The sequence below is a fragment of the Triturus cristatus genome, chromosome 3_2, assembly GCF_964204655.1.
Source record: "Triturus cristatus chromosome 3_2, aTriCri1.1, whole genome shotgun sequence".
Lineage (NCBI taxonomy): Eukaryota > Metazoa > Chordata > Amphibia > Caudata > Salamandridae > Triturus > Triturus cristatus.
The window spans coordinates 752,717,658-752,789,746 of record NC_140584.1 but is presented as its reverse complement, the minus strand read 5'-3'; positions in this window follow the sequence as shown (position 1 = coordinate 752,789,746).

Here is a 72,089-nt window from a genome sequence, read left to right as displayed (position 1 = left end):
GCAGTTTGAACAGGTAATATCTTGATGTATATTTTTGGTTACAATTTCAAAGGCCACAGCTTTACAATCTGGTAACGTCAAGTAGAAGAATCGTTCCAAATTAATTTCAGTGCTGGAGGTGAATTCACAATGTCCACAGTTATGGGTCCAGTTATAAGTTAAACCAAATAATTCATTGATATTCATAGCCTCTTCCTCTAATAAACCTAACATTACCATTAAACATTCTTGAGCATCCTGCTGAACATTTTGAGAAAACTCTAGTAATCCAGTACACTACTCTACATTTCTGCAGCTCTGTTGGTGAAAACGTGCCTGTCTTTGGCTCCATATGGATGATAGGTGAAAATGGAAGTATACTTTGGATAAGAATTGACCCATAAACATTTAAACCTTGAAGTGGTTCTGGAATTGGAATCAGTACTAATCTGTTATGCATAGCTCTGGCAGGCATTTTATTATCCTCCAATTTATTGTAATAGTACTTACATATAACTTGCTGTGTGGACAAGACGAAGCGTTCCTCTACAAAAAAATATACAGCAAACTTTTGCTAGTTATTATTTTCTTTTTTACTTTTTAAATCAGATTCAACAGTTCATGTTTCAATCTTGTAGTCAGTGTGTCAATATTATATACAAACATACTTTGATTTTTCAAAGCACACTGTGTTAAATTTTGTAGTCTCGTCTTCAAAGCTATCAACTATAATACCTGTGTCCTGTTCTGCAACTCCTTCTGCTATCAACTCTTCATTTCTCGAGTCCTGTTCTGGACAAAAGAAACAAAACTGCACATCATCACAAGCCTTTGCCACAGTACCATGCAAAAGTACTCTATTAATTTCTCCTAAAAAAAAAAAAGCAGGACATTTCACATAGGTCAGCCTCCTAACTAAATTTCACTTTGTTGACAGGTGTACAGCTTACGTCCTGAAATGATGAAAGGTGCTTTGGCACACTTTCCTTGATAAAGAAGGTAGTGAGTGTCCCTCCAAATTTGTATGTGTTCTAACCTTGCAAGGATCCAATCCTTGTGAACTACTTCTTTTTTGCTTTAAACTTAAATGTTCTTAGTATATCCATTGATTACTTTTGAATACTACAAACTCTACTACAATTCCTTTTGTATACAGCGCCTGATTACGCTTTCCCTATACCTCTTCTGCAATAACTTGTTCTATATTTCTAGATACCATCACGTTTTTCGCTATAGGAGTACCATTTTTCATTTCATAACATCAAACTCTTTCATCAATTGCATGGACTACTGTGTTATCCTGGAGATAGCGTTCCTTATTAAAGAAATACTCTGCAGTAGAAATGTATCCATTCTCCACTAAAAACTGTACAAAAGTTAGTTCTATTCACTAATCTTTTCTTCCGGTCTTCTCTCCTCATGTAAAACACCATTTTGTCAAAATTCTTCATTCTATTTATAATCAAAATTAAAAGCTTCCTCCTCAAAGCAACATCCTTATCAACTACTCCCTCAGCTTGTTATTTCAGTGCATCCATCTCTCCTTCTTCTATACTTCTTCATATTTCTCTCCTATACTTCATATTTCTCAGTAGATTTACAACCACTCTACCACAAAACATCCTGGCTCTGATTTCCTTAAACTGTTTCTGTCTCCTGGTTACGGTGTGTTCATCTTTGTTACATTCTTTCCTGCTCTTGTAATATAGATATTGTCCACTATTATTCTTTCTCATAGTTTGATTTTTATTTTCATTATTTTGTAATCTTTGCAGGTGTCCACATATATTTGTAAGAAATTATGTTGTACTCTTTCCAGTAGCTGTTTTTCTTTCACCAATTTTTCTGCATTTTGCCCCTATTGTGTCTGTTCTGCAATATAGTGTAGTTGCTTCTGTTACTTTTCCTCCAAACTTGTGTGGGCATTCTAACTATCTGCAGTTATGTAGATATTGTTCTGTAAAAAACAAATATGTATATTTCAATTTTTACTCTGGCCCGACGTACCAACTACTTTACTACTGACTTACACATAATACAAAAACTGTTTTTATGTTAGGTTGCAGTTTTAAGTCTACAGATGAACTTACCTATATAACTATGTGCACTTACTTCAATATACCAAACCCAAAGCAAAACACAAAACTTTATTTATTTGTTACCTTTTAACATTATAGCACCCTCTCCCACAACACAGATGCATGCACCATATCTCAGTTCTCTCTTATTCATTGTGAAAGTCCAGTTTATATTTTCTGTAGCAGATTTTAAAATGAACATTAACCAAAGTGTAGAAGTACATACAGTGTCTCAACACTGTAAATCCGAATACACAATTTGTGTGTGCCTCTTTACTACTGTGTCACTGTTGTATTTACTATCTCAGTATGTTTCTGCTTAGATGTATCAGATTTAAATTTTGGGAAATGGTGCATATACAAATCTGCACATTAATCTCTATCAGAGCATATAGCCCACTAATTCTTCTGAGTACATGCAAAGAGTTTGTGACAGGTTGCATATGTAGTTCACAAGATGGTTCTAAAAGACTACCTGTTCCTCACTGAAACATGTAAATACATGGGATTGTGGTTGAGTATATCAATACTCCCAGGATGATTGAATGAGTGCATAGGTAGTGCCTAGGTGATTCCCTAAGGATACGGATAGTGTCTGGATGATTCCCTGGGTATGTGGGAACTTAGTGGGTCATTCCATATCTGCATAGGTACTGCCTGCATGTTTGCATGAGTATATCACTTCTATTTGGGTGTTTGGATGCATGCATGAATAGTCACTGAATGATTAGATAAGTGCATGACTCATGTAATTCAATACATGCATAGATAGTGGTTAGATGAGTGCAACTTTAGTGCCTGGATGATTTCAGGAGTGCATGCATAATATGTAGGTGATTTATAGAGTGCATGTATAGTGCGTACGTGATTTTTTAAGTGCACGCATACCAACTGACAGATTGGATGAGTGCACGAGTAGTGTTTCAGTGATTGTATGAGTACATGGCTGCTGCCAATGCGTTTTGGGTTGAGTGAACAGGAAGTGCCTGGGTGAATATTTAAGTACATGGTTAGTGCTTGGATATTTGATTGAGTGCATCAGTAGTGCCTGGCTGATTAAATGAGTGCATGACTATTGTCTGAGTGATTAAATGAGTCCAATGTTAAAGCTTTAGTGATTCTATGAAAGCAAATGCGCTACTCTGGAATGTATTAGTGCAACAGTATTGCATCAGTAATTGAATGAGTGCATAGGTACTGTATAGGTGATAGGTTCACTGCAATGGTACTGCCTGCGTAATTGAATGAGAACATGGGTTGTGCCTCAGTATTTCGATGAGTCTATGGGTTGTAAGTGGGTGCTTGGATGAGTGCATGGGTTGTGCCTGGGTGTCTAAATGACTGCATAGGTATAGCCTTGCCTTGGTGATTCTATAAGTATATGATTAGTGTCTGGGTGATTGGATGAATGCATGGGTAGTGCTTGCATAGTTCAATGACTACATAATTAGTGCCTGAGTGATTGCAAGAGTGCAGGTGTAGCAACTGAATAATTGACCAAGTGTGTGGCTAGTGCATGAGTGATTCGATGACTGCCTGAGTAGTGGATGGGTGATTGGATGACTGTCTGGGAAGTACCTGGCTTGCTGTGAAAGTACCTCCATTGCTTCTAGATACTTAACAGTTATGACTATTTCTCTGACTCATTGTTTAAGTGCTCTGTCAGTATCAAACTACCTGTTTTAGATAAACTATCCTTTTCTACTGAGCTATGTGATTTCTAGATATCACACTTGATATATAATTGGATACATGGCTCTCTAGGAGCGTAAATTGCATTGCATCAGTAAGTTTCTGAAACCAAAAACAATTCTCACTTTTTCAAAGCACAAAGCCTGGCATACATACATCATTTCTCAAATATTTATTAAGTGAAGCTAGCACAAGAACTCCCAAGAGACATACTGCACTATTAACCCTCCTTAATTTTAGACACAGCATGTTTAAAGAAATACACCACCCTCACCATGTACACGAAAGTTTCAACAGCCTTAAAGAACATAAATCGCCATGTAAACAAATATGTGATTTCATAATAGACATACACCTTCAAGCCTTTCCCAAGATGTATAGTTCTCTACATCTTTAAGTAAACTCAAGAGTCTCATTGTACATATAACTATCTGCAACCAGAAAGCCCATATCTCACTATATGCAAACCGGTCATACATGTTAAAAATCAAATTGACAAACACTTCCTAATACATACCTAACAAGTATTACTACTTTATAATTAATCTAAAGGCACAGCACATCTTCTTATCTTTTATTCATGACTACACTACTCCTGTTTAATAATGTGACTAAAATTACTACAAATCCCAGAATGCAAATAACATAGATATATCTATTTTGCACATAATGCATAGACATTTAAAACATTCTTAGTTTTAAATACATTCCTCATTGTAACTTTCAACAATAGTATATTGTTGCTTTTCTATAAAGTACACAATGGAATAAAGGGGCACTAATTCACATTCCTCTTACTTTCCAAAACATTTGGTACATTCGGTGCTAACATCCTATACACAAACCCTCTACCAGATACAGTTCATCTTTTTTTTAGTCAAACTCCCATATACATTGTCATGTCTAATGTCAATTTTTTAAATTTTAAAAAGGTATATACATACCAGTGAATTGAGTTCATAGATTATATCGTTGTTTTAGATCTTTTTGAATACATTTTACACTGTTAGGATTTGTAAAAACTAAGCACAAGAATGGTACATCGCTCTCAAAGCAACTATAAAATGGCAACCTCTTCTGCTTTCCACTCTGTAATCATGAGAAAGGCAGAAAATGAAATCATGTCTTCATTTTAGACTGCTCTATCTCCACTAGTGAATGGTTAACATCTGTTAACCCTTTCCCTCTATTTTAAAAAGAGATTCCTGTCTATGCGTGTTCACAATGTTTTCGCGATAACACAAACAAATATGGAAATCCAAACCTATATTTAGCTTCAGTTGTTTTTAAAATTTATATACTGCACAACAGTTTATTGCATAGTCCCGAGTTGTAAATTAAAGTTTATCATTACTTAAATTGTGTCATATCTCCTCAACTTTAAAAAAATAATTCTGTCTCTTTAACACTGAGGAAATTCGATTTTCTATCGTGATCGAATCGACCCGCCATTTTGTGCTCCACCGCCATTTTGTGTTGCCCTCACTCAGGCATCACGGCGAACATAGTCTTTTCTGCTTTTTCTTGCAGCTTTGTGTCAAAATAAGCCTTCTGCCTCTATTTACAAAGCTGATGTTAGCACTGGCCGAGTTCACAAATCCCCGTCTGGTTTTTCTAATCCCTGTCTCAACTATCTGTTGGTTCACACTATTCTCTTCTAACTTTAACTTATCGTCTGGCCTTTGCTGTCCTCTGCTAGTATTCTCTCGTTTCACAACTGTCCTCCAAAAGACACAAACGTATCTCGTCACCTGCGAGTCGACCACAAACCTGTTAATGAATTAGTTCTTGGGGAGGGGTGATAAACACAGTTGGAGGAGAGACTCTTCGAGTTACCCAATACTTTGTTTTCAAACCTTTCCTATTGGTTCTGTTATGTTTTTCAACCTTTCTTATTGGTTCTTTCTATATGTTTTAGGTGTGTTCTTGGTTAATGTATATTTCACATACGATCTATATAAGATTGTGCGCCACGGAGTGAAGTGGCAGTCTCCTGAGAACATACCGTGTGTACTTCTAGGATAACTGTACTAGCTGCAGCTAATAAAATCTGATCTTTTACGCCGACGGAGTGTCCCCGTGTCTCTGTTAGCTAAAGCAGAAGAACCCAGGAGATTAAAGCGTACCCTGCGCCGCCGGACCCAAAAGGTTCCGGTTATCAAGCAACCCGAGGAACTAGTAGGTCACAAGTTCACAGCACATTCTACAAGGACCATGCTACTTCCAAATCAGAAACAACAGACTTGGTTTACTCCACAGATTAAAAGCATATCCATGTCTGTATTACATTTCTTTTATAAACAATTGCCAATAATAGGACTTCTTAGTAATGCATCTAACACACTACCTCATTTCATTCACTTACATGCTGACAGCATGCAATCAAATATATATTTTATGAGAGCTGGAATATATATTCCAGCTCCCATTCCTGTATTTTCAGGAAAGTAAGCACTCGCGGGTGACGTTTTCTCAGGAACTTTTATTCAGATCAGACAAACGCGTTTCGGCGCACTGCCTTCTTCGGTGTTACCTGCAACCATCCACCCAAATTGGTGTAAAGCATCCCGTATGGAGAGCTTTTAAGATTGAATAGAAATAGCGGTCGCCAGTAGGTAGATCTAGTTAGGACCTATTTTCCATAGGAAATCCGCAACATTCTATTTGGAATAACTTTGGCGCCGATTGACGAATCTTCGCGAAATTTTCAAAACTTTTGGCCAGCTCTGGTCCGCTCCTATCCTGAAAGTTTCACGGTGATTCGTCAAGCAGGGCCGAGAAAAAAGGGGGGTCCCAAAACGCGTACTCCCCATGCAATTTCCCATAGGACCTTTTGCCGCAGCTACAGCCCGAACTGCTGACTGGAATTACACCAAATTTGGCAAAGAGGTAGTCCTTAGTTCAGACTCTTGCCTTTTGCTTAAATGGTGTAAATCCGTTCAGTAGTTCCCGAGAAAATGACAGTTAAAAGTACATATATATCTATGGCCTTGGAGGATCGGCGCACCCTCCCGATCAAGAGCTGAATTTTAATTGGCTGCCAACACTCTGAATCAAGAAGTGTTGGCAGCCATCTTGTGCCTCGGCAGAACCGAGGTACAAGAAACCCCCAAAAAAACATCGCAAAATGCGAAAAGGGGGCAGGGTAGAAACACCCTGACCCCCTAGGCCTGCTCAGGGGGTCCCACAAGGACCCCCAAGGCCAAAACATTTTTTATTTATTTATTTGTTTTAAACGGGAGGTTGCGCGCTGGATGTGCGTATCCTGCCGATAGAAAAAAAAAATCAGCACGGACTCCTGCGCTAAATATGCTAATTTGCCCCCAGGGGGGCCAAATCCCGGGGGCATAATGAAACAAGCATCGGCACACAAATAGAACATGGTGACCAGTACAGGATTGTTTGCTCTCCCCCACGCCCCAGTGACACACTCAGGAGTGAGACCCTCAGTAATGACACACTCAGAAATGACACACCCGGTAGTGATACATCCAGGAGTGATAAGTTCAGGAGAAACACACAGGACTGACAAACTTAAGAGTGACACACCCAGGAGTGACATGCTCTGGAGTGTAAGTACAGGGGACCCTGTCCCTGCCGGCTAGACTCAATAAGATGTGACCTAACAGCTAGAGCGTACGACCTCGAAGCTTGGTAACCAGGTTCGAGTCTCTGCGGCTCAACCTCTTGTGATTCTGGGCAAATCACTTCATCTCCCCAGGCCTAACAAAACATGGATGTGCCCGTCTGGAACAGCTGGTGCTCGTGTAAAGCGCCCTGATACCTCCTGGTTGAGTTCGAGCTATATAAACCTACAAGACAAAAAACACGGCTCTGCGGATCTTACACGCCCTCACACATGCACTCACTGTCACGTGCCTCAGAGGTATTCTCGTGCTTGTAGGGGATGCACTCTCTCCCCTCCATAAGTGCCTCTCTCTACCAGAAGATTCACGCACTTCCTGCTGATTGGCGATAAACAATCCTCGGCATACAAATAGAACATGGTGACCAGTACGGGGTTGTTTGCTCTCCCCAACGCCCCAGTGACACACTCAGGAGTGACACCCTCAGTAATGACACACCCAGTAGTGATACATCCAGGAGTGGTAACCTCAGGAGAGACACACAGGACTGACAAACTTAAGAGTGACACACCCAGGAGTGCAATGCAAAAAAAAAAAAAAAGAAATGGGGGTAGGGCAGACCCACTCCAAAATATTTTTGTTTTTAAAAAGTGTCATGCCCCGGGGGATGGGGTCCCCGGGGCAAATTATGGCCTCGGGAGGGGGGCCATGCGGCCCTCTTCCCGATTTTTAAACAAAAAAAATAAAAATTGGGGGAAGCCCCTGGGTGATGGGGTCCCCAAGGCCAATAAATTAGAAAAAGAAGGAGGGCTACACAGCCCCGCTTCTAAAAAAAAAAAAAAACGGGATCAGGCCGGAGGGCACGCCCCCTGCTTGCACCACTCTGCAAACGCGCCCCTGGCACGTTTGCAGAGGGGGAACTAATTCACCTTGAATACTGGGTGTCCCTGGGGGCCAACTAGCCCACCAGGAACCTCCAGTATGTGCCAGGGGGCTGCGTTGCAGAGAGGTGTAATGAGGCCACACCTCTTTTTACATCTCTCTGCAACGCAGCTCCGTGGCGCTTACTGGAGGTACCTGGTGGGCTAGTTGGCTGCCAGGGGACCTCAGGATTCAAGGGGACTTAATCCCCCAACTTAAAACACGCCACGGGGCACGTGTGCGCAGTGGTGAAGGTAGGGGGCAGGGCCTGAGGTGATATGTGAGCAAACACGCCCTGTGGCGCGTTTTAAGTTGGGGAGTTCATTCCTCTTCAATCCAGAGGTCCCATAGGGGCCAACTAGCCCACCAGTTGCCTCCACTAAGCTCCACGGAGCTGCGTTGCAGAGTGTTGTAAAAAGGGGCATGGCCTCTGAACACCTCTCTGCAACGCAGCTCCCTGGCGCATACTGGAGGTACCTGGTGGGCTAGTTGGCTGCCAGGGGACCTCAGGTTTCAAGGGGACTTAATCCCTAAAACTTAAAACACGCCACGGGGCTCGTTTGCACAGTGGTGAAGGTAGGGGGAAGGGTCTGAGGTGATATGTGTGCAAACATGCCCTGTGGCGCGTTTTAAGTTGGGGAATTAATTCCTCTTTAATCCAGAGGTCCCCTAGGGGCCAACTAGCCCACCAGGTACCTCCAGTAAACGCCACGGAGCTGCGTTGCAGAGTGTTGTAAAAAGGGGCGTGGCCTCTGTACACCTCTCTGCAAGGCAGCTCTCTGGCGCATACTGGAGGTACCTGGTGGGCTAGTTGGCCCCCAGGGGACCGCAGGATTGAAGAGAAATTAATTCCCCAATTTAAAACGCTCCACAGGGCGTGTTTGCACATGTCACCTCAGGCCCCGCCCCCTTCCTTCACCACTGTACAAATATTCCACTAAAATCAGCCGAACTACGAATTCCGATTTACTCACCTGTTATCGGGAGAGAACCCAGTGCTGCATCTTTTTGCCCAGCACTGACCCTGAAAAGTAATTCTAAGCGTACTTGCCAGTAACTTGTATTTCCTTCCATAGGAATCCATTGTGTGGTTTTCAGCAGAAAAGTTTCTAAGTGTCTATTTTCACAAACCAAAAATATTCCTAAAAAATTGTCTGTATGACTTAAACACATTATTTCAACTGTTTACAGGAGATGCACCAGTGCTGGATCCAGGATCCACCACTGAGTAAGAAAAACTAACGATAACACTACTTACCTGCTAAGTGAATTTTCTGCCATGGTATAACATTGGTGATTGTATGTGAAAACATTTCTGTCAACTTTAAAAATACGATAATATTCCTAAAACCAAATGCTTTTACTCAACTGTTTACAGGAGATGTCCAAGGACTGAATCTAGGATCCAGTCCTGTGGTTAGAAAAGTAATCCATAATGTAACTAATTGCATTTGACTAGAAATTCACATTGAGCTCAATGTTGCATTGTGTTTGAAATTGTGTTGCCCATTGCAACAACTGGAACTACTGTACTTAAAATTCTATTGCCTATTTGCAAAGTATTTAAACTAAAGTAATTCATTCTGAGAAAGTATATTTTGTATTTTAATGTATAATTTAATTACAATTAATTAAAAAAATAAAATATCTAAAAATAAATAGTTTAAGAATGTAGTAAATCAGTATAAAAAAACCAGTATAACAATTAATACACTTAAAAATTGTCATTTACAAAACCTTTGAAATTCACTGAAAAAACCATAGGTTTCAGGCCTGATATAGTTAGGAATTAGCATATAAAAAGCCTTAGAAATTTACTGAAAAAATCATAGATTTTAGGGGTTTTATAGTTAGCTGGACATTTCACTCGTACAAAACCATTGAAATTCTTCCGACATAGTTAGTTTTACTAACTACATCTCGCGCGCCCGCAATCCACTGCTGATGAAGTCACATATTACATCATTCATGACATGGTCAGTGACATCACTGATGACATCTGAAATGACATCACTGATGACATCACTGATGACATCATCCACGTGACAATCAGATACACCTCATCATACACTAGTATAACCTTTCATCACTCACTGTAAAATACAGAGTGACATATTTGAAACCATTAACACACCAATACAATTTTCTAAACACCCACTCAGGGATTCCTAGATCTATACACACATCTAATCACTTACCTAAAGATTCACTCATACATGCTGCCAATGATCAATAGAACACTATCAAATATACTTATACACCTATATCGACATTACACACTAGCACACATCCTAATCACTTATGAAGTCATCCTACTCATTTATGCAAACAATGGATCATACTTACTTTTACTTAGCTACACACTTATAAAAACACCACTTCATCTATTCATATAGATAGTAACTCATACTTAGTGTGTTATAAAATCACTATTACAAGTATACAGTTATCCATACAGTCACTCATACAATCACTGAGTCTTATGTATACTGATTTATATACAACAACTGACACACACACTGGTTTTTATTTTTCTAGTTTTTTGGATATGTACCATTGAGACATACATTTGCTCATCACCACACCCATAAAGATATTCACTCACCCAAACAACTGTTATAACATGTAGTTTTAACTTCATATACCTACTGAATCAACTAATCACACATCTTTGGGCTGTCACACACCCCCCACCGAACCACACACACATTCACTCTCCCATACAAATACTCAGTTAACTAATCAATAACTAATATAGACTTTCACGTAGCTAGTAACCAACTGGTGCAGCAGTTTACAGAACAACTGACAAAGTGATACAGATATTCACACAGTTTAGTCACTTTCCAATATATTTAGTTGGTATGGTGTTTTCAGTGAATTTCTAAGGTTTTTTTAAATGCTAATTCCTAACTATAATGTCTGTAAAACCTATGGTTTTTTCAGTGAATTGCTAAGGTTTTTTAAATGTTAATTTCATATTTTAATATTTAGAAACCCTATATTTTTTCTATTTTTTTGTAAAATTTTGGAACTCTATTATCCTTTTTTGTTTTTAATTTGAAAAATATGTCATTTTTTATATCTTCCTAAAAAAAGTATGTGTATCGTTCTTTTTTTTTGTCGAGAAAACTGCAGTCCCGTACCAGTGGTGCAACCAAGCTCCATCAGCATGCCAATCCTATCTGCCATATTGCTAAACTCGTAAAGGATGCGCATTTCGTATCCGACGGGTTCGTGGCACCACGTCCCGCGTAACATCATATACGTATGTGGTCGCGCCAGCTGCTACTGTGGTATGCGACGGGTACGCAGTGCCAAGCCATCCCTTATGTCATGTACGTATGGGGTCACGCCCGCTGCATGTTGCGTATGCGACGAGTGCGTGCTGCCAGGCCCTGTATTACATCATAGACGTATGGTGTTGCGCCGGGAACGCAATTCCCTCTTTTTTTTCTGTCTCATAACTATATCTAAATAAGTGTATATGAGAACACGTGATAATCTAAAATATTTTAAACATTTATATATTTCTAACTGTTGGAAACTTATAGTATGGTAATATTTTCTCAAAATCGCGTTGGGTGCAGCCTCCTTGCGCGCTCGCTGCGCGATTGCCATGTGACCTTAAAGAAAAGCATTTGATTGGTTCATAACATTTCCCATTGTAACAGTTGGAGGACCCCACCCATTTTTGCCATTCTCTCTACAGCGTTTGATGAGAGACTTCTCTTCTGCTTACAGAGCTTTTTTGAAAACATTTTGCTATGTACACATATCTGACAGTACACAAAACATGCACCATCATCTTCATCAATATTCATGCTCTGTAAGTAGCCTTCCACCTGTGATAGCCATACATCTAAAAGCTACATTACAGAACTTTTGGCCACTGCCAGAGGTAACATGGTTGTATACGCTGTCCACAGCACAATGTAATGTGGTATGGCCCAGGGGCAGTATCATGCATACTTAATGAGCACACAGATAGATAGTGGAAGTGGGGACGGGCACGTGCGCTCAACTCCTTTTTATTACCAGGGTTACATATCCAGTGACGTCTGTGCTGGATGCATGTGGGGTGAGTGTAAAGCAGCCCTCAGAGAATGGTTACTGCTAGCATCAACTACAACAGTAATCATTGGATCACACACAGAAATTCAATATTAAAAGGGTCAATAGTTTTTGCTGCAGTAAGGTAGGGACACTAGATGTGAAATAATACAGAAAAGATTGTATCGTAAAACAACCATAACTTGTGGTATACTAAGATACAGGCAGTAGATCTGAAATAATACACAAAAAGATTGTATCATAAAGGGTCCATCAAGTCTAGTGCACTTAGATAGCCACATCAAAAGCATTCAGCATGTGCACAGCCAGCAATCATGCGTGCTGCGGGCGGGCTGTACTAGGAGCAATGTCTGTTGCCTACAACACTACATCATCTGCAATAGCGACTCGATCTGAATTGTAAACACTGCTGTCTGCAGTGTAGGCCAGAGAGTGGCCAGCAAGGGCCCACAGCCACGTGGCGTTGACTTGAGCTGCCCAGTTAGACGTACGCGAAGCAACAAAAAACGTGTGAGGACCCTGTGATGATGCGTATGCGTGATGCAGACAGAGACAGCAATGTCTTTTGCCTACAGGACTGCATCATCTACAATAGCGACTCGATCTGAATTGTGAACGCTGGTGTCTGCAGTGTAAATTGAAGGCAGTAGTGAGCACAGTCTTCCATGAATACTTTTTCTCACTTCCTCTTCACAAAATACAACAACATAAATTACACAAAACTCTGCAATAAATAAATCAAAACAATTCGAATTGTGATCTCTGCTGTCCACTGTGTACACTGTTATTCAGTGTTCTTTACCACTAGCAAGAAGAATTTGGTCATTGTACTAGACCTACATGTTAAACTTCTTCAAGCAAGTATACTAAAAGGCTATTGTATATATTTTAATAGACGTTGTAGTTAGTTGCCTACTGGATTCTTTAATTAAACAATCATCACTCCATCTGAATTGTGAGCCCTGCTGACAGCACTGTAGGCCGGAGGCAGTTGTCATTAACGCCTCAGCCACGTGCTGTTGGATTCGGAAGCACGCAGTTGGTTGCACCTGATCGGAGTGGGTATACAGAAATCATCACAAACTTTAACTTCTGACATCCTCAATCACAGAATCAACACCCCATTTCACTGTTCCCACCTGCTGTTCCACAGTGTACTCCACCGACTGCAGTCAACCAAACCCATTAATCGTGAGCAGCAGTTAGCTACGGAAGCACAGAGTCTGATGCACCACAACGGAGGGAGTCCTGTCAAAACCAAGCAGCAAGTAATATCGGACATCGTCCATTCTGGGATCAAGACACCGTTCCACTGTTGGGACCTAGAGCTGCTTGCACCTGGTCAAAGGGAGTACCTTCATCTCCACTCTCAGATGCAGTTCTAACATCGTCCCTTGTGGGATCAAGACCCCGTTCCACTGTTCTGACCTGCTGTACAGTGGTGTACTCCACCGACTGCAGTCACCCAACTCCAATAATCATGTGCAGCAATTAGCTATGGAAGCACAGAGTCTGATGCACGTCAACGCAGGGACTTCTGTGAAAATTCACAAGCAGCAGCTAATATCGGACATCGTCCATTGTGGGATCAAGACACCGTTCCACTGTGGGGACCGAGAGTTGCTTGTACCTGGCCGAAGTGAGTACCTTCATCTCCACTCTCAGATGTAGTTCTAACATCGTCCATTTTGGGATCAAGACACCGTCCTCTGTTGGGACCTAGAGTTGGTTACAGCTGGTCGAAAGGAGTACCTTCAATTGCACTCTCATATGCAGTTCTAACATTGTCCATTGTGGGATCAAGACACCGTTCCACTGTTGGTACCTCTTCGACTACTGTGTTAGTAGTATACAGAGCACTTCACGGTGCTGGGCCTCAGGCTGGGCGCTGTCTGCCTGTATCGCGGTAGCCAGCGTTGATCTCAGGAGCCTTTCCAGCTCGCAGACCTCGGGCCGAGAGCTTCCGCCGGCACGTGGTGGGCCATATTTCACATACGACGGTGTCGAAAGGTGAACTGCGGGGCATATGTGAGTCGCAGCAGCCATGACAGATTCTGGGTAGGAGCAGGCTGAGAGCATTATTCCCGCAGCCACACTCGCTCACGGCGTCAGCCTCGTGGCGGTGTAAGCTGCACAGACCTGACAGACATGTTCGCCATTCCGGAAGAGAACCACACCCAGAGAAACGTGCCTTGTATTCATATCCCTACGCTAGCCTTGCGTACGCCGAGCCAGCCCACTACGCTAAAGATTTTGGGGGGGGGGGGGCACGTTCGCGCTATGATTTCGTAATCTTCCCTACTGACTGTACTATCATGGTTGCGTCCACTGTCGACTTCACTCAATAGACCATCAGTGTATGTTGACATGTAAATGTCTGTGCTCTTCATACTTAAGTCTCTCTGGCACATCCCCTCAACACTTTGCATTGTATACTTTTATAATCGAGAATCACTTGCCACCTTCGCACATACTTTGCTCCCATCTCTCCCTACATTCTGCATTGTGTGGCAGAGGTGCCATGCCATGTTTGGTTTGTGTACATGGTGTAGGAGAGTAGGGTCTGCAATCCTATGATCACCCAGATATTTTGCTTTTGCTTCATTGGTTTACGACTTTCCCTGGCTGTGGGCCTGCCAATCAGACCCACAGCCTAGCTGTTCTCTCTCGAAATTAATACACATGTACACTAGGTGCATCAACTAATTGGAACTGGGCCGCCTTGTCAGTCCCTGTCTCAGCATACCACAGGTATCCAGGGCATCGGTGTACCCAGGGCCTACCAGGGGCTGCAGCATGTATTATGCCACCCCTGGATGGCCACCCAAATTTGACACAACTGGCTGCACGACAGCTGGGGCAAGGTGGTGTAATCACCCGTTGCTGTAGGTGTAGTATTCCTATACCTAACCCTAAAATGGACACATGGATTCCTATCAGTCACTCCTATGGCAGGCCTTATCAATCCTGAAGGCAGAGTGCTGGGGATCATGTGGGACGGTGCTCTGGCGCGAGCTGAGCCCGTCGACGGCTTGCGGAACCAAGTCCTAAATAGCCGTTCCATGGTGACGCGGGCCAACTACCTTAAAATGCATTATAATCCTTGCGGTTATTTGCTAACTTTGGCATCGCATCACCTACACATGTCGAGTAAGGTGTCATACGAATTGGAATACGAACCCCTCGCCAATTCTGGCGACGGGGTTAGCATCCCCCCCTTTTAGAGGGGCACGACATGGAAGTAACCTTGAACCCCGGTTAAAGTTGACTCAAGCCTCAGCATCACAAAATGGATGCTGCCACCAGACACAAGTCTGACCTCCTGCTGCTGGGAGACCTTCCAGCGAAGGGAGCTTGGACAAAGGGTTTCCTGTCGAGGGCGGTGTTAGCACCATCCCAGACAGGGTTTGTGTATCCCAGGTAGGCAGGGCTGAAAGGAAGGTGATTGCGAGTGGCACCCCGGTGCTCACTGTGCATAGCCCGGCTCAAACCAGTTTCGGGGGCACACCAGCCCCTGAGCTGGGGCAAAGCCGGACAAAGGATAGGGGTGTAACCACCCCCATCCTGGTCCCACCCATAGGTAGGACCTAGTCACGGGCCAGCCCCTTTTTCCTAGAATAAAGGTGGGAGCGGGTCCCCTTCCCAAATTGGATAATTCTGAATCTTGAACTACTTTCCACGAAAGGAACTCTTGACTTTTCTGAAGACTCTCCCTTGTGGCTAAGGAGTAGCCACCCTGTACCAGCAGGCACCAACTAAGCGCTTGCGGTTTGCTGTACGTCTCTCCCACGGATCAAGACTGCCCAGCTCGACGAGACCCCGGTTCCCTGCCATCTCTGACCTCTACCTACATCGTCAGCCCAGCTGAGATTCGTAGGTGTGACGAGACCTGCGGGACCGGCCATCTTCAGAACCTGCACGACGCTTATCTAACACGCCCACCGAGGGACCCTCGAGTGAGTGTACCTAGGGTTTGAGAAGCCCTAACCCTGAGCGGCTCCAGCACCGAAGTCCGCCTCCCCAGCATCCACGAGATCTGCGTGGGGGCCCTTCTGCTCCTTGCTGTTCACCGCGTTGTCCGACCACTCGCCGACCGGCTTGTGGCCCTCTTCACGACGCACCACGATAGTTTGTTTTCATCACTGGTCTGGTTGCTCCAGACTGGCCCTTGCTCCCCTTCAACAGAGGAGTACCTCGGACCCTCCTGGTCCACTCCAGACGCCATCTTGACTCCCCCACGTGGGTTTGCCACTGCCAAGACCTGCTGCCCCACTCCTGGGCCCAGCATCATCGACAGCAGACACCTTCGTGGGACAGCTCGCCCTCCATCCTGGTCGCCGCCGCGCCTCCTGGTCCGAGGAACAGCCGAGTCCGACGTCATCCACTCACCTGGTCGAGGTGACTTCAGCCGGTACCTCCCTGGTACCTACACGATCGCTGGCTAGCGGTTGAGAACTGAGTCCCCTCTGCTTTCAGGTTTCCTTCAACACCGATCCAGGCTTGGATCTCGCTGAAACATCGACACTGGTCGCCTGCCAGCAACTTCTTCTTTCAGGCTCCTGAGACTACAACGAGGACTCCCGACATCTTGCCGAACCTCACGCAGCCGCAGCCTCTGGGCTAGGTAACTCGAGCATTTCGGTGCTCCATCGCAGGTTCGCTCTACAAGTGTCCAGTTCCTTTTTCATTTAGTCCCACTGATCGGATCACTCCGGAATCAGTAACTCCAGACTCTAACCACTCGCATTTCACTGTTAGCGTAGATGGTTTCTCGTGCCCTTCGGGCATTTGTGTAAATTGTGCAACTGAAGTATTTTCTAAGAGTTTTGTAGTGTGCTTAGCTCCCTGACTCATAAAGAGCCAGGGTAGTCTTGTTATAAATAAATATCCTTTATTTTCATAACAACTTGTGTGGTGTCCTTTCACTCAACGTTCAAGGGGTATATGTGATGGTAAACAGCTGGCTTAACACGCCCTCTAGAGTTTAGCCTAAAGACTGCTCGTATCCACGCTACTAGGATAGCTGGTCTGAAAGGTTGACTTACAACCAATCATCAATAAGGGTCGTTTGGAATGATACACAGTGATCACTAGAATAGTGAGCACTACATATCAGGCCAACTTCTCACATTGGTGAGCAGCGGTTGGGATTTGAGCTTGCTGTTGTTTTACCACACGCGTATCCTAAGAATATCGAAGTGAAAGATCACATAAGTACCCAGGTACATATAACTTAACTTAGAATACTCCGAGTTCTACTGAACCGGCTGTTGTAGTGTAACAGGGCTTAGCACACCCTGACTACAACTCTTAGCAAGGGATCAGTAGGTAAACACATAGGGGCAGATTTATGTTGCACTTGCGCCACTTTTGCGCCGCCGTTGCGTCACTTTTGTGACGCAGCAGCGGCGCAAATCCTGCGCCATGGTGCGGGGTATTTACAACGTGACGCATCTGGGAGATGCGTCACGTTGTAAAGCCCTGCGCCACATGTAGGCGTTCCAGGGCAGGTGGGGGCGTTCCGGCGCAGGAACGCCTCCTAAAAGTGGCTGAGTGAAATCTACAAGATTTCACTCAGTCACTTTTAGGCCCATGCTGCGTCAAAACCCTGCGCCTGCTTGAAGCAGGCGTAAGGATTGACGCAGCATTGTACAGATAGGGCCCCCCATAACATTGCTGGAGCTGCGTCGCGCTTGCGACGCAACTCCAGCAATGCGCCACTTTTACGGCACAGATGCGTCACGCATCTGTGCCGTTTTTGCCCCATGGTGCGCCGCATTATAAATGCGGCGCATCCATGGTGGCGCAGCTGTGGCGCATAATAATTGGCGCATCCCTGCCGATATGCAGGGATGCGCCAGTTAACATAAATCTGCCCCATAGTGTAGGTAGGTGCATCACTTACACCTCACTAGAAAAGCATGTCGGTCCACGGAGAGTCTGCGGAGACTCCCTTAGTGGTCAGTGACCCTCCACAGGGCGTGTCACGATATGCAGCTCTTAGCTTCAAGGAGATGAGACAACTGTGTGCCTCCAGGAAGCTAAACCAGGGTTCTAACCCTACCATCGCAATTCTGATAGGTCTCTTAGAGGCGTACGATGCTAGGAGGTCCTCTAACACAGGTCCCCCCAGTGCCGATGGGAACATGCCTCCCTTATAGGGAACCCTCGGTGACCCAGACCTCGACCTCCACACAGAGGAGGAGGACGAGGAGGAGTTATCAGAAGACGAGGCAAACAAAGGTCCAGTGGTAGTCAGCAGGCTTACAAGGACCAACTTAAGCAGGCATGAGAATGGAACTGGGGGAGCCCCGGGCCCACGCTCAAGCAGGCCTAACATTGGGAACGGACGAGCTAGGTCTCTCTCCAGAGGCTCTATCAGATCTGTTCAAACACATGTCTCTCAGGCATCTTCTCAGAGAGGAATGACGTCCCCTCAGAGAAGGGAGCATGAAGCGAAGATGAGGGAAGTCAATCTGAGGATCGAGCGGGAAGAACTTGCCCTCGCCAAAGAAAGACTTGCCTTAGCCCGAGAGCAGAAATTAAGTGGGTTAGATCCCACTGGTGGCAGCATTCTCCTTAGAGAGAAAGACAGGGGTATAGACACTAGACACCTGAGTAAAATAGTGCCCCCCTTTAAGCAAGGGGACGACATCCACAAGTGGATAACTGCTTTGGAGAGGGCCTGCACTGTCCAGTGCATCCCCCAAAGTCAGTGGGCAGCTATACTGTGGCTCTCCTTTGAAGGTAAAGGTCGAGACAAGCTCCTCACTACTAGAGCTGAGGTTGCAAACAACTACCAAGTCCTGAAGAATACACTGATTGATGGGTTTGGCTTAACCACGGAACAGTACAGGTTGCTGTTCAGGGACACCCAGAAAATCCAGTCTCAGGATTGGACTGATTTTGTCGATTGTGCCACTAAGGCTTTGGAGGGCTGGTTGCTGGGTAGCAAGGTTACTGATTACACAGGATTGTACAATCTTATCATGAGAGAACAGATTTTAAACAACTGTCAGAACCAATTGTTGCATCAGCACCTTGTCGACTCGGATCTGACCTCTCCCCAAGAATTGGGAAAGAAGGCAGACAGATGGGTCAGAACAAGGGTCAAGCAGAACCAGACTCAGAACCAGGGTGGTCAGAAGAAAGCAGACCAAAAGGGTAGTAACAAGAACGAACAAAATGACCAGAAGTCTTCGACAGGCCCCCAACAAACCATAGAGGGTGGGGGTCAGGCTGCACAGCAGAAAAAGAAGACTCCAGAAGGCCAGTCAAAAAGGTGGTGCCAATACTGTAAAAGTAAGACTCACTGGTTTAGTGAGTGCACCAAGAAAGGAGGGCAAACTCCTGCCACTGCAGCCCCTAAGGCACCTGTACCCCCTAGTACAGTCAGCAGTGATAGTGCGCCTCCCAAGGCATTAGTTGGGTTAACCTTGGGAACCGAGGGGAGTGACGACTTAGTCAGCACGCTCACTCAGGCCATCCTTGTCTGTACAGGGGATATGGATATGTCCCCTGATGCCAGTCCCAATACTTTGGGCAAATACAGACAGACACCTTTGATAAATGGAAAAGTGGCCCAGGCCTACAGGGACACTTGTGCCAGTGTCACCATGGTGACGCCTAACTTTGTGGACCCTGGACAGATCATGCTAGGTACCGATTACCTAGTGACCAATGCCAGCAACGTCACTACCAATCACAGTATGGCAGTTGTTGATTTCTCCTGGGGAGGGGTAAGTGGCCCGAAAAAGGTTGTGGTTAGTTCAGACCTCCCCGTAGAATGTCTGTTGGGCAATGATTTGGAAACGTCACAATGGTCAGAAGTGGAGCAGAGGACTCACATGGAAATGTTAGGCTTGCCAGCACATGTCCTTGCTGTGACCAGGTCACAGGCCAAAAGATGCCCCACTGAACAGGTGCTGGATCCTGGAAGAACGGACCAGACACCTTCCAAGAAAAGGAGCAGTAAGGGTAAGGCTTCGCCTTCCCCCTTGCCCCAGGTCGTGGATCAAGTCTCTGAGGAGGCTGACCTTAAAGAACTGAGGGAAACTGAGCCGAAAGAGCTTGAACCTGGTCAGGTTGAGTTTCTGGGCTCAGGGGGACCCTCCAGGGAAGACCTGGGGAAGGCACAGTTAGACTGCCCCTCACTTGAACCCCTCAGACAGCAGGCTGCTGCTGAGGCTGCAGGGAACGCCACAGGTACCCACAAAGTGTACTGGGACGATGGACTCCTGTACTCCGAGGCAAGAGACCCCAAACCTGGCGCGACCAGGAGGCTGGTCATCCCCTTGTCTCTGAGAGGTTTCCTTCTTACCTTGGCCCACGAGATTCCCCTTGCAGGTCACTTAGGCCAGAATAAGACTTGGGACAGAATTGTTCCACACTTTCACTGGCCCCACATGTCCGAAGATACAAAGGAGTTTTGCCGCTCCTGTGTCACTTGCCAAGCCAGTGGTAAGTCAGGTGGCACGACAAAGGCCCCCCTCATACCACTACCGGTGGTGGGGGTGCCCTTTGAACGAGTGGGGATCGACATTGTCGGACCAATGGAACCCCAGACAGCATCAGGGCACAAGTTTATACTGGTGGTGGTGGACCACGCCACCAGGTATCCTGAAGCTATTCCCCTTAGGACCACTACAGCACCTGTGGTGGCACGGGCCCTAGTTGGAGTGTTCTCCAGAGTGGGCTTCCCTAAGGAGGTTGTCTCAGACAGAGGTGCAAACTTCATGTCGGGATATCTGACTGCAATGTGGAAGGAGTGCGGTGTCAACTACAAGTTCACCACACCCTATCACCCGCAATGCAATGGGCTTGTTGAGAGATTCAACAGGACCCTAAAAGGGATGATTCACGGACTACCTGAAAAGCTTCGGCGGAGATGGGATGTCCTGATACCCTGCCTCTTGTTCGCCTACAGAGAGGTCCCGCAGAAGGGGGTTGGCTACAGCCCTTTTGAGCTTCTGTTCGGACATCCTGTACGGGGACCCCTTTGTTTGGTAAAGGAAGGATGGGAGAGACCTCTCAGAAAGCCGGCATCAAACATTGTGGACTATGTGCTCGGCCTCCGCTCGCGGATGGCGGAGTACATGGAAAAGGCATCTAAAAACCTTGAGGCGGGGGCATGGCCAAGATGGCGGAGTAGGAGGACGCTACCTTCGCGAGCTCCCCCGACCCGGGCCCCAGAACACCCTTGCCGCTACTGGTCTCCCCCCGTCGTGGCTGCCCAACGACGGAGGAAGCGGCGGAGAGCCGGCGGACCCTGCGAGGGGAGACAGACAACGCACTAGCGGGCACTTTCGGCGGCTGTGGACGACGGGGCGCGACCCCAGGAGGCGGCGAGCCAACCGGAAGTGCCGCGGAGCCCGGCAGGAGCGCCTACTCGAGTCTCGTGCGGAGGCCACCGGCGCGGCCGGAGGAGGAGCAGCGGGTAGTGGCGCTGAGCGGGAGAGACGAGAGGGAGAGGTGCAGGAGCCCGGTTGTGGAGGACGGCCGACTCCCGGCCGGAGGTGGGACTGAAGCGGCCTTGCGGATTTGAAGAGCCCTGCCTGGACCGGCTAGCAGCGTGAGACCAACCCGCCGGGGCAGTTGACTTTGCGGTGGGGTGCGCCTGGCGGTGCCTCTTAGGCCCAGTGGGGCCCCAGCTGACAGTGGCAGACGGTGGAGGCTGTGGGGCTCTAACTGCCCCCAAGTAAAGACAGGACCTGGGCCCACCCGGGGAGCTGCCTGCGTGGCGGCGTGCAGAGGTCCGTGGCTGAGATCGGGCGCTGGATGGCGCGTTCGGCCGGCCTAGCGCGGCAGTAGAGCTGGCGGGAGCTGCCGTCCGAGGATCCCGACGAAGTGGTGAGCGGGTGCGAGTGGACAGCCTGGCAAGCTAGGGCGGTCTCCCGCTGGGAGGCTGGGCGGCGCGGTGGGCCCTGCTGTCGCTGGTGGGGACTGTGCGATTTCTTTCGGTGCCCAGGATGGCCGGCAGCAAAGGGAACAGGAAGGGGGACCGCACACTACCGGAGCTGTTGAGTAGGAGCTCGGCCCGGCCGGAGCGTGGACAGCTCTCGCCGGGTGAGGCTTGCAGATCGCAGGGAGCGAGCGGAGGGGAGCCACCGGTGACTAGGTCTTTCCTGGAGTCGCTGTTCAGCTCCTTGCGGGAGGACTTCCAGACCCTCAAGCAGGAAGTGGCGGGGGAGGTGCGAGAGGTCCGGAGAGAGGTTGATGGCCTGGGCGAAAGAGTTTCGTCGGTGGAGGAAGCGGGACATGCCCGGGATGGGGAGCTCACACAGCTCCAGCAGGAGGTGATCCGGCTCCGGGACCAGCAGATTGACCTGCAGGCGCATGTGGAGGACCTCGAGAACCGTTCCCGGAGGAACAACATCAGGGTCCGGGGCGTGCCGCTCGGAGAAGAGGGAGAGGACGCGGCCACCTACCTGCAGGATTTGTTTCGGGAGGTCCTGGGAGAGCCGACAGCCTTTTCCGTCAGGATTGATAGGGCGCATAGAGCGGGCCCGCGGCGCGGGGCATCGGCGCCCCCCCCCGACCTTCTGGCCTACCTGCCGGACTACCCCCTGAAGGAGAGGATCTTGCGGGTGGCTCGCACTAAGCCCGCCATGGAGTTCAGAGGCCACAGGGTGGTTCTCTTCCAGGATCTTTCTGTGGTCACCCTGCTGAAGCGTAAGTCCTTTAAAATTGTGACTGACTTCCTGAGGGAACATGGTGTTCAATACTCGTGGGGTCACCCTTTTCGCATTATCTTCCGCTGGAACGGAATACTGCATCAGCTGCGCTCCCTTCAGGATACCTGCACGGTCCTGGGCATCACGGCCACAGACGACGATGCCCCCACTCCACGTCGACGCCGGATTACCCGGGACGGCTGGCGGTCGGTCCCTGGCCGCAGGTCTTCGGCCACCTTGGGGAGACCGGACTCGCCCACTATCCGGGCTGAAATGGACAATGCGGTGCGTGAGGTCGCTCGAGACACGGCGACGGAGGAGGTTGCTCTGACTGCCTAAGATTTCTCCGGGGGGAGACCGACATTGCTTCTTCTGCAGGTTTGGGGGGCCTGGGGGGAGTGGGGGGGTGAGCGGGGGGGGTGTTGTGGCTGGACGTCCACTTTCAAGACTTTTCCATAGACTTGCCGTTGGGCTGGCCTTGGACAATGGTTTCCCTGCTTTCCTTTTCCGGGGAACAGGGACAGGGGTTTGAGTTGGGCAAGGGTGGGTCAGGGGTGTTGGGGTATGGGAGGGGTTTGCGGGAGTTGGGGGTAGGGGTAGGGGCTGTCCAGTGCGCTGTGCGGGGATTTGCTGTTTTGTTAGCGCTCCCCCACATTGACTTGTTTGGTGTTCCAGGGGAGATGCATGGAGAGGTGGAGTTGGGGGTCGACGGGGCGGTGGGGGGATATCTGGCTACACTGCGGTTGGTGATTGATACTAGGATGCGCGGCGCAGGGGAGAGAGGCGCTACATCCTGCTTTTGGGAGCCTAGCTTGCGATTTGAGGGGGGGGGGTTTGGCCCGTCCGCTGTGGTCACCGTGCAGGACACTTGCGCCTTGCTACGTAGTTCACACTATGTCTCCACATATTTTTAAGATTGTGACTCTGAATGTCAGGGGTCTGAACAACCCAGTGAAGTGGCGGGCGGTGCTCTCCTTGTTAGAAAACACCCGGGCGGACATCTGCCTCCTACAGGAAACCCATCTTTTGCCACAGGATACACATAGGCTGCGCTCTTGTAAATTTCCGACGCAGTTCTTTTCCTCCGGTGCTGCTAAGACGGCCGGGGTAGCGATATTGGTGGCTCGACACTTTAGAGGGGAACACATCCACAAATTTGCAGAAATAAAAGGGAGGATGTTAGCCCACAGGTTCCGGGTGGGGGGGATCACGTTCACGATAGGTTCCCTTTATAGCCCCAATGATAAACAGGAGCGGTTCTTGCAGTCCGCAGTGGAGGAAATTTCGGCCTCGCAGGACAGGCATGTCATCCTCGGGGGAGATCTTAATATGGTCTTTGACTCAGGTGATCGATAGGTCGGTGCAACGCGCCCCGCAAGTCGGGGAATTCTCCGCGGGTTGTAAGGCTAGGTTAGAGGAGGTGGACCTTCGAGATCTCTGGCGCCAGAAACACCCCGTTGCCAGGGATTACTCCTACTATTCCCACGTGCACAAGACCTATGCGAGGCTTGACCACCTACTGGTCACCTCCCCGACACTGGCGTCCACGGTGGACATGGGGGTTATTTCCTTGTCGGATCACGCCCCCGTAGAGGCCTCTTTTTGCTTGCCGCCGTCTGCCGCCCCGGCGGGGGTCTGGCGCCTCCGGGATACCCTGCTGCACAGGAAGACAGTGACAGATCGGATTGAGCGGGTGCTTAGGGACTTTTTGGCACATAATGATAATGCTGACACTACTAGAGCCACCCAATGGGCAGCGCTGAAGGCGGTGATCCGGGGGGAGTTCTTGTCCATCTCCGCGGCGGAAAATAGGGAGCGACGGATAAAGAGGGAGGAGCTTACTGATAGAGTCCAGGAGCTGGAGTTGATCCATCGTAGAACTGGGGCCCCGAGGATTTGGGGGCAGCTTAAGGAGGCGAGGAAACTTCTTGCCGCCCTGGATATGGACCGAGCGGAGTATGCGGCCCTCCGATTGCGTCATGCTTTCTATACTGGGGGGGACCGTTGTGGCAAACTTTTGGCCAGCAGACTCCAGGCCGCCCGGCAGAGCCAGTTGGTGAGGGAGCTCTCTGATCCCGCGGGCGGGGTGGTGGCGGATGATGCTGGCATCGCGGCCGCGTTCCACGGGTTCTATGGAACCCTTTACGCGGGTGACCCGCCGGATGTCCCGGCTATGACCTCCTATCTGGAGTCAGTTACTCTGCCTTCCCTAGACCCAGGGCAGGCTGACCACCTGAACAGGGCCATTGGCATAGAGGAAGTGGTGACAGCCATTGCCAGACTTAAACACGGCAAAGCGCCGGGCCCAGATGGTTACTCGGCCCTCTTCTATAAGACATTCTGCGTGTCGTTAGCCCCTATCCTCAAACGCCTCTTCAACTCCTCTGCGGAACCCGGTGCCATCACGCCTGACCTCCTGAGGGCCTCCGTCACGGTCATCCCCAAACCGGGGAAAGATCCGAAACGCTGTGGCTCTTATCGGCCGATATCCCTCCTGAATGTTGACCTGAAACTCTACACTGGAATTCTGGCACGCCGCCTGGCTTTGCATCTGCCCGGTCTGGTCGACCTGGATCAGGCGGGGTTCGTGCCAGGGCGGCAGACGGTGGATAATACGAAACGAGTGGTCCACCTGTTGGAGAAGGCTTCCCGGGTCCCGGGTGAGAGGATGATGCTTGCGGTTGACGCGGAAAAGGCGTTCGATCGGGTGCACTGGCCCTTTTTGGAACAGGTGTTGGTGAAGGCGGGCATCGGGGAACGGTTCCGAACTATGATCCTTAATTGCTATAGAGGGCCTTCGGCGGTGGTCAGGGTTAACGGGCACACGTCGGCAGCTTTCCCCATCGAGAGGGGCATCAGGCAGGGCTGCCCGCTCTCCCCCTTGCTCTTTGCCCTCTACATGGAGCCGTTCGCTCAACGGGTGCGGACGCGGCCGGCGGTGGTGGGGATACGGATGGGAGGCTTTACCCATGCGGTTAGCCTCTATGCAGATGACTTCATCTTTACACTGGACACACCCCGGACATCGCTGCCAGCCTGTATGGAGGAGCTGGCGGAGTTTGGCGCGGTTTCGGGCTTTAAAGTGAATATGGAGAAGACGGTGGCTTTAGACATCTCCCTGATACCTGCGACTAAGGCATATTTGCAGAACAGGTTCCCGTTACTTTGGTCCTCGGAGGCAATACCGTACTTAGGGATTCAGATTGCCCCAACGTTGTCAGCTATGGTTTCGGCCAACTATCTGGCCTTGGGTGCCAAGATCAAGAGTGAGCTCAGCCGCTGGAACCGCGGCGTTCTTGCCTGGTTGGGCAGGATAGCTGCCGTCAAGATGACGATTTTGCCGCAGGTACTCTACTTGTTCAGGGCTCTGCCGCTGCCGCCGCCTAAAGGGTGGATACAGCAGTTGCAGTCGGACGTGGCCCGGTTCATCTGGCGGGGGAAAAAGCCTAGGTTGCGTAGGTCCCTCTCCCTTTTGTCTCCCGACGTTGGCGGCCTAGATATTCCTGACTTTCGTAAATATTTCCAGGCGACGCAATTGCGGTACCTGGTCGAATGGTGTAAGTGGGAGTCGGATAAGCATTGGCTCTTTCAGGACCAGGCGGTGGCGGGGCGGCCTCTGCAGGAGATACCTTTCCTGCACCGGTCTCACCGCCCTAGGAACCTCTACGCTTCTCACATTACTAGAGTGCCCTTGCGGGTCTGGGATGCGACCTACTGCAGATACGACCTCACCACATTTCCCTCGCCGCTTTCGCCGATAGTGGAGAATCCGGCCTTCACTCCTGGGATGGAGAAGGGAGCCTTTACGCATTGGCGGCAGGCGGGCTGCAGAGCATTATGTCACCCTTATGGCCCTGAGGGAGTCATCCCGTTCACACAATTCCGGTTGGACTTCTCGCTCCCCGAGACGGAGAGGTACCGTTATGTGCAGGTTAGGCATTGGGCCCTTCAGTCACAGGTGAGGGAGAGGGCGGATAGGCGGCTCTCACCGTGTGAGAGGTGGCTTTTGTCCCGTACGTCGGACTCGACTAATCTCGGATCTGTATAAGTTCCTGCAATCGCCTCCTACGCATTTCTATAATCCAGGGAGGGTGAGATGGGAACGGGAACTTGGGAGGACACTGAGCCCCAAGGACTGGGATCACATTTCTTTTCGGGCGCGCCACTCAGCATATCATATGGGTCTCACCGATACTTTTACTAAAGTGTCCACTTACTGGTACTATACGCCTGAGCGGATCCATGAGTTTGACCATAGCAAGACAGACACATGCTGGCGGGGATGTGGACTCCGGGGTACACTCACGCACATTCTATGGGACTGTCCCCTGCTACTGGGCTACTGGAAAGAAGTGTTGGACGAAATTGATTCTCATTTCGGCATAGAGCTCCCGCGCTTCCCAGCCTACACTTTGCTAGGACTCCCAAACGACCTAATGTATCCCCTCAAGTCCAGAAGGGGCAGGCAGATCGCCATTGCACTTGGGTCTGCAGTGCAGAACATCTTGATACACTGGCGTACAGATACGGTGCCCACGATAACAGGGTGGCTCCACCGGCTGTGGCATGTACTGGGGATGGAGAAGTTGTCCTTGGTGGTGGCAGGAGATGTGACGCAATTCAATGAACTGTGGCAACCATTCCACTCGTTGCTGGTCACAGAGTTCAGGGAGCTCACTTGCCCGAGGTACCTTCGCCTACTACGGCTTACGGGCCCGCCAGCGCCAGCTCAGTAAGGGGGACGAGATCCTCCTACCCAGCTTCCAATAGAGTGGGGAGAGGGGCAGTGGGTTGGCAGCGCACTGGACTGTGGGTGGGGTGGGTGGGGGGGGGAGTTGGGGGGTGTTGGGGCATTTAAGGGGTGGGGGGGCGTTTGTATTGATATGTTGTGTCATGCCAAACTCTGGCTCCCTTTCAATGGCTGATCTCATGTGGCTGTAGAGGAGTTTGGATGTGACGTGCTTGAATAAAAATACTTTAAACATAAAAACCTTGAGGCGAGCCAAGAATTACAGAAAGCTTGGCACGACCAAAAGGCTGTCCTGACTGTGTACCAGCCTGGACAGAAGGTGTGGGTGCTGGAGCCAGTGGCCCCAGCAGCACTCAAAGACAAATGGTCTGGGCCCCACACGATCATTGAGCAAAAGGGAGAGGTCACCTACTTGGTAGACCTGGGAACTCCCCGGAGCCCCCACCGGGTGCTCCATGTAAACAGGCTCAAGGCATATGTCGACAGGGAGGGCATGGGCTTGCTCATGGCCACAGATGAGGGACAGGAGGAGGAGAGTGACCCTCTCCCGGACCTGCTCTCTCAGAACCCTGACGATGGGTCAGTAGATGGTGTTGTCTTTTGCGGCAGCCTCTCTGGACATCAACAAAAGGACTGTAAACAGGTTCTTCAATCCTTTCGACATATGTTCTCTCTTACACCCAGTCAGACCAATTGGTGTACCCATGAGGTCGACACTGGGGACAGTCTGCCCGTAAAGAGTAAAATCTATCGACAGCCTGATCATGTCAGAGACTGCATCAAGACAGAGGTGCAGAAAATGTTGGAGCTGGGAGTCATTGAGCCCTCGGACAGCCCCTGGGCTAGTCCCGTAGTTCTCGTGCCAAAACCTCACACCCAGGGCGGTAAGAAAGAGATGAGGTTTTGCGTGGACTACAGAGGCCTCAATGCAGTCACTAAGACTGACGCCCACCCAATACCAAGAGCAGACGAACTTATAGACCGGTTGGCTTCGGCCAACTACTTAAGTACGTTTGACCTGACAGCTGGGTATTGGCAAATCAGGTTAGCTGAGGAGGCCAAACCCAAAACAGCATTTTCTACCCCGGGTGGGCATTATCAGTTCGTGGTAATGCCCTTTGGTTTGAAAAATGCACCTGCCACCTTCCAAAGGCTGGTGAATCGAGTTCTCACTGGGTTGGACGACTTCTGTGCGGCGTATCTGGATGATATCGCTGTCTTTAGCTCCACCTGGGAGGATCACCTGGTCCACCTGAGGAAAGTGTTAGAGGCCCTGCAAAAGGCAGGCCTCACTATCAAGGCCACTAAGTGCCAGATAGGGCAGACACAGGTTGTATACCTGGGCCACCTTGTAGGTGGAGGCCAGGTTCAGCCATTGGAGAGCAAAATACAGGCCATCCAGGACTGGGCTCCTCCAACCACCCAGACTCAGGTTCGAGCTTTCTTGGGCCTGACTGGTTATTACCGGAAATTTGTCAGAAATTATGGATCCATTGTGACCCCGCTAAACGATCTGACAAGTAAAAAGATGCCAAAAAAAGTTCAGTGGACAGCAAGCTGTCAGAAGGCATTCGATGACCTAAAGCAGGCCATGTGCACAGCACCTATCCTAAAGAGTCCAGACTACTCCAAACCATTCATTGTCCAAACAGACGCTTCGGAGTTGGGTGTGGGAGCTGTTCTATCTCAGCTGAATTTTGATGGTCATGACCAGCCCATAGCTTTTATTAGCAGGAGGCTGACCCCCAGAGAGAAGAATTGGTCAGCTATTGAGAGGGAGGCCTTTGCTGTGGTTTGGGCCCTGAAGAAGTTGAGGCCATACTTGTTTGGCACTCACTTCAAGACTCAGACCAACCATAAGCCCCTCTTGTGGCTAAATCAAATGAAGGGTGAAACCCCCAAACTGCTTAGGTGGTCCATTTCCCTACAGGGGATGGACTTCACAGTGGAGCATAGACCTGGCACTGATCATGGCAATGCAGATGGGCTCTCCAGGTATTTCCACTTAGAGCAAGAAGACTCACCTGGTCAAGGTTAGCTTATTGTCCCAAAGTTTGGGGGGGGGTCATGTAGGAGAGTAGGGTCTGCAATCCTATGATCACCCAGATTTTTTGCTTTTGCTTCATTGGTTTACGACTTTCCCTGGCTGTGGGCCTGCCAATCAGACCCACAGCCTAGCTGTTCTCTCTCGAAATTAATACACATGTACACTAGGTGCATCCACTAATTGGAACTGGGCCGCCTTGTCAGTCCCTGTCTCAGCATACCACAGGTATCCAGGGCATCGGTCTACCCAGGGCCTACCAGGGGCTGCAGCATGTATTATGCCACCCCTGGATGGCCGCCCAAATTTGACACAACTGGCTGCACGACAGCTGGGGCAAGGTGGTGTAATCACCCGTTGCTGTAGGTGTAGTATTCCTATACCTAACCCTAAAATGGACACATGGATTCCTATCAGTCACTCCTATGGCAGGCCTTATCAATCCTGAAGGCAGAGTGCTGGGGATCATGTGGGACGGTGCTCTGGCGTGAGCTGAGCCCGTCGACGGCTTGCGGAACCAAGTCCTAAATAGCCGTTCCATGGTGACGCGGGCCAACTACCTTAAAATGCATTATAATCCTTGCGGTTATTTGCTAACTTTGGCATCGCATCACCTACACATGTCGAGTAAGGTGTCATACGAATTGGAATACGAACCCCTCGCCAATTCTGGCGACGGGGTTAGCATTTCCCCCTTTTAGAGGGGCACGACAAGGAAGTAACCTTGAACCCCGGTTAAAGTTGACTCAAGCCTCAGCATCACAAAATGGATGCTGCCACCAGACACAAGTCTGACCTCCTGCTGCTGGGAGACCTTCCAGCGAAGGGAGCTTGGACAAAGGGTTTCCTGTCGAGGGCGGTGTTAGCACCATCCCAGACAGGGTTTGTGTATCCCAGGTAGGCAGGGCTGAAAGGAAGGTGATTGCGAGTGGCACCCCGGTGCTCACTGTGCATAGCCCGGCTCAAACCAGTTTCGGGGGCACACCAGCCCCTGAGCTGGGGCGAAGCCGGACAAAGGATAGGGGTGTAACCACCCCCCTCCTGGTCCCACCCATAGGTAGGACCTAGTCACGGGCCAGCCCCTTTTTCCTAGAATAAAGGTGGGAGCGGGTCCCCTTCCCAAATTGGATAATTCTGAATCTTGAACTACTTTCCACGAAAGGAACTCTTGACTTTTCTGAAGACTCTCCCTTGTGGCTAAGGAGTAGCCACCCTGCACCAGCAGGCACCAACTAAGCGCTTGCGGTTTGCTGTACGTCTCTCCCACGGATCAAGACTGCCCAGCTCGACGAGACCCGGGTTCCCTGCCATCTCTGACCTCTACCTACATCGTCAGCCCAGCTGAGATTCGTAGGTGTGACGAGACCTGCGGGACCGGCCATCTTCAGAACCTGCACGACGCTTATCTAACACGCCCACCGAGGGACCCTCGAGTGAGTGTACCTAGGGTTTGAGAAGCCCTAACCCTGAGCAGCTCCAGCACCGAAGTCCGCCTCCCCAGCATCCACGAGATCTGCGTGGGGGCCCTTCTGCTCCTTGCTGTTCACCGCGTTGTCCGACCACTCGCCGACCGGCTTGTGGCCCTCTTCACGACGCACCACGATAGTTTGTTTTCATCACTGGTCTGGTTGCTCCAGACTGGCCCTTGCTCCCCTTCAACAGAGGAGTACCTCGGACCCTCCTGGTCCACTCCAGACGCCATCTTGACTCCCCCACGTGGGTTTGCCACTGCCAAGACCTGCTGCCCCACTCCTGGGCCCAGCATCATCGACAGCAGACACCTTCGTGGGACAGCTCGCCCTCCATCCTGGTCGCCGCCGCGCCTCCTGGTCCGAGGAACAGCCGAGTCCGACGTCATCCACTCACCTGGTCGAGGTGACTTCAGCCGGTACCTCCCTGGTACCTACACGATCGCTGGCTAGCGGTTGAGAACTGAGTCCCCTCTGCTTTCAGGTTTCCTTCAACACCGATCCAGGCTTGGATCTCGCTGAAACATCGACACTGGTCGCCTGCCAGCAACTTCTTCTTTCAGGCTCCTGAGACTACAACGAGGACTCCCGACATCTTGCCGAACCTCACGCAGCCGCAGCCTCTGGGCTAGGTAACTCGAGCATTTCGGTGCTCCATCGCAGGTTCGCTCTACAAGTGTCCAGTTCCTTTTTCATTTAGTCCCACTGATCGGATCACTCCGGAATCAGTAACTCCAGACTCTAACCACTCGCATTTCACTGTTAGCGTAGATGGTTTCTCGTGCCTTCGGGCATTTGTGTAAATTGTGCAACTGAAGTATTTTCTAAGAGTTTTGTAGTGTGCTTAGCTCCCTGACTCATAAAGAGCCAGGGTAGTCTTGTTATAAATAAATATCCTTTATTTTCATAACAACTTGTGTGGTGTCCTTTCACTCGACGTTCAAGGGGTATATGTGATGGTGAACAGCTGGCTTAACACGCCCTCTAGAGTTTAGCCTAAAGACTGCTCGTATCCACGCTACTAGGATAGCTGGTCTGAAAGGTTGACTTACAACCAATCATCAATAAGGGTCGTTTGGAATGATACACAGTGATCACTAGAATAGTGAGCACTACATATCAGGCCAACTTCTCACACATGGCTAGCCACGGTTCCCACAGTACGTAGTGTTGTTATGTCTGCTAGGTGTACATGTTGTTTGTCATGTTGTATATGATTTTATAAGGTAGCGCGTTTATGTAAGAGCAGTGGTTTCTCCCATTTACATATCGCTCTCTTAAAGAGGATACAGAAGTTTTTCTCACAGGTGAAAAGTGCGACCACAATGGCAGTCATTCATTACTATGCAAGAATGTCCAACTGCACGACGCTTCTAAGCTTACAGCCCCCAATCTTGCGCGCTTTCTTAAAAGGACGCCAACTCCCACAATCAGACCAACATTCACACAGCTTTCTAATGGCAGTTATCTGCTTCTTAATAACATGGACTGTTGCGCAATGTGAGCTGGCATACCGTATGTCCTTACTGTTTCAAACCGGATAACTTCCTCTGGCAATCTCCAGTCCCACCCACACAAAGTAACTCCCAAAGTTCAACTTGGCCTTCAATATCTACTTTGAAAACAGATTTTATTAAACTGAGCAAACTGAAAGCGCTTTTGTTTCAAACAGAAGTGTCCCTCCCTTCTCCAAAAGTAATTTATCGACTGCAGATAGCACGAACTTCAAGTAAAATACACTCCCTTTTAAATACGAACCTCCCATTACACTTTGTGAATTGTTGCACAATTTTCAACACATCTGGCATTTAAGTTCTGGCACACTTTTTTAACATGGTCTCCTCCGGACTTCTCGCAGGCTTTCAAACTGTTTTTAGTCTAATATCAGACTTCATTCATTTGATCATCTCTGGAATAACAGCTACAGTGCCCATAATTATCGCTCTGTTTGTGGTCATCCTACTACTATTTTAGCTTGTTGAAAGTGGCTTGGGGGCGTAGCCAAGATGGCAACCTAGGCAGACGCAGATCCTCGAGGCTCCCTGCTCCGGATTCCTTCCTCTGGCCAATTTGTGCACCATAGTCCCCAACGGTTGCACATACTTGACTGCAGAGCGGCTGGGGGCACGAAGCCCTGCCTGGAGGTGTCTCCGGCGGCCCCACATCGTGAGCATGCACTGACTCGGCCCGGGACCCGGGTTTGGGAAATGGCGCCCAAGCGGAGCGGCCTCTAATACGGTCTCGCTCGCTTCCGGACCTGCAGCGCCACTAGAGCCTCTACGGCATCCTATCACCCTCCGCCCCGAATTCAGTGAGGGGTTCACAGCGGCAAGGAGGAGGCACATCGGCGTATCCCCGGAGAGCGCGCCTCACATGCCAGAGACCGAGGCTGTGGGGCCTAGGTGTGCGTGACTGGACATCTTTCCCCCCAGGAGTGGGGCGGGAATCCTCAGCACCAGACCACAGGTGCGACATCGCTGACCTTGCAGAGGGGCCCAAGTGCGGTGGCCTCTCCCTGGAAGCTCTGTGAAGAAATCCGGACCCGGGCTGAGTGCCGGGGAAGCCTGCATTGCAGTTCCAGTGAACCCACAGACTGCACAAGAGAGCCGGTTGAGCACCTCCTTACCTGAGGACATCACCCACACCCAGCATAGAGACGGCGGAACCAGAACATAGGAGGGCCCAGTGGCACGGGGGACCCCGGAGCGGCGATATAAGGTACTGGTGAAACAGCCTGGAGAGCGTTTGGGGGCCCCACGCGGTTAACAGCAAGGGCTCGGCTCCAACACCAGCAGAGGGGACTCTCGTCGCAGGCCCACCCCCAGAGGCATAAGGCAGGGGACACCTGGGGCAGCCCCCGGAGAGGGTTGGGGGGCACCTGAAGACCCACCCAGGCAATTGTGGAGCTAGAGCCCCTCCCGGCAAAGCGCGAGTCAGCGGCTCTAGCGGGGGGGCTGCATCAAGGCTGCAATGCGCACTGACGGTGCATCGCCAGAAGACTGGGCTTGCACTAGCAGGATTCACCAGAGTGCAGCAGGTGCAGGGACCCCCCACCACAGTGAATGACACAAAAGACAAGGGCGGCAAGGGAGGTTCAAGGCCAATCGACACTGACGCGGCTGGTACCCGGCCTACATTGTAGCCTTTCCGCAGCACTCGCTCCAATGGAGTCCACTGGTATGGCTGGGCCCTAGACAAGAGAGAACCTCACACCCAGGCCGATCGAGTGCGCAATAGCCGCGGGCTGCGCGTACCTGCCGTCCTGCAGATCGCAGTGGAGGAGCCCTGGGACCTCTACGTGCCCCTTCCTCAAGGAGCGAGCGGATGCCTGACAAGGATAGTGGCACGGTGTCACGTCACAAACTCAAAGGGAGGTGAGCACACCAACGGCAATAGTCCAGGGCCCACGGTCTTGGGCCTCTCGAGGTGCCGGTGACCAGCAGGAACAGAATCCCGGACAGAGGCACCCTATCATGGCCACAACAAGAAAGAAGGGGGAGCACACGTTGACGGACATGCTTCTTAAAGGCCCCAGCAAGGGCGACAGAGGGCCCCCTCCACCCCAAAACAGCAGGCGGACCATGGGGATGGGGAAATGCCGATTACCCGAGCGCTCCTGGAGACACTTTTCAATTCTCTACGCGAGGACTTTCACATGCTCAAATAGGAGGTGGCGGGGGAAGTGAGGGAGATACGTCGCAAAGTGGACGGACTGGGGAAGCGGGTGGCAGCCGTTGAAGACAATGATCACACTAGGAGTGAAGAAATCGCACACCTCCAACAGGACCTCATCCGCCTTAAAGAGCAGCAGATGGACCTGCAAGTGCACGCATTAGACCTTGAGAATAGGTCGAGACGCAACAACATTCGGGTCCCCTCGGACACCACTTTCCCCCGACACGCAGACGGAATGACGGGGGCCACCCTGAAAGTTATTACCCTAAATGTCTGAGGGCTCAACAACCCCATTAAAAGACGCGCCATTTTATTGTACTTAGAGAACTCCGGTGCCTCAATCTGTCTATTACAGGAAACACACCTACTGTCCAAAGACTGCCACCGGATGAGGTCCCGGGCATTACCTCAGCAGTTCTACTCCTCTACCTCTGATAAGAAAGCGGGGGTAGCTATATTAGTTGCTAGACACTTTCATGGCCAAGTGGGAGACAGAGTAGCAGAAATCAAGGGTAGGCTGCTAGCATACAGAATACAGGTGGACAGTATATCCCTGATCGTAGGGTCCCTATATGTTCCCAACTCGGGTCAGGAAGCATTTCTCAAGGGCGCCCTTTCAGAGATTCTCATCCCTCAGGACAGGTACACGCTAGTGGGTGGCGACACCAATTTGGTTATGGATCGGGAGGCAGATAGATCAGGTAATCGGGGGCGATCTCATCGGAGGGGAAGGACTGGATGACTCAAAGGGGATTGATGAATTTGTGGCGGGAGGCTCACCCTCAGAGCATGCATTACACATTCTACTCGCATGTGCACCACACTTACGCCAGATTAGATCACTTTATAGGATCCTATGAGTTCAATGCGCTGGTAGACGAGGTGGACATTATTCCAGCTGCCATATCAGACCATGATGCAGTGGTGGTAACTATGGGGTCCCCCGGACCAAGACAGTGGGGGGAAGGTGGCGTTTGCGGGAGGCCCTATTACAAAGAAAGGGGATAACCCAGCAACTACACAAAAGCATCACTGATTATCTCGTACTCAACGATACACTGGATACACCACTGACTGCGGTTTGGGGAGCTCTTAAGGCAGTAGCAAGAGGGGAGCTGATAGCGATATCGGTGGCAGAAGCCAAAGAGCGAAGGGAAAAGCAGGAATCCTTAACCGCCAAGGTGGTCGAACTGGAGAGGGTGAACAGCCGCACGGGAGCCTCCAGGATCTGGAGGCATTTGAAAGCTGCTAGGGCGCAACTGGCCGGCCAGGACATCGATCGCACCGAGTACGCAGCCCTGAGGCTCCGACACACATACTCTATAGGAGGAGATAAAACAGGGCGTCTCCTCACAAGCACGCTCAGTGCTAGAGCTCAGCGGTCTAAAATCATGACCCTCTATAATGCTCGGGGAGAGAAGCTGGACACTGACAACCAGATAGCTGAGGCCTTTAGAGAATTCTATGCAACACTTTACAGCGAAGATCGGTCTCTTGATGCAGATGGGGAGGCTTACCTAAGTAGGGCAGCGACGACACCTCTTAATGCAGCTGGTGCCACCTCGCTAGATGCGCCTATCAGGATAGAGGAGGTGGTCGGCACGGTCTCCCACCTCAGACCCTTGAAGTTGCCTGTGCCGGACGGCTTCTCCGCTGGTTTTTATTAAACTTTCTGCACATTATTAACCCCGCTTCTAATCGACTTTTTAACTCATTCCAGGGGCCTGGCTCGATACCTTCTGATATGTTAGAAGCCAACATCATCGTACTACCAAGGCCAGGTAAAGATGCCACCCAGTGCGCAGCTTACAGGCCAATCTCTTTACTTAACATAGACCTTAAACTCTTCACGGGGATTCTCGCTGCCAGACTTGGACCACGGCTGTCCGGTATCATTGAGCCGGATCAGTTGGGCTTCGTCCCCGGTAGAAAATGCAGTGATAACACTAAACGCCTCATGCACTTAATAGACAATGCTCACTACGCAGGGTCGGATGCCATGTTCCTGTCAATAGATGCTGAAAAGGCATTTGACAGGGTGGACTGTTTTTTTTTAGATAAAACAATGGCACACTTTGGAATCGGGCATGGGTCTACGATAAACCAAAAGCAACGATACGTGTTAACGGCATCGGCTCACGGCCATTCGATATTAGGCGAGGCACGAGACAGGGATGCCCGCTGTCACCCCTCCTCTTTGCGCTTTACGTAGAACCCCTGGCGCAGAGGATTCGCGACAACCCTGACATCGCTGGCATTTCCTTCGATGGGGAACTCCATACAATTAGCCTGTACGCCGATGACATCTTGGCTGCACTGGATAAGCCTAAACAATCAGTGCCCGCCTTCCTGAGGGAACTGAAGACTTTTGGGAGGGTGTCCGGCTTCAAAGTGAACAGAGGGAAATCAATGCTTCTCCCTTTGGGCCGCAACGCCCACACGCTCTAAGGGGCATCTACTGACTACGGGGGCCTGCAGCCTCACGCCACGATACCATACTTGGGGGATAGTCCTAACCCCATCTACTGATCGGACCGTAGCCCTGAATTACACGAAGCTCACCTCCCAAGTGCAGGGTGAGTTCAGAAAATGGCAAAAACAACCCCTTTCACTACTGGGTCGCGTCGCGGCGGTAAAGATGTCCATCTTACCTAACATCCTCTATACCTTTCAAACCATTCCGGTGAGTCCGCGCCTGGGAACTATACGTAGGCTGCAAAAAGCGGTGCAACAATTTGTATGGGCCGGGAAGAGACCACGGATGCGAAGAGACCTGTCCCACCGACATCCTGATGAGGGAGGTTTGGGGATTCCAAACTTACGGCACTACTTCCAAGCGGCGCAATTAAGATACCTGGTAGAATGGAGCCGATCCGAATCGGAAAAAAGATGGCTCTTTCAAGACAGAGCGATGGCGCAAACATTGCTTTGGAAGATTCCCTTCCTAAAGCGTTCTCATAGACGGGCCTATCTCTAAAGCTAGATGAGCGGGCCTTCCCGCTGAGGTAATTCAGTTTCCGATCACATTCGTATTTAGCCACCATTTTGTGTCTTTCCGCCATTTTGTGTTGCCCTCACTCAGGCGGCACGGTGAACGAAGTGTTGTTTTCCCTCATCCTACTGCAATGTGTCAAATAACCTCCTGCCTCTGTTTATAGCTGGTGTCAGGGTCCGGCCGACTCCACTAATCCTCGTCTGGTCTGACTGATCCCTGTTTCAACTATCTGTTGGTTCGCACCATTCTTTCCTGACTTTATCTTATCCTCTGACCTTCGCTATTCTTTACTCGTATTCTCTCATTTCACAACTGTCCTCCGGGGCATACAAATGTGTCCTGCCACCTGCAAGTCTACTTATAAACACTACCACTGATTAACTTGTGGGGAAGGGTGACAAACACAGTTGGGAGAGAGGCTTATTTGAGTTACTTAATATCTTGTTTTCACATTCTTCTCATTGGTTAACCCTGTATGCATTGGGAGTGTTCTTTGTGAATATGTGTGTTATAAAAGATTGTGCGCCACGAAGTAAGGTGGCAGTCTCCTAAGAACATACCTAGTGTACTTCTGGGACAACTGTACTTAGCTGCAGCTAATAAACCCTATCTTCTACGCCTAACGGAGTGTCCCGTGTCTCTGTTTGACAAAGCAGGTGAACTCAGGAGATTAAGGCGTACCCTGCACCGCCAGGCCCATAAGGTCTTGGTTCTTCAAATTGGCGCCCGAACGTGGGCCGGCTTCAGAGGTAGCAGTTCTAGTCCGAGGATCGGGAGGAGCCCCACAGGAAAATTTTGGAGGAATCGCGAACCACGTCAAGCGACCCCTGCATGTCGAAGTGGTCCGAAGGTCTTTTTCAGGCCGGTTTCTCCCTTCTGACGGCTGCTGACGACTGCTGCCCTGACTGCCGCCCTGCTTTGGTCCCTTTGATGATGTTTGGTATCGCGAGACATTAGACGGGCCTCTGTTGGCGTAAGAAGACACTTAGTTAAGTATTGTTGGGTAGCTCCCACTATTTTGTTTTGATTTGGGTCTTTGATTCGGCTATTGCATAAGCCGAAGCCGAGGGGTGAGTACGCTTGTGCTATATTATTTGATTTAACCCCTTGATGTTTGTGAACAGTCCAGTGAAATAACGATGCCTGGTCTGAATAAGTTTAGGAAGTTCTGTTGCTTTGGTTGTAATAGGGATTCCCGGCTGGAGGACTCTTGTCCGATTCCTCCGGTTGGAACTCCCACCTATGAGCTTTATTCAAAACATGGTGTCGGCCCCATCGCCTTTAATAAGGCATGGATCCGATACACGAAGAACGATGGCGTTCTACAGTGGCCACAAAATGGTAGTTTTGAGCCTGACATATTAGACAATTTGGAAGCGATATTGTTCAAAAGACAAGCCCGGACGGCAATGTTTGACTCTTTCCGCCTCTAGCGTAAGGAAGCCAAACAGAAAGAAATTAAGCAGGCAAAACAAGATAAGAAAGCACAAAATATGACGATTATACAGGCTGCCCAGCAGTTTAAAGATAATGAGATTGATCATGCAATAGAAATTTCAGATGACAGCATCGTATGGCAATAGATAGATGCTATCCGTTGTTGTCTAATTCCCCTTCGGATAAAAGTAAGGATCTGGAGGAAGACGCTTTGATGTCTCACCTATTGAGATTGCCTCCACCCTATGTACAAGGTGCTAATGCACCCCCGTTGTTACAACCTGTTCAGTTACCTGTTGTCCCCCCACCTGTTCCGGTTCTTCCACATTTGCCTCTTACAGTATTGCCACTCTCACCTCTCGTGCCACCGATTCCTTTGTCTCCTGAACATCAATCTTCTTTGCCTTTGGATCCCCTTATAACTGCCAGTTCCTCTCCTGTATCGCCTAATACCTTGTCCCCTGTCCTTATGTCTAATTCTCCTACTGTGTGCAAACGAATATCTGGTTTCTTGTCCCCTTTCTTTGAGATCTGAACATGTCTCCGGCTTTTTCTCGAAGACAGTCTCGTAGTCAACTTCCAGGTTCCGACGAACGGGTGGTATTGGACTCTCTCGCTCGCAAATGGATCGAGAAGGGTCCCCAGTATAGTGTGAAAGATATCATGATCACCTTTCATCAGTAGGAGGCGCCCACGCAGAGATATGTATTTAATGTTATGTGTGACACTCTCACTAAAGAATGGGAGGATATGGATTTGGGTTTACTTCCCCAGGGTTTGTTGGATGTTCAGGCTAATTTCGATAAAGGACTCATTGTGGGTTCTAAGGTTGAGGACACCGTAAGGACACTTGTTACTTTTAGGTCCTTATTTTCTTCACAAACTTTTCTTGATTCTGGTCCTGCTGTTCGGCAGACATTGAAGCATTACCCAATGAGAGAGGTTCCTCCGATATGGAGGGAAGAGGTTGTGCAAGCAGGTAATAATCCAGCTATTCCCGCTCACCTCCAGCGTATATGGGTACATGTGCCCTGGAAGAGATCTGATGTTTTGGCCCTCAAACAATCTTTACCGGATCCCCGTAAAAACCCTGCTGGTTACTACAAAGAAATGTCTCAGACTGTTGATGCCTGTATTATGAACTTAGCGGATATTGACATGCTGATGGGAAATGTAGCCCCACAAGCGTTATGGGCTCGGATTCGTAGAGAGGATCACGTTCAAGAATTGGGTGGTACATGGGATGCTATAACTGCCTCGGATAGAGCACAAGTGGGTGGTGCTAAGCCTGATGTTTTGATCACAGAACTCCCTGGTAGGATTATTAATTTAATGAAAACAATGATGCCCGCCTTACGAGTTAATTGGGATAAATTAGCCGCGTGTAAACAGAAGAAAGATGAGAGTGTCTCCGATTTCTTCACTCGTTTTGAGGAGACGTTTATTGATCACAGTGGTCAGGATATGACTATGGAGGGTGGACAGCGATTATTTATAGATACATTTGTATTCAATTTGCTCCCCGAGTTGTCACATAAGTTAAAAGACTCTGAAAGTTCATGGGCGGTTTCTTCTTCGGCTCAGATATTGGCTACTGCTCAATATTACGAAAACAGGGACAAAGAGGAAAAAGACAAGCAAGAGAAGAAGACTAAAGAATTAAAAACAAAGGTTCTTCTGCAACAAGCTTATCCTCCTCGCTCTGCTCAGCAAAAGTTTCAACAGCCTCCCCAATTTCAGAGGGTGTTTCAAAAGCCTGAGCCCTATATTCCGCGGCCTTTGTTAGGTCCTAACCAATGCGCCTATTGTAGGGAGGAAGGTCATTTTAAGAATTGCTGCCCCGTTTTATTACAGCGTAATGGAGGACTATCTACTCCACGAGGTCGTGGTGGTTCCCAGTTAGTGCCCAGGGGTAGAGGTCGAGGTATGTCGCCCCAGACACAGTGTTCCCTTCCACCTCCACATTCTATGAACTTCTCAGTCTACACAGTATTACAATGATGATTACTATGTTGAAGGTGAGAATGACGGTCTTCACGCTAACTAGGACAGCCATAGACAAAGTGAGGCAGTTGTATCGATTCCAGTAGATCAGAATGGGCCTTATGTTAATGTCACTACAATGGGTGTTTCAGAGCCATTTCTTTTAGATACTGGTGCGATGAGAAGTTCTATTATTCACTCCAAACTCCCTGGGGCACCTTTGTCTGGCTTAACAAACGTATCCGTAGGATTTTCTGGCGCCCCAGTTCATAGCCCGGTCTCTTGTCCTCTGCCTATTTCAATTGGTTCTCATGATTTGGAAGCTCCGCTTCTTTTAACGACTGGTTGCGGCGAAAATCTGTTGGGTTTGGATTTATTAAAAAGACTGCATGCAACAATATATTGTTCTCCTTCTGGTGTACATCTCGTTTTGGGGCAGAAATTGACTTCTCCAATGTATTTGTCTAAAGATCAATTTCCACCTGAATTGCTCTCTCTCCCTGCAACACTTTGGGCTACGGGTCCAAATTATGTTGGTTGTCTTGAGATCTCACCCTATGTTGTTACCCTCAAGCCCAATGCTAAATTGCCACGCATCCCTCAATACAAAATTCCCAATGATGGTGAAAGAGCACTTTTTGCTATTATTTATGATTTGGTTCAGAAGGGTGTGGTCGAGGAGACGAGGGCAAATGTATGGAATAGTCCTGTTCTACCGGTTCTTAAACGCACTGATCCTTCTCAGCCTCCTGTTTATCGCTTTGTTATTGATCTCCGGGAGGTTAATAAAATTGTTGTACCACAGTTTCCTGTTGTTCCAGATATCACTGCCCTGTTAACTATGATACCTGCCTCGGCAGCTTGGTTTTCTGTTATCAATCTGAAAAATGCTTTCTTCAGCATCCCCATTGCTGAAGAGAGTAGGGATATTTTTGGCTTCTCTTTAGGAGGCCGAAGTTTCCGGTTCAAGCGCGCACCCCAAGGCTATTGTGAAAGTCCCTCCTTCTATAGCCAAGCTCTGAAATGCCAGCTTGATGCTTTTCCTTTGCCGCCAGGTGCTACCCTTATTCAGTATATGGATGATTTATTGATTGCTGCTGATTCAGATGATATTTGCAAAAACGTGACTATTGCACTATGCGTCACTTGTCTGACCTTCACCATAAGGTTTCACCTTCTAAATTACAATATGCCCGCCAAGAGGTTACCTATCTAGGTCATCTCTTGTCGAAGGAGGGAAGGCGACTGACCCCAGAACGTATTCAAGCAATTGCACAAATGTCTGTGCCATCCACGCAAAGAGAAGTGCGTGCCTTTCTGGGCATTACCTCTTATTGTAGACAGTGGATTCCAAATTTTTCTTTGTTGGCTAAACCTTTTTTGGCACTCACTTTGAAAGACACACCCCAACCCCTTCCTTGGACTAATGAATGTCAGAAGAGTTTTTCTGATTTACGTGCTATCCTGTGCTCTGCTCCTGTGTTGGGTACTCCGGATTACAGTAAGCCCTTCACGCTCTATGTCCATGAAAGAGAGGGTTGTGCATTGTCAGTCTTAACACAACGATTTGGAGACAAGCAGCGGCCATGTGCCTACTTTTCGGCCACATTAGATCCAGTAGCCAAGGCATTGCCTAGTTGTCTTAAAGCTACAGCAGCAGCAGCAATTTCTATTCGTCAATCTGCTGGAGTGGTGCTTGATAACACTCTCATTGTCATGGTACCACATGCAGTGGATACCTTGCTAAATAGGACAAAAACACAGCATCTTACAAGCGCTCGCTTGTCTGGGTATGAACTGACGCTCTTGGCTAGTCATGAACACATCAAACGATGTAACACTTTAAATCCAGCCACATTGTTACCTCTTCCAGAAGAGAAAGATATTCAGGAACAACATGATTGTTTTCTCCGTACTGAGGAGGAGACAAAAGGTAGTATTGATTTGAAGGATACACCACTAATGGACCCGGATGGGATCCTATGGGTGGATGGTTCTTGTTTTAAACTCCCTAATGATGAAACAACTTCAGCTTACACTGTTACCACCTTGCATACAATCGTGGAGACAGCACGCATCAGACATAGTTCAGCTCAGGCAGCTGAACTGATAGCTTTGACCAGAGCATGTGTGTTATCTAAGGGGAAGAGAGTGAATGTATATACCGACAGCCAGTATGCGTTTGGTGTGGCACATATCTTTGGTCGTTTGTGGAAGGAAAGAGGATTCTTTACCTCCCACGGTACTAGAATACAGCATGGTCAGTTGGTAGCTGATCTTCTTGAGTCACTTGCTTTGCCTACCCAGATAGCAATCATAAAGTGTAGTGCACATAAGAGGATTACTGATGATGTTGGTCGCGGGAATGATTTTGCGGATGAGGTAGCGAAAGAAACAGCCAGAGATGCTATAAGTCGCATGTATGTTGCAGGCCCTGCAAATTGGGTCAGGGAAAAAGGAATGTGTGAGGATACAATTGAAAGTGTGAGATCGATTCAAGGAGAGGCTACAGAGAAAGAGTTGAGTAAGTGGAAAGAGAGTACAGGAATGTTAGATGCGATGGGATGTTGGATAGAATTGTCAGAACATCAGCGTTGGCTGTTACCAGATGCCTATGTACTGCCTGTAGTTGCTATGGCACATGATCCAGCCCACATCAGTGCGAAAGGAATATGTAAGCTTCTGGCTCCAGTGTGGCTGAACGAAGGGAATCCGAAATGTGCAGATAATTTAGTGAAGCATTGTATCGTTTGCTTGTTGCATAATCCAGGAAAGGGAACCCCAACTCCAGCAGGTCATTTTGCTCCCCCAACATATCCTTTTGAGGTGTTGCAAATTGATTATATTCACATGGAATGATGCAACAATCTCAAATATGTTTTGGTGATGGTGTGTGCCTTCTCCAGATGGATAGAGGCCTACCCCCTGAAAGACAACACTGCTTTATCCACTGCCAAAGTTCTTCTGAAAGAGTTCTTCCATAGATTTGGTTTGCCACGCATTGTCTGGAGTGACAATGGAAGTGAATTTGTGGGCCAAATTATGAAAAAGGTGTGTGCCGGTCTTGGTATTCGACAGAAATTCCATGCGGCGAACCATCCCTAATCAGCGGGTTTGGTAGAGTGCTATAACGGCACTCTCAAACTTAAGCTTGCAAAGGTACAGGCTAGCATGGGACTTGCCTGGCCCGATGCTTTACTTTTGGCCCTCCTATCCACTAGAACAGCTGTACATTCTCATTTGGGACTCAGCCCATACGAGGTTGTTTTTGGGCGCCCGGCTAATGTTTGGGGAGTCCCTCGCCCTAAAAAGTATTCTAACATACAGTATCCAATGCTGATTGACTACTTGCATGACCTCACCACTAAATTACGTGTTCTCCACCAACAGGTTCAAAACGCTTTACCAGAGGCCTCCACAGACCCAGGTCATTCTATCCAACCAGGAGACTGGGTCTGTGTGAAAAATTTTCAGAGGACAAGGAACTTGGAGCCTCGTTGGAGGGCGCCTCGACAGGTTCTTCTGGTGACACGTACAGCAGTGAAAGTCGAGGGGAAAAATAACTGGATCCATGGCGTGCATTGCAAAAAGGTGCCCTTGCCCTTGCCTTTTGACCAGTGGGTCCGTAAGGGTGTAGGTGATTTTGAAGGCGAAAGGGTCCCTCGGTTTGTACCTTTCAGTAGTGCACACCTAGATGGAGCTCGGTCTGAAAAAGAAGATGACGACGTTTTACAAGAAGCAGTACCGCCACATCTCCGATTGAACACTACAGATCCACAGACACTATTTCAGGACCAAACTGTACTGAACAGAACTCGATATAATTTGAGGCCTAGACTGGTCAAGGACACCTGAGATTTTCATCTCTTTCGTGACATGTATCATCTGTCCAGGTTGCAGGGTCACGGTAGGAGTCTTGGTTCGTGACCTGTATAGTGGCTAGGCCCCCAGGACTTGCAGTGTCATAGGACGGCTAATAATCACAGCCAAGTGAGTAAGGAAGATTGCCGTGAGCAACAATTTTAGAGGATGGATGTCAAATTGGGAAACAATAATAAGAAGGAAGAGATGAAAAAGAAATATTGTAAATTAGTGTACAGTCAATGTGGCATAACATTGTGTGTTCTTATGTTTTCTAGTATCTTATTGGCTTGTATAGGTTGGATTGTTCATGTTATGCAGCACAAATCTGTTCCTACTTCTATTTCCTTGCCTTTTCATTCTACTATCTCCCCACATCAATTATATACGCTTCCCCAACATGAACTAATCAGGAGAACAGAATATTTTAACAATTCATTTGTCCAGTTATTGCATCAACACCAATTGGTAGTCAACACAACCGACTGTTGGGTGTGTGGACTTATGCCTCATACCACAGAAAAAGGGATGCCATATTTAGCCCTTCCATTTTCTTATGAAGGTTCCGCTTGGGCCTATTTTGTGATGTTTTCAAATGCATATCAGAACCGATTTAGACGTCCAGCTGGTTCATATGGTAGTGGACAAGATTTTAGTCATAGTTCTCTGATAAAAGGAATAGTGGCTATGGCTAGAATTGTGGAGAATAGTAAGGTTCCTGTTGATGAGAAACGGGCATATGATGCTTGGAACGTGACTCGTTACACCACTAGCCTTACAGATAGAATTAAACAGGGAAACTCTCCACCAATTTGGACTGTGCCTCATCGAGGTAGCTTTTGTTTACAAATAAATGGCCAGACTACTGACACTGGACAAGGAAAGAGTGTTTGTTCCAATACATACATTCACACATCTCAGAATTCACCACCGTTAGTGCCATCCCAAGGCACGTATATTGTCTGCCACGATAGAGCGTACACTTGGCTACCGATGGATTTTTCAGGAACATGCTATATAGCCTTTCTTCTCCCCCCTACATACACTGCTCCTCCGGGACATCACAGAAACAGATATGGCAGAGGGATTATCGATTCTAAAGACACGGCAGGACAAGAGGGAGGTGATTTCCTTAAAGGATTTCTTCCTTTTTGGGGCCCAATGGCCAACAGTAGAAACATGAGACAATTGGTTCGTGTTGTTGAGACTACCATAGATGTCACTGTGGGAGCCTTGAGTAATCTCACAGCTGAACTTCAGGCGGATCGTCTCATGACATTGCAGAACCGGATTGCTTTGGATGTTATTCTTGCGGATCGTGGTGGAGTTTGTAAATTGATCGGATCTAGCTGTTGCATTTATATACCTGACGACGCCCCTATGGTATACCAAGCCATCTCCAAATTACATGTGATCTCCGAGTCGATTCATCAGGATGAAGGAGATTGGTCTTTAGTGGAATGGTTTTGGGGATTACTGTCCAAATGGGGATGGAAGGTATTAACATTCCTTGGAGTGGTTTTGGCCATCATTTTTTCCTGTTGTCTCTGTATGCAGTGTGGCCCCACTATCTGTGGACTTTGTGCCACTATGTGTGTCCCAAGGCCTGTGCCACGGAAGACGGAGAGCATTAAAATGATTTTGCAGCAACAGCTTGATGACCTCATGGCCATTGACGTCGACACAGATTAAAATGTGTCTGTGTGTCTTGCCTGAGTAATGGCAAAAGGGGGTTCTGAGGTAATTCAGTTTCTGATCACGTTCGTATTTAGCCACCATTTTGTGTCTTTCCGCCATTTTGTGTTGCCCTCACTCAGGCGTCACGGTGAACGAAGTGTTGTTTTCCCTCATCCTACTGCAACGTGTCAAATAACCTCCTGCCTCTGTTTATAGCTGGTGTCAGGGTCCGGCCGACTCCACTAATCCTCATCTGGTCTGACTGATCCCTGTTTCAACTATCTGTTGGTTCGCACCATTCTTTCCTGACTTTATCTTATCCCCTGACCTTCGCTATTCTTTACTCGTATTCTCTCATTTCACAACTGTCCTCCGGGGCATACAAATGTGTCCTGCCACCTGCAAGTCGACTTCTAAACACTACCACTGGTTAACTTGTGGGGAAGGGTGACAAACACAGTTGGGAGAGAGGCTTATTTGAGTTACTTAATATCTTGTTTTCACATTCTTCTCATTGGTTAACCCTGTACGCAATGGGAGTGTTCTTTGTGAATATGTGTGTTATAAAAGATTGTGCGCCACGAAGTAAAGTGGCAGTCTCCTAAGAACATACTGAGTGTACTTCTGGGACAACTGTACTTAGCTGCAGCTAATAAACCCTATCTTCTACGCCTAACGGAGTGTCCCGTGTCTCTGTTTGACAAAGCAGGTGAACTCAGGAGATTAAGGCGTACCCTGCGCCGCCAGGCCCATAAGGTCTTGGTTCTTCACCGCAGTGGCGGCAGTCAGATTGCAGGTCTGCGAGCCACTTATTCGATCTTGAGGGGTTCCTCCAGTTTTCCGAGTTAACACAGCAGTATGACATCAAAGTCCCGCAGCAGTTCCAAAACTTTCAAATTCGACATTGGTTGACACAGCCGGAGATACGCCCCTAGTTGGTAGAAAACTGACAATCTACGAAAAGTGGCTGCTTACCACAGAGTCAGACAGCAAGCTGACTACGGACCTCTACAAGATGCTTGGTCCCCCACCCCCTCCACGCCCCTCGGCTGGTCAGAATCGCTGGAAAAAAACTGGGGAGAAGCATCTCTGGAGCGGAATGGCAAGCTATATATTATAGGGCCAACCACACGGCCAGGAACACTGCCAGCCGGGAAGCAGCGGTTAAAGTTGCGACATACTGGTACTTGACACCGGTCAGGCTAAATAAAGGCAATCCCAACCGCAGTCCAACTTGCTGGAGGGGGTGTGACGGGGAAGGCACATTGACCCATCTACTATGGGAGTGCAAGGAGGTGACAGGTTACTGGACAGCAGTCCTCAACGACATAGACAAACAATTTGACACAGAAATCCCACGTTTCCCTGCTTACACACTCCTGGGGCTGCCCAACGCACTCACCTTCCCATTGAAATCAGTCAGGGGGAGGCAGATGGGACTGGCCGTGGGAGCGGCTGTTCAACACATCCTTTCGTTGTGGGGAACACAAACTCGCCCTACACACTTGAGCTGGCTATATAGATTGTGGTACAAGGTGGGTATGGAGCGCATACAAGCCACTCTTACGCAGTCGACAGCATCCTTCAACATGGTCTGGCAACCCATTCAGTCCCAACTAGCAATGGAATTTAACGAAATTACGTGCCCGAAGTATCTTCGCCTTCTGCGACTTACTGACACACCGACCCCAGAAGGCGCCTCTGAGAGCTAGACATCGAGCAGTCCTCACATACGATGGCCCAAAATGACAAGGATTTGGCACACCGGTTATTGGGGGGGGCGATTCAGGGGGGTGGGATTTTTCTCTCTAAGTTCTTTTTTTGGCATTTTGGGAGTGGATAAGTGATCACATAGCAGGAGCCTTGGCCTCATCTACACCTATGGACACTCGTGGCCCCAACAAACTCTTGTTACTGTACCGTTATTAGGGAGACGGGGCTCGGGGTAACCCTTGACGTATTTATATGGGTGAACATGAAATTGTAATGTTTCTGCTCAATGCCACAAAATCAATAAAACGAAGTTAAACAAAAATGGGTATGCTCCCTATGGTACAAGCATGTCTGACAGAATACACCGCTACACGAAGCTACATCAATACCGGCTGCCTGCCTCTATTATCGAAGCCAGCTACAACATGACATTTATTTACACATATATAATCTGCGTGCAACCATCTATTCATATGCCTTGCCAACATCCCAGCAAATGCTCCCGATATCCAGCAGGTAATGGAGTATCTTGAAAACCATGAACTTGATTGTTTGGACAGTGGAGCAATGGCGGATGCAACACAAAAAGGAATGGGATTTCTGCGCAGCCACGAAAGATCTCCTACAACGTGTGACCTTTGACAACATGGCAGATTGCCTGCCAATTCAAATTGCCAACATTCGAGCAACATTACTGTCCCTTCGAGAATATGAATTGGATTGCTTCGCTTTTCTCAGACGATGGCAACAATCGCCTCTTCGAACATTACGCATCTCAAGCCGCTGAAGAACTTCCGGACTGCAATCTCCAAGACTTGTAAGAAATTCACTTTATTCTTGGATTGATTTTTTCCAACTTTTTTGACTTTTCCTATTAAATTTTTTAATACACTTCAATTGAACTATTTTCATATAATAACTTTCTAAGTATGCTTAGGCATTTGAACTCTGTTTTTATTATTGGCACTTACCTCTCCACACTAACCAGGGATGGATGATGTATGGCCTATGCAAATACGCTATTTACTTTCTAAATTAGCCTAAACCCGACATCCAATTCAATAAGCTTTATTCGGTTAAAATATGGCAAACATAAAAGCAGATGTACATATACAGATTCAATGACCAAATTCATTAAGAAGAGCCAGCAATCAATTAGAGTTTCAAACTTTCATAAAAACATTGTATAATTCCCAGCAAATTAAACTTAAAATAGATGTCACAACATAAAAACTAATCTCAACTCTCTTTGTGTAAACAATAGAATCATAGCAGCATTTCATAAATAATTGTTTAAAATAGACAATTCTAAAGTTCAAGAACAAGTCACATGGAGGTAGAAAGAGCAAAGTGCTCTATTAGTGTGCCCGTCCCATGATCATGGGGAGACTGGTGGCAGTTCCAAATTCATTAAAAGCGGCAAAAAATTCAATTACAGTTCAAAATTTCATTAAAACATCATACTTTTCCTAGCATTAATTGAACTTAAAATAAATATTGCAGCATAAAAACAAATCTCAGGTTCTCTTAGCGTGAACAGTAGGCACATAGCAGCATTAGTGGTTTGGGCGTTATATGTCTTGAACAGTGGTTTAAGGTAGGCGATTCTAAAATTCAGGTACAGGTCACATAAAAGTAAAAAGTGGAAGGTGCTCTGCTTAGTATGCCTATCACATGGGCGCGGGGAGGCTGGTCGCTGTTTCATTGTGGGGAACGCTACTAAATGGTGGATAAGGCCTAGCCTCATTCTTGTTAAAACATATCGGTGGGAGGGTCTCGTGACAAGTGTTAGATAGCTTTGAAAGCCATCGGTATCTATATACAGATGGTAAAGCTGGTACGTGGTTTGCTTCCCTACTGTTCTCAGCCTGCATTCTTTCTTATGGTACAGGAAAGTATTCTTTATCTCCTATTTACACAATCCTGTAACATCATTTGGGTTTTCCAGGATCATCAGATTGAATAAGTCTCTCTATAGGTATGAACAAAATATTTAAGCCAGGGAATCTTAAAACAGTAATCCAATCGCAGGCAGTCATTAATAATAGATTTAGTGAATATGGTCTCCTCTTTTGACCATATTGATCTCCACAACAGTAGGGATCTCACTGCAATCAAGTCTGACAAATAAATGAGTCCCACTTCGCGGTGGATTAGTTCAGAGGAACCTGAGGCCGGCAGACATAAAAGCTTTTTAAAAAAAGAGTTTTCTTCAGTTTGCAATTCTTGATTCGGGTGGTAGCCCCACACATCTGCCTCATATAATGCAACAGAGGCGCATCTAGTTTTATAGACATAGGCAATGTCTTTAATAGGGCGATCCCCCAGTTTAGATGCAAACTTGAAGACCCCGTTGACACTTTTGGTCATTTTGGTCCGGACATTAGACATTTCACGGTTCCATTTCCCGTCACAGGAAAAAGATAACCCTAGATAACAAAAGATATCTACATTTTGCACTTTATTGCCATCAATAAAAAGGATTTCATTTTCCTGGGTTTCGAACCACAGACCATTGTGTATGTTTTGGCCTTGTTAATCAACAGCTTCCTCCTGCTAATAAAATCTGCGAACCCATCAATTAACCTCTGAAGGCCTATCGGTGTTCTGGATAGGAGCACAGCGTCGTCCACATAAAGCAGGACTGGAACATCCTGGCCCTCAGCTTGGGGGGAGTCCGTTCTGTATCATTCTAATTACTGCATCTACTTTATTAATAAATAGGGTAAAAAGCAATGGTGCTAGGACGCAGACTTGGCAAATACCACGTTTTACATTAAAATTTTGGGTGCATTTGCCCATTTGGCCATACTGTACTCTAGTCAATAGTTTCTCGTACAGCCTGGCTAAAAAGTAAATGATGGGCTCCGGGGCACCAAGATTAGGTAAAACTGGCCGTAGAATAGCGTGGTCCATTAAATCAAAAGCGCTACTAAGATCAGCAAAACATAAAAAGAGCCGTCCCTGTTTAGCACATGTGTATTTTCCAATTAAAAGCTCCAAATTAATACATTGTTCTATCATGTCCAGCCCCTTTCGAAAACAGTATTGGGCCTGTAAAAATATACCATTATCCGCAACCCATTCTTCCAGTCTTTCTAGTAAAACCATACTCATGATCTTTACTGAAGAGTCAAGTAGGGAAATTGGCCGATAGTTCTTGGCCTCTGATTTGTTACCCTTTTTATAAATGGGGATAATAACAGATTCACCGCAGGTAGTCGGAGAGCACTCTGTTACTGCAGCATTAAAAACTCTTGTTAGTATCGGGCCCCATATTTCAGGGACAGTTTTATATACATCGATGGGTACACCATCCGGGACTGGTGCTTTTCCCCCTTTGCTGCTTCCGATACCTAACTCAACCTCATCAAGGGTGATATTTAGAGGAATGACGGGCCATTTGCTTAGGTTAGCAGGATCCATTTTGAAACCATATCTATTCTTTGTACACATGTCTCTCTGCCTGCCTCCTATTCACGAAGCCCTTTCACACACATTAGCTCATCCTCAGCCTCTGCTCCCGAACTGGCGATCAAGATCAAAAAACACGGCATTGTTTAGGAATTGGTTGGCACAGTGTGGTAATCGTATCCTACCTTTATTTTTATTCTACAAATTACAGTCATTCATGTCTAATAGGTATTGTTTATGTCACATGGAACTGTTACATATAATGTGGAATTGACTGATGCAGGAGCTTAGGTTTCAATACAGCAGAAGCGGTTGGAGTTTGCCTCAGCTGGATGACTTAGCTCTTGCACCAGTGGTTCCATTTATGGCACTTACATAAAGACACTTTTTATATAACTTGCAGACTCCATCGCTTTATCCTACACAGCCTCTTTTTTAAAACACACCCGATTTCACCATTTGTCTTCTGTGGCATTGCAACATTCTGCATTGTATTCTTCACGATTATTTCTTTATTCGTGCTTGCTAAAACACTCCATTTGAGTCTTCAGACCGGTAGGGGTGAGTAGTTTGCTTCCCACTCCCGCTATAGACTAAACCCATACTAACACCACTTGCACAGCTATGCTACAGTGGCCAGTATGCTACAGCACCAGGAGCACATCAGTTTATAGCAATCAGCTCACAGTTTCATCCCGAGTGTACTGGCACCTCACCTCAGCACCATCTCACTCTGGTCAACAGCACTTTCACACCGGTAGGGGTGAATACTTCACGTCACACTCCCTGTATAGCACACCCTAACCACCCCACAGAGCTCACACCGCTATAGATCTAAACCCATACTAACACCACTTGCACAGCTATGCTACGGCGGCCAGTATCCTACAGTGCCCAGAGGACATCACTGTACAGCAATCAGCTCACAGTTTCATCCCCGAGTGTACCGGCACCTCACCTCAGCACCATCTCACTCTGGGCAAAACAGCACTTTCACACCGGTAGGGGTGAATACATCGCTTCACACTCCCTGTATAGCACACCCTAACCACCCCACAGACCTCGCAGTGCTCCTACCCTCCTCTTTCCTACTCTTTTCACCCTTTTTTCCCCTTATTTGCTTCAACTGAATCTCAAAATGGCGGTCAACACTTCCTAGTTGCAACCGCTCGCAGCGCTCACAACCAATAAGCAGTAAGCTCGTGCTCGTAACGCCTCAGCCAATCAGATGGCAGAATTCCCAAATATCGATATCTGTAAATTTTGATATTTCTCAAAAACTACTGAATGGATTTACACCAAATAAACAAAAGTGTGCTTTCTAGACCAAGACCCTTCTCCCTGCTAAAATTGGGGTAATTCCGTTTACCCGTTCGACCTGTAGCCTTGTCTACAGTTTCCTATGAAAATTAACATGGAGAAAACACATTTTGGGACCCACCTTTTTTCTCCGCCCCCCCTTGACGAATCACCCCCAAACTTCCCACATAGGTGCTGATAAGAACAAAGAATTAGTTTGGAAAATTTCATGAAGATTCATAAACGACGCCAAAGTTATAAGCAAAACAAAAAATGCTCTTCCTATGGAAACTTGGTCCTAACTATAACTACTTACTGGCAAATATATATATATAAATATATATATATACATGATGGCATAGCGGCAGTGAAATACTAACTAACACGCAGACCTGAACAATATCAGGATCACAACTCCATGTTGTTACAAATGCTGGAATTTTGTTTATGCAATAACATTTTCATGTATAACAATCTTCTGTACCACCAATTGCAAGGCGTGGCCATGGGGGCCAGTTTCTCTCCAAGCTATGCCTGTTCACATATGGGCGCTTGGGAGGAACTGGTCCTCAGGGTCCAGTACGAGCCAATTTTCAGTACTAATGTTATTGCCTGGTATAGGTACATTGATGACTTATTTGTGGTCTGGAGGGGTAGCAAAGAACAGGCAGAGAATTTCATCTCCACGATTAATGTAAATCAATTCAATCTCAAATTCACTGCAACCATGAGTCAATCGAACATAGCATTTTTGGACACCGAGGTATTCATCTGTAACAACACGATCCAAACTAGACTATACAGAAAACACACTGCAGGCAATACCATCCTCCATGCAGGGAGTGCACATCCTACACATCTCATCCACAGCATTCCCTACGGCGAGATGCTTAGGTTAAGGAGAATTTGCAGCAGCCAATATGATCTTGAGCTTGCTCAGCAATCAAGCAGAATTTGATTCTTGGAGAGGGGCTACAGTGCACGGGTCATTAATAGTGCCATAATGAAAAGTATGCAAGTTGACAGACAAAAACTCCTTGATGCTTACAGAACCTCTGATCCTATTATACCCGTGAAAACGGGCGCCATGTTACCCTCAACAGCCAGTCCATTTAGGATCATTACGGGGTACAATAGGCAACATTCAGACCTATACAGAATCATAAATCGAAATTGGCCCATTATCCTCAGTGATCCAATCATCGGTCCCACTCTTCCTCATAGAGCCTCTATCACCTACAGTAGGGCTCCCTCTATGAAGGACCGTCTGGTCAATACCAGCCCCGAAACAATTGAAAGAATTACATGGCTTCAGACCAATAGTGGATTTTTTAAATGTAAAACCTGCAAGTCTTCACGGTTTGAACATGAAAACTTTTAAAGATGGTTTTAGTGATAGAGAACATCTTATTGACAAGGTTTTAACATGCAAAACAGAGTTTGCTGTATACGTTTTACAATGCCCCTGCCAACTTAGATATGTTGGCAGCACGAAACATGCTGTTCATAAATGCATTTTACAACATCTTAGGGCCATTACAAATGAAGACAATACCTACCCAGTAGCCAGACATTTCAAGGAACATCACCACAGTGACAATAAGGGCTTAAAATGTTATGTTATTGACGCGGTAACGGCAAGTAGGCGCGGAGGTGACAGAGAGCATAGACTCCGCCAACTTGAAACCCGTTATATCTTGCAGCTAGATTCAAAACATCCAGGGGGATTGAATATCACAGAGGATCTTTACACTTGCCTACCTTAATGCTATTCAGTTTTCTGTAGACATCCATCTTTTCATCGTAGGTTTTTATACCATTTGGCAGAACCTAGAGGCGGCTCTCTGCCTTTTAGACCAATATATATATATTTATTTATTTATTTATTTATGTATTTTAAGATTGTCAGCCATCAAGTGAAGTAAAAATGACTTCTTTGTATGTATACCTCGTGTACCCCCAGTTTAGCTGCTATTTCACACAGGGTGCCATATTAGCCTAATTTTTCTCACAAAAGTTACCTAAGCACCCTTTATATGGAATTGGCCCGTTAAATACCTTATTTTCAAGCTAAAATACACAACATTATCATCAAGATATGGTGAGGGCTCTCACCACATTGCATCCAACCCTGGACAAAGCCCCCATGATTTTTCTTATATCGTGGGCTGCTGGATATGTCAGTATATTTGGGCAGATGACATTGGATTTTTTAACATGTCTCTGGCTGTTTCTACACATTTTTTATCTTTAGATATTACATCTATTTGGTGACTTATTCCTACTCGTTTCAGTTAACTTTAAGATTAGAGTACTTCCCCCATTGTGTGATTATAAGAGAATTTTCTCAATTACAATCACATTTTCAGTGATTATATTTTTTACTTTTATCTCACAGGTGTGGCTTATCGGTTCACATATTTCACATTGCACATTTGCACAATTTATCCATGTGACTATCCTTATGACATCATTTTAATATAGGCAGACTTGTTTACAGCGTCACCCAATACAGGGGATTTATCCCGCGATTTGCTACAATGAACATTAATATGAATGTGGAGTGCTTCCGTGTTTTCTTCATGAGAATGTTCACATTTAGATCACACATAAGATGTTATTATTACATCATAAGCCAGGTGCATATGATACATGAGGTCTTGTTAAAAGAATTGTTTTATTTGAGATGACTTGTGTATTCCATCACATGTCTATTTAGATGTTCCTCTGTTTAGCACCTTATCTCCACTTTACAGCTGTCGGGTAACAGACACATGTTTACTGGCAAGCATATATAAGTTCATTAACTGTATCATGATGAGGTATACATGTGGTTGCGCTCTGCATATACAACAGCGTTACTTTGCACAAGTGAAAAAATAATTTTTTTATTCATTCTCTGTAAATTTAATTGCTATTTGCACTTACATCGGTCTCAAATATTTTTTATTTATTTATTTGATGTATACAACAATATAGGTATTTTAAATTATTTATAATTTAATTACCTTGCTGATGTAGTTTTAACGTGTTGTTTTGCACAGTTCTAATTGTCAAGTCTGTTATCTATGTTTATCTACAAACAGTCACATGACCATTTGGTTGTATGCACAGTCACTTTATTAGCCATCTTTTCATTGGATCATGTTGTCATGTGATCAAGGCTCGGAGGAGCCGAAACGTTATGGCGGCAGAAAGGCACAGATTAAATTAATCTAGCATTTATCTTTGGTCCGTGTCCGTTTATGCTGTGACGGTGTGGAGTGGCAATTGCAGCAAGTATACGGATTCACACATATATATACATATACACATATATATATATATATCATATTTATACTTCACAGAAACACACAGTCACTGGATGATGTAATCTGTGATATGATCAGTGATGTCATTTGAGGTGTCATCAGTGATGTCACTGACCATGTCATGAGTGATGCAATATGTGACGTCATCTGCAGTGCATTGCGGGGGCGCGAGTTATAGTTAGCATAACTAACTATAACTGCCGAATTTGTCTGTTTTTGTACGGGTGAAATGTCCAACTGACTATAATGTCCTTGAAACCTGTGGTTTTTTCAGTGAATATATATATATATATATATTCACTGAAAAAAACATAGGTTTCAGGGGCGTTATAGTTAGCTGGACATTTCCCTCGTACAAAACCCTAGAAATTCCCCTGTTATAGTTAGTTCAGCTAACTATAACTCGCGCCCCCGCAATGCACTGCTGATGACATCACATATTACATCACTCATGACATGGTCAGTGACATCACTGATGACATCACTGATGACATCTGAAATGACATCACTGATGACATCACTGATGACGTCAACCAGTGAGTGTGTGTTTCTGTAAATTTTAAATATGTTTAATATATATATAGGGAAAAACCTATGGAAGAATGAGTGGGTGTATAAGTGTGTGAATGGATGATTTAGTAGGTGCGTGACTGACTGTATAAGTGAGTCATTAAACGTATCTTACTGCAGACTAGTGACTAAACTGTGTGAATGTTTGTATCTGTCTGTCTGTTGGTGTATAAGCGGCTGCATGGTTTTGTGAATAGCTAGATGAGTGTCTCTATGGGTTATTGATTGGTTGTCTGAGTATCTGTTTGGGTGCCTGAGTGTTTGTGTGGGTGGGGTGTGTGTGACTCTGTGCATACATGTGTGAGTGGGTGATTCTATGGGTGCATGGTTTTAAGAGTGCATCTGTGATGGACTGTATGGTTGGGTGAGTGTATGTATTGGTATGTTAGTGATTGAATGTATATCTCAGTGGTACATGTGTGAGTAACTACATATGTGAAAGGCAGTATATATGTGTGTAAGAGTATATAAGTGGGTATATGTGAGAGTGTGTGATTGTGAGAGTGGCTGTATGGATGAGTGTGTGCTTGTATCAGTGATTGTATAAGAGCGTAATAATGTGGTACTATTTTTATGAGTAAGTGAACTTGTGTGTGTATAACTGCATAGGTGAGTAAATGGGAGTGTGATTAATTATTTGCATGACTGACTAGGTGTGAGAGTACCTCTATGGATGATTGGTGGTGTGTGAGTGTCTATGTAGGTGTATAAATGCATATGATAGACCTGTACTGAGTGACTGTAAGTATGAGTGACTGTACAGTTGAGTGAGTGGATGTGTCTGTAGATCTAAGAGTCAATGAGTGGGTATGTAGTTATTGGTATTGGAGTATCTATGGTTTTGAGAATGGACGTCTGAAATTTTGATTGAGTATATCAGAGGGTGTGAGAAGATGCACTAATTTATCACATGGATGACGTCATCAGTGATGTCATCAGTGATGTCATTTCAGATGTCATCAGTGATGTCACTGACCATGTCATGAGTGATGTAATATGTGATGTCACCAGCAGTGCATTGCGGGGGCGCGAGTTATAGTTAGCTGAACTAACTATAACAGGGGAATTTCTAGGGTTTTGTACGAGGGAAATGTCCAGCTAACTATAACGCCCCTGAAACCTATGGTTATTTCAGTGAATTTCTAAGGTTTTTTAAATGCCAATTCCTAACTATAACGCCCCTGAAACCTATGGTTTTTCAGTGAATTTCAAAGGTTTTTTAAATGCTAATTCCTAACTATATCAGGCCTGAAACGTATGGTTTTTTCAGTGAATTTCAAAGGTTTTCTAAATGACAATTTTGAATGTATTAATTGTTATACTGATTTTTTTGATACTGATTTACTACATTTTTTAAACTATTTATTTTTAGATTTTTTTTAATTACATTATAATTACATTATACATTACAATACAAAATATACTTTCTCAGAATGAATTACTTTAGTTTAAATACTTGGCAAATAGGCAACAGACTTTTAAGTACAGTAGTTACAGTTGTTGCAATGGGCAACACAATTTCAAACACAAAGAAACATTGAGCTTAATGTGAATTTCTAGTTAAATGCAATTAGTTACTTTATGGATTACTTTTCTAACCACAAGACTGGATCCTAGATTCAGTCCTTAGACATCTCCTGTAAACAGTTGAGTAAAAGCGCTTTGGTTACAGTAGTGATTTTTAAGGAATATTATTGTATATTTATAAGTTGACACTTAGAAACTTTTTCCCATAGAATCACCAATGTTATCCTATGGCAGAAAATTCACTTAGCAGGTAAGTAGTGTTATCGTTACTTTTTCTTACTCAGTGGTGGATCCTGGATCCAGCACTGGACAACCTCCTGTAAACAGTTGAAAGAATGTGTTTAAGTCATACAGACGATATTTTAGGAATATTTTTAGTTTGTGAAAATAGTCACTTAGAAACTTTTCTGGTGAAAACCACACAATGGATTCCTATGGAAGGAAATACAAGTTACTGGTAAGTATGCTTAGAATTACTTTTCAGGGTCAGTGCTGGGCTAAAAGATGCAGCACTGGGTTCTCTCCTGATTACAGGTGCGTAAATCGGAATTTGTAGTTCGGCTGATTTTAGAGGAATATTTGTACGTTTCAAAAATGGACACTTAGAAAATTTTCTGGTGAAAACCACCCAATGGATTCCTATGGAAGGAAATACAAGTTACTGGTAAGTACGCTTAGAATTACTTTTCAGGGTCAGTGCTGGGCTAAAAGATGCAGCACTGGGTTCTCTCCTGATTACAGGTGAGTAAATCGGAATTTGTAGTTCTGCTGATTTTAGAGGAATATTTGTACAATGGTGAAGGAAGGGGAAGGGGCCTGAGGTGACGTGTGCAAACACGCCCTGTGGCGCGTTTTAAGTTGGGGAATTAATTCCTCTTCAATCCTGAGGTCCCCTGGGGGCCAACTAGCCCACCAGGTACCTCCAGTATGCGCCAGGGAACTGCCTTGCAGAGAGGTATTCAGAGGCCACGCCCCTTTTTACATCACTCTGCAACGCAGCTCCGTGGCGCTTAGTGGAGATACCTGGTGGGCTATTTGTCCCCTAGGGGACCTCTGGATTGAAGAGGAATGAATTCCCCAACTTAAAACGTGCCACAGGGCGTGTTTGCACAGTATCACCTCAGGCCCCGCCCCCTACCTTCACCACTGTGCAAACACGCCCCGTGGCGAGTTTTAAGTTGGGAGATTAAGTCCCCTTGAATCCTGAGGTCCCCTGGCAGCCAACTAGCCCACCAGGTACCTCCAGTAAGCGCCAGGGAGCTGCGTTGCAGAGATGTGTAAAAAGGGGCGTGGCCTCATTACACCTCTCTGCAATGCAGCCCCCTGGCGCATACTGGAGGTTCCTGGTGGGCTAGTGGGCCCCCAGGGACCCCCAGTATTGAAGGGGAATTCGTTCCCCCTCTGCAAACGCGCCAGGGGGCGCGTTTGCACAGTGGTGTAAGGAGGGGGCGTGGCCTCCGGCCCGATCCTTTTTCCCCCCTCTGTTTTTTATAAGGGGGGCTATGTAGCCCCCCCTTCTTTTTGTTGTTTTTTTTTTAAACGGGAAAGGGGCCGCGTGGCCCCCCTCCCCAGGCCATAATTTGCCCCGGGGACCCCATCCCCCGGGGCCTGGCCCTATTTAAAAAATATATGTTTTATGCATAGCCTCCCTTCTGTGCCACCTATGGCCCTGGGGACCCCATCCCCACGGGGCCATTTAAAAAAAAATGTTTTACAAAACTTTTGGGGAGGGGGGCCATGTTGCCCCCCTCCCGGGCCACTTATGGCCCCAGGGACCCCATCCCCTGGGGCCTGGCCTCCGTTGGGGGCTGTGGGTGGGTCCCCAAGCCGGCATTGCTTTTCCACATGGGGAGCAGCTAACATGCTGCTCCCTGTGTGGAAAAGCAATCGTTTTTGGTATTTGGAAGAGAGAGCAGGTTTCCTGCTCTGTCTTCTAAATACCAAAGCAGTTTGCTATGGCAGGGCGGGAGCCGCGAGGCTCCCACCCTACCATAGCAAACAGCAGTGTCCCGGGGGTGGGCACCCCGGGACACTGCAGGAGCCGGCCCTGGGGGGTGGCGGTCCCCAGGGCCATCATTGGCTCCAGGGGGGGCCGCATGGCCCCCCCTAAGTTAAAGCCCCGGGGGGTGGTGGTCCCCGGGGCTTGGGGGTCTGTAACGGACCCCTTATTTTACATATTCAGTGCCCCGGGGAGGTGGCGGTCCCCGGGGCATGTGGGGGGGCTCGAGCCCCTCCACACAGGGTTGTTTTTTTGTTTTTTTCAAAAGCCCCGGGGGGTGGCGGTCCCTGGGGCTGCGGGGGGCCATGAGCCCCCCCGCATACATTAACATAAGCCCCGGGGGGTGGTGGTCCCCGGGGCTGGGGGGCCCCTCTGGGCCCCCCATTATAAAACCATATTGCCCCCGGGACTTGGCCCTCCCGGGGGCTAAATCTAAACGAAGCGCGGGAGCCGGCGCTTCGTTTTTTTTTTCGTTAGTGGGATGTGCGGACCCTACGGGCATCCCGCGATTTTTAAAAAAAAAATAAAAAAATGCTTGGGCGTTTGGGGTCCTTGTGGGACCCCCTGAGCAGGCCTAGGGGGTCAGGGTGTTTCTTCCCTGCCCCCTTGTTGCGTTTTGCGTCTTTGTTTCTGTGCTTTCTTGTGCCTCGGTTCTACCGAGGCACAAGATGGCTGCCAAAACTTTCTGATTCAGAGTGTTGGCAGCCAATTAGCATTCAGCTCGTGCTTGGGAGAGTTCAGGGAGCGTGCGTGAAGGATCTGCGGATCCTCCGCGGCCATAGATATTTATGTACTTTTAACTCTAATTTTCTCAGGAACTACTGAACGGATTTACACCATTTAAGCTAAAGGCACGAGTCTGAACTGAGGACTACCTCTTTGCCAAATTTGGTGTCATTCCGTTCAGCGGTTCGGGCTGTAGCTGCGACAACAGATCCTATGGGAAATTGCATGGGGAAAACGCGTTTTGGGACCCTCCTTTTTTCTCGGCCCCCGCTTGACGAATCACCGCGAAACTTTCAGGGTAGGAGCGGAGCGGAGCTGGCCAAAAGTTTAGAAAATTTTGCGAAGATCCGTCAATCGGCGCCAAAGATATTCCCAATAGAATGTTGCGGATTTCCTATGGAAAATAAGTCCTAACTATAACTATCTACTGGCGACCACCAGAAGATAATATGTATATATATAAATTTCGGAACAGCTTGCTTTCCATTTTACCATTTTTGACATTGACGATCACATCCAGAAATTCGATGGTTTAATAACATTAACGTGCTGTACATTTGACACTCTAATCACAAGATATTACAGATGTAAATATGAAGCCATAAGTTTGTTTTTTAATTGTATGTATTAGTATAGTGATTGCAAAAATCTGTTTATGTTTTGTAGGAGACCAAACTGTCAGCATACCATTAAGAAGATCTACTTTCAGAGGCATTATGAAATTATGATTTGGTTCGCGCAAAGTGAGACAATTAATTATAAAAGCGACTGATGAATTTGGGCCCACTGGGGCAGTATTCGCAAAAAAATTTATGAGACAGCCCACTAGGGCGTAAATCAAATCGCAACATGTAGCACACAGCGAGATTGGTTAATTGCGTGGTGTTAGATAAAATCGTTGGTTTGTAGTAGTATGCTCACTTGAACTGGACTTATCACTACAATTGTTTTGAAATTACCTTGCACCAATATGCGCAATTATGTTTAAGTTGCTCCTACCAGATATTGTAATCAGTGGCAATTACAAAATGTTTGAAACAGTAACTTGTGACGATTTGACCATTACAAAATGGATGCCAATTTTGAAGGTCTTTTACTATTGAGTTGGGGCAGGTAGTCCTACTTTTATGTTTATATTTTGTTCAAACACTATATGTAGCACTTTTCACAAACTGCTGATTACCCGTGACCAAGGTGCAGTGGCACCGAAACGCGTCGGGTGTTTGTTTGCTATTTCTGAATAAATAATCACGCTAAAGGAACTGGGCTCAAGAACGCTTTTTTCATCGTGGAAAGGCTTTGTGGATAATTGAATGAGGATCGCTACCTCGCTTGAGCCCGCCACTGCAAAAGCGGCAGGGAAACCAGCGAACTGTGATGTCACTGACCATGTCATGAGTGATGTAATATGTGACGTCATCAGCAGTGCAGTGCGGGCGCGCAAGTTATAGTTAGCTGAACTAACTATAACGGGGGAATTTCTATGGTTTTGTACGAGTGAAAAGTCCAGCTAACTATAACGCCCCTGAAACCTACGGTTTTTTCAGTGAATTTCTAAGGTTTTTTAAATGCTAATTCCTAGCTATAACATGCCTGAAACCTATGTTTGTCTCGGTGAAATTCAAAGGTTTTTTAAATGCTAATTTCTAGCTATGCCTACAGAGATAGGACATGTGAAGAAAGAAGGAAAAACGCACAGAAAGAATAAAAAGAAATGCAGAAAGAAGCAACAGAAGTCCTCAAAGACGAAGAAAAGTGCAGGAAGAAGTATAACGTGCAGAAAGAACAAACAGAAGGGCAGAAACAAGCCTTGTTGCAAAATCATCCTGTACCCTCAACTTTTTCAGACGGATACTGGTGGTAACTGCGTCTGACTAACCAGTCCTAGAGCCAGTGCTATGTTAAAAGACACTCAAAATACAGTGAAAACACCTACATACACTAGGGCACACTATGTGGTGGGGTCCCCCTGTGATTAGCATGACCTCCTCTGTAAGCCCCTAGTACAGTGGTTCCCAAACTTTTGACTCCTGAGGACCCCCATCGAGTCACCACTGAAAGCCGGGGACCCCCAAGCAATTTGTTGGATTTAAATTTCAAACATTAAAACAGTAATTAAAAAAAAATAAAAACACGTGTACACACAAAACAAATACTCAAATTACTAAGGATTTCAGGGGCATATTTACAAGTCCCTATCGCCATGGGCAACGTCACTTTTAGCGATGTTCCTGTGGCAATAGGGATTCGCCTTATTTACAAGGCAGCGTTAAGCCACTTATTGTGGCTTAACGCTGCCTTGTAAATAAGGCCCCCTATCATGCAATGCTTAGCATGAAAAAGGTGGGCAGTGGGAGTTACAGTGGGCGTTTGACTCCAACACCCATTGATTTTGACGATGCCCTCTATTTACAAGGTCAGCTTAAATAGGAGACAGCACCCAAATTAAGACCATGAAAAACCTGGTCTTAACTTTGCGAAATGAGGAGAAATGCCTTATTTCTCCTCGTTTTTGCTTTTTCCAATGGAAAAAGCAAAACACCTTTGATTGTTTATGTTCAGAAAGGTGACCCTTCCTGCACATAAACAATCTTTAATAAAAATGACGCTTTGTGACTTCCATGTGTGCTGTATTAGGCAGCACACATAGAAGTGACAAAACAGCATTACAAAATTGTTCATGTGCAGGAAGTGGGAACATAGCAGCATCAGGATAATGATAGACTGGGAATAAACATATGTTGCTAACTTTTACCATGCAGTTTGCAAGCAGCTCTTTGATGACAGTTTATAGGACACTGCTAGATTACGATTCTCCCTTATGAATTGCACAGTGACGAAAGAATCTCTGTGACAAAATCAGTAACCCATTGACCTAGGCACATAAAATACTGTTTTTTAAAATGCATTGTACACGTTCTTTGCAGTAGGCATATTAACTTTCTGTGTCACATTAGATAAGTCGAAGCTGCCACTGGACAAAACTCTCATCTCTCTCCGGCAGGTACATTAATCACTGGCATTTTCTTGACACTTTTATAGTTGCTCGAACTGCTAATTTTACAAAGAACTTTGCAGTGCTTTTAAAATTGCTGGCTGAGGACCCCCTGGGAATGTGCCACGGACCCCTGGGGGTCCTCGGACCCCAGTTTGGGAAACACTGCCCTAGTATATAATAGGGCAGGGGATTAAAACTACCTGTTAAAACGCACCACAGGGCGTGTTTGAACACGTCACCTCATGCCCCGTCCCCTCCCTTCCCCACTGTATAAACACGCCCTGTAGCCATTTTAAGTTGGGAGATTAAGTCCCCTTGAATCCTGAGGGTCCCTAGGGTACAACTAGACCACTAGGTACCTCCAGTAAGCGCCAGAGAGCTGCGTTGCAGAGAGGTGTAAAAAGTGGCATGGCCTGCACCACCTCTCTGCAACGCAGAGCAGTGGTGCTTACTGGAAGCACCTGTTGGGCTAGTTGGACCCCAGGGTCCCTCAGGATTGGAAGGGAATTATTTCCCCAACTTAAAAACGCGCCACAGGGCCTGTGGGCGTTCTGAGTTGAGAGATTAAGTCCCCTTGAATCCTAAGGGTCCCTAGGGTCAAACTAGCCCACTAGGTACCTCCAGTAAGCGCCACAGATCTGCGTTGCATGGAGGTGTAAAAAGGGGCGTGGCCTCAGAACACCTGTCTGCAACGCAGCTCCCTGGCGCATACTGGAGATACCTGTTGGGCTAGTTGGCCATCAGGGACCCTCAGTATTGAAGGGGAATTAATTCCTCAACTTACAACTGGCCAGGGGGCGCGTTTGCAGAGTGCTGCAAGGAGGGGGCGTGGCCTCCGGCACGATGCCGGTCTTTTATTTATTTATTTTTAAGAAGGAGGGCTGTGTGGCCCCCTTTCTTTTTCTAATATATTAGCCCTGGGGACCCCATCCCCCAGGGCCTGCACCCTAATTTTTTTTGTTGAAAAAAATTAATTTGGCCCTCCCAAGGCCATAATCGGCCCCGGGGACCCCAACCCCCAGGTCATGGCCTTTTATTTATTTTGTTATTCTTTAGGAGGGGGGGTGTGTTGCCCCCCTCCTCAGGCCACTTATGGCCCCGGGGACCCCATCCCCCTGGGCCGGCCTTTGTTTTTTATTTTTTTTTAAAAATATATATTTATAGAAACACCTAGGACATGCTGGACAAACCGTATGTACCTATCACCATGATGATTTGCGTGATATTCATTAAAAGGCGACTATGCATACAATGAATCCACATAGAATGTATTCACACCGCTAGTGAAGCTCTGACATGTCTGACACCCTACCGTGCCTAATCCCGGCGCCCCCGCTGGTGGGTACTCTCCAAGTAGACACCCTTGTCGTTTATTTGTTCAAACATGGGTAGCTATTGACGGGCACATTTAATACACATGCACACCAAGCCATTCAAAGGGAATTCAACAAAAATTCGACCAAACTATGCAAGAAACCCCTTCACGGTTAATAAAACACACATCCACCGCCGGATGTGTAATACTTTTTATTTTACTCTCTGGAAAGGAGACAAACCTCACTTGAGAGTCACAGCGTGCTCCTGGCTGAGCCCAATGCTGTGTTACACCCACCAGTGCATGCCGAGTGCCACACACCTCTGTGTTGTATTCCACCAGCTAGTGCGTATGCTATGACACTCTCTAGCCCATGTACACTGTAACACCACCCCGTGAATATGTCATGCCACACTTGCCTTCGCACGGGTTATATTGCCCCATCTAACGTGCCTTCCTCAATGCCTATGTTATAAAGCACAGAGCTATGCCATACATATTACAATCTGGGATCCATATCTTTGAAACAGTGCATATGCAATGTTACACTACCCAGCACATATTTTATATTACAACTTTAGAGACTACTTAGGCTACACAACACTGCCCTGTGCATATTACACTCCAAGGCGCATATCACATAGCAAGCGCTAGTGCCTGTGCTATCTTGCGCTCTCCAATGAATCTGTCATTGCGCACAATGTATTGCGTATTATATTTCACGCCCTGGTTCATCTTATATCACACTTTTTGGTGCATAGTTTATACCATATACTATATCAAGTTTTCATTTTCAATCGTGCTCTCAGGACGATGTTCTATATAACACTGCGTCCACCTACCCTTTTCACGGGCATTACATTTTGCGATGGGGAGTGGAGGGTCAGGGGATGTTTCTGCCAAGTGAGCCCGGAGTCACAGTCCCAAACGTCCTCTTCTTCCTGAATAAAAGTGAGATTGTGCTGTATACTTGTTCATATTTTAAGTAGTTTGCACAGACACACATTTTAAAAACAATAAAGTTCCTAATACCCACCTTCTATGAACAGTTAGCTTGCTGCCCCATCCACCTCCTCCCTATCCTCTGTTGTCTGAATCCATGGACTAGCCTCCTCCCTCCTGCCATGCATGGTCTGATGTGCTGCCACTGCCCTGCATTTAGCATGATGTACCAGTCCACTCATCCTGCCCTCCATTGCCCAATTCTATGGCCCATCATTGACCTCCTGCTTAGCCTCTGTGCTTTGCTTGCTGCACCTATTCTCCTTCCCCCTGCCCTCCGATGTCTTTGTGCATGCCCCTGCTCCATCCTTTTTGACCACCATGTTCCATGGACCTGCCACTCCTATCTACTCTGAGTGTTCTGTTGAGCTGCCACTCCCCTACCACCTGCCTAGCATTGTCAGATGACTGTAACCTGTCCCTGCCACCTACACCCTGCCTGTCCACATGCCATGCCCCTATCCCCTTCCTCCTGTCCTCCATGGTCCATTTTACTGCCACACCCTTCTGCCCTCCCTGGTCTGTTGTGCTGCAACTGCTCCTCCTGCCTGCCCCGCGCGGTCTGTTGTGAGGCCCCTTCCCCTGAACTCTCTTGCCTGTGCCCAGGTCCTGACCCTCTCTTCTATCCTCCATGGTCCTTTGTGCATGCCCCTGCACCCTCCTTCTTGCCCATCATAGCCATTGTGCTGACACTAACCCTCCCGCTTGCCATGCATGGTCTTCTGTGCTGCCATGGCCCCTCCCACCTTCCCTGTGTGGTCAGCTAGCTGCTCCTGACCCCCTCCTACCTTCCCTCCATGGTCTGTGTGTCTGCCATCATAGTCTCACTGTTGCTCTCCATGGTGTGTCTTGTTTCTAGTGCCCATCCTGCCTGACCTCCATGGTCATCTTGCTGCTCCTGCCCTGCCCCCTTGCCACCAGCCCTCTGTTTCCATGTGCAGACCCCTATTCCCTCCCTCCTGGCTTGTCGGTTCCATTGTAATGCCCCTGATCCGTCCCTCCTGCCCTTTATGGTCTGTTATGCTGCAGCTTTCTCTCCTGTCTGTCCATTATGGTCAGCTAGCTACCATTGCCTCTTTCCCCTCTGTTGTCTGTTGTCCATGTGCATGGTCCTGTCCCCTCCCTATTGCTTTCTATGGATTGTTGTGCTGCACTCCCGTCCCGCATGCCCTGTGTGGTGTATTGTGCTGCTGCAAACCCTGATGCCTGCCCTGTAGGGTCAGTTTGGTGCACCTCTCAATATCCCTCCTGTCCTCTGTTATCCGAGTCCATGTCCCTACCCCAATTCCTCCTGCCTACCATGATCCAATGTACCATACTTGCGAACATTTTGAACTTGGTAAGAGGGAGATTTTGAAATAAAACTGGGGTATTGATTTTCCCCTTTGACTTACATTGAAAAAGAGAAGATTGTAGACAGAAAACAGATCAAGTAAAGTCCATTTGAGCTTAAAAACATTGGACGTTTCCTGGCTGAAACGGGTCTGTTGGCATGTATGGTTGTATGACCACTGCCTCTTCCTTCTACCCACAATGGTCTATTATATTGCCACAGCCTCTCTTGCCAGTCCTGTATTGTTGGTTTGTTGCCCCTGCCCCCCTTTCCACTGCCCTCCATAGTCTGTTGTGCTGCCACTGCCCTTCCTGCCTGCCTAGTGTGGTCAAATTGTTGCCTCTGCACTCTCCTACCTGCCTTCAATTTTCAGAGTCCGTGCCCCTGGCCTCTGCCTCTCAACAGTATCCCAATGAACAACTAGATTGCTAACATTCTATATTTATTACAAAAGTGTGGAATGCCTGACGTCATCTTGATATAATCAAAACTGTAATGCCTAGAGCATTTCCTTTAGAAATTACATATATGAGAGGGTCTTATTTGCATCAAAATTATGGTTAGTGCTCTAAAAAACTAAAATGAGGACATATTTTCGGAGTTTTCAAATAGCGACAAAGAACTTTTAAATTATTTGTAATCTTAGTTTTTTTATCCAGTTGGCCACTTGATTAAATGTTGCATCCAAGGGGAGAGGGTGTGGTGTTACTTCCAGAGCTGCAGACTTTGCAACTGGGGAACCAGGTTGGAGTTTCTGCTTCAGCTCAACATTCTGTGATTCTGGTCAAATCACTTAATCTCCCCATGTCTACAACCAAAATGAATTTGATCTTGTGTGATGTAACCAATGTTCATGTAAAGCACTCCAATACCTGACAAGTCTGCACTATATAAAACTGCAAATACACAAAAAATAAGTGTTTTGCACACTTCTGTCATTGGGCTACATTTGGGCTACATCTGGGTGATATTTGGGCTACATTTGGGCTCTTTTGTCTCTGGTGGCCATTTTAGGAGATTTATTTGTTATGAAGTTTCCTAATTTCCTCATTTACTGCAGTCTCCTCAGTAGGAAATGCTTTCAGTTTTTTACTTTGATTCCATCAAGAAGGTATTCAGATATGTCACACATTTGCCATAAATTCTGAATGTTAGCACTCTAGTTGCTCATTAGATCACTGTAGTAAAGCTACTGCTCACCACGGTAGTCTGCTGCTAGTATTAGAAGTGCATGTTTCAGTCTGCATATCAGAATTTTTTAATGAAATAGAAGAGGATTTGAGAAGTCACTCAAAATGTGCCCTAGTTTTTCTTTCTTCAGCACTAATCATAATTTCTATGGCAAAATGAACCCCCTCATTGTGTTCCTCTTTACATTAAATGTTTTAAGTGTTACCAGTTTATTCCAATCAAGATGGCTTCAGGTGTGCCATACTTTTGTCATAAGTAAGACAATAAGCGCTCTAGTTTTTCTTAAGAACACTCTGAGACATTCTGTCATTGGGCTATACTTGGGCTACATCTGGGTGATATTTGGGCTACATTTGGGCTCTTTTGTCTCTGGTGGCCATCTTGGGAGATTTATGTTATGAAGTTTCCTAATTTCCTCATTTACTGCAGTCTCCTCAGTAGGAAATACTTTCAGTTTTTTACTTTGATTCCATCAAGAAGGCATTCAGATGTGTCACACATGTTCCATAAATTCTGAATGTTAGCACTCTAGTTGCTCATTAGATCACTGTAGTAAAGCTACTGCTCACCAGGCAAGTCTGCTGCTGGTATTCAAAGTGCATGTTTCAGTCTGCATGTCAGAATGTTTTTTATGAAATAAAAGAGGATTTCAGAAGTCGAAATGTGCCCTAGTTTTTCTTTCTGCAGCACTAATCATAATTTATATGGCAAACTGAACCCCCTCATTTTGTTCCTTTGTAAATTAAATGTTTTAAGTGTTACCACTTTATTCCAATCAAGATGGCTTCAGGTGTGCCATACTTTTGTCATAAGTAAGACTGTTAGCGCTCTAGTTGTTCTTTAGAGCACTCTGGGAAGCTGCAGTAGAACACAAAGGAATCAACTGACAGTCTCTGCCCTTGTTGGATGTACATGTTTAACTGAGAATGTCAGACTTCATTCTTACATGACTGAGAAAGATAATGTGAATTTACAGAAAATATGCTCTCAGTTTAGCTTATAGATCACCTTCCAAACCTCTGTGGGAAAAGTATGAGAAAATAGTTTTCTCTCAAACATGGTTCGTGATATCACAGCAGAAGGATTTTTCACATGGTAAAATCACCTTAGAACACACCACAATTCCTAAAATGAGTATGGTACCATCAACAAATGATTTATAATGTAACTAAAGTCTTAAAACCTTCTATTAACTGCAATGCTTTTTAATGAGGTGCTATCATTTATATTGGTCCCAAGATGGCTGCCAACACTTCTTGGATGAAGTACTGACAGCCAATCAGATCTCACGATGAGATGTGTGGTTAGGCTCCGCCCAGATATGTATGTGATTTTACTTTTGATTTTCTCAGGAACTACTGAACAGATTGACACCATATATGCAAAAGGCACATGCCTGACCTGAGGACTACCTCTTTGCAAAATTTCAAGTAATTCTGTTCAGCCGTTCGGGCTGTACCTTGGACTAAAGGTCCCTATGGAAAATTGCATGGGGAAAACGTGTTTTGGGACCCCCCTTTTTTCTCAGCCCCCGCTTGACGAATCCCCCCGAGACTTTCAGGGTAGAAGCGGAGCGGAGCGCCCCACCTATTTTAAAAGTTTTGCGAGGATTCATCAACCAGCGCCAAAGTTATTCCAAATAGAATGTTGCGGATTTCCTATGGAAACACGGTCCTAACTATAACTATCTACTGGTGACCGCCAGTAGATAATATATATATATATATATATGAGCCACAGTTTGATAAGTTCACAAAACTTCAAAAAACATTCAAGAAAAATGTTGAGTTCAGCTCCTTCCTGGAAAGTTTTGGGGGGATCCTTCAAGTGACGGCTGAGAAAAAAGGGGGGGTCCAAAAAGTGCTGAATGGAATTGCAACAAATTTGGCAGGAAGCTATATCTTGGTTCGCAGGAAGTGCTTTTTGTGATTTAATGTGAATCACTAGTTTTGGGGATAATAAGCTCCAAATTATTTATATATTTGGATGGTTGGGCTCGAAGGACTTGCACTAAAGTAACTCAAAGCAATTTTTTTAAAATACAGAGTTCTGATTGGCCCAGGGAACTTCACACTCAAAGAAGGCACACTCCAGAGGAAGCAATCACTCAGTTTGGCTGCCAGCAATTTGATAAAAATATTGCTGGCAACCATTACAGGATTCAAGGACTTAGTACCCTGTCCTGAAGTTAAAAAAGTATAATGAAATAAGGGGGCAGACTAGGAATACCCTGCTCCCGTAGTCCCTGTGTGGGGGGACCCAGAGGGTCACCCCGGGGTAATCACACCAAAAAACAAAACATAATGTCAGACCGCCATTTTGTGTTAAATATATGGGGAGGGGCATCTGTAGTCCCCCCTCTCCAGTCCATTTAGAGCCCAGGGAACCCCATCACCTTGGACGGCTATATTTAATTAGGGGTGGGGGAGCTTGGCCGTACTCCATGAGCCTGTGAAGGCCTCTGGGACCCCATCCCTAGTGGCTAACTTTTTTAATAAGATGGAGGGGGCACGCAACCGTCCTACCTGAACCACCTTAGACCTGAGAGACCCCATAACCGGGTTCAAAATGTTAAAAAAAAGGGGAGGTAGGCCTTGTTGTTTCCCTCCCAATGCCTTAAAAAGGCCCTGAGTACCCCATCCCCCACAAATTAAAATAGAGGGTGGCCACATTGTCCCCATCCCTGAGCCTTTAATGGTCCCAGGTGCCCCATTTCCCTGGGGCCGGCTCACTTACATTGTCCATGTGTCCCCGAGAAGTGCGGAGAGTGCAGGCAGAGAAACATATTTGCTGATG